The following is a 60,948-nucleotide window of genomic DNA, read 5'->3' on the forward strand; positions in this document are numbered from 1 at the left end:
GGCCCGATGATCTTGTACTAGACTAGTGTTATTTGTTGCTTGCAATCCTTTTATTTTAATGTGATATTTTATAAAAAATAGTTTTCTATTAATATTGGTTTACAATTTTAGAAAGAGTAAATATAAAATAAAAAAATCACTGAAGTCACTGCTTACGCTTACATGGACCACAATAGTGTCATGAGGCTTCAGCAGTGGCTTTAATCAGTACAAAGGGGGAGCGCCAAGTAAAACAATATTACAGAATGAATCCTGGTGCTCACCTGGATCACAACAAATAGTCTTATAAACTTGTTTAAAACCTTGTGAGCCGGTACTAAAAAATATTTCTACTAAATCATATTTAAAAAACTGACATTATTTTGACTTCATTTTGTTCTTAAACTAATAAGGCTACGTGGTGTGGGGGACAACGGAGGGCCGTCGAGACCCATGAAGGCATGTCTATCACACCTTAACCCGATGGCGGAAACATCGGGGCGCGGCACTAGGCGAACCAGATTGCTCAAGAGATCCATAACAACTATTAGTTACCAATATTTTAAAGGTTAATTGTCCCATACCAATCAACAAGTAATTATTACAGATAACGAGTTTCTCTCGAACAAAACAAGTCCGACAACCTAGATTTCTATTGGTGTAGTTTCTAGACTGCCTATCTCGATTCGTCACAGCATAGCATCCTATCAACCTGTCACATATGTTAAAATAAGGTCAATACATACAATGTAAATGTGAGTACACAGGTTTGCATAACATATAGTAGAGAAAGCGTTTTACGCATAACCAACATGTATCACGTAACGGGCGAAGCATGTAACTATCTAACAATGAAACAACTTTACCATGAGACTACGTTGTAGAGTATGCGCGACACACGTCCAGCGGACGCCTAAAGTAAAGTGATGTGTTCCCTAGCAACCCCTGTCCATGACAAGTGCTGAGTCCAAACTATAGTACTATCGTTGCTAGAGGCGGTATAGTGTAACACTGTATAAACATAGTAACAAGCATTCATAGATCACGTATAACATGCGAGAGCGGTTAGCGTTCATAAAGTGTTTGCGTTGTGTGTTGTTGTGTTTTGATAGTGAACGTATGTAACACCCAAAAGTGTGTTTAAAAGAGAATGGGTTCGAGTATACTCATAGTGCGTGTTCAGCTAGTAAACACAGACTTGGATTGAAGGGAACGCGTTGGAGTTTACCTGAGCATTGAACAGTAGTATAAGTGATGTGTGTAAAATGAAACATATAAATTACATCAAATGAGGAATAAAATTAACCCTTTTTTAGTACTAATGTTGGAAAAGTGTGTTTTTGTCTTCCTTTTGAATTTACAGGACCAAATGAGCTTAAACGAACAAAAGGAACAAATATACAGCAAAAACCAACATAAATACAAAGAAAAGGAATAAACGTGACATGCCCGACCCCTCGACAGCATCTCCAAAAGCAAAAACAAGAAACAGAAGGCTGACCACAGCCCATGCCCACTGGACACAGGAGCGTGGTCAGGTGTCTGCAGAAAGGACAAAGCTGTGGAAGCTTCTACGCCCACCACGGGGGCGTGCCCAGCTCAACACGGGGCGTGGTCAACGCTAAGATTCACAGAATCTTGCAAAATCTTGGTAGTACAGATACGCTTCTACACACAGGGTCGTGCCCGCTGGACACGGGCCGTGTCGAGCCCTATGCTGACAAAAGCAATTCATGAAGGATGAGAAAGGGATGGCCACGGGGGCGTATCCGCTGGACACGGGGCCGTGGCCGGGCTTCTGTTCAGGCTATAAATATGGGTGCTTGGCTCACTTCAAAGGCATCCCTTGGCAAACCACCTCTCTCCCACTTTGCCACCACTCCACCACCACTACAACACCCACATCCACCACCATCATCCATCATCCACCTTAGAGTGTGTGTAGTAGTCTCGGGATCCAAGATTGATAGTAAGAGTTCTTGTCAATCAAAGGTCATGTTTGGCTAAGTCTCTTACATCACTTGGTGAAGACAAGTCTTTAATGTATTACTTTTGATTTTTAATCTTTTCGCACTTTTTATTTGGTTTTGTATTAATGACTTTAATAACTAGTTTCTTATGTTGAAGGTGAAACTTCTTTATCATTGTCCGTGGTGTCTTGGCATTACTTTACTATCTATATAAAGTAAAAGATTTACACCATTCATATCTCTACGGTCTATATAGAGATATGTTGGCTACCTGGTCGAGGGTAACGGAATGGTTTAGTAAGGTTCTTGCCTTGTTCAGTGTATAGATCCTGCAAGGACCTGGGTCAAGCTTACTAGGATCTCCTTCAATACCCACTGGTATTGGATGACGGGGGTGCGAATGGCTTAATCCCCTCATATGTAAACTACTATTAATACATTAAACCAGCTACTTGGGATTGTATCCCTGCTGACTCAAACCACTTAGCCGAGGGTAACATCACCTTCAAAAGTGTAACACCTCGAAATTTTGCGTCCAATGATGTATTGACACGTGTCTTAAGTTTACACGTGGTGTTAAATACTAAATAAAGGACTAAAGTCGACAAACATTGAAAGTATGTAAAATCGAGGGTTAAAAATGTCAACGAGGGATAAATATACTGTACAGTAACCCTAAATGGTGCTCATACCTTCAAACGGATAAATCATGGATCGTACGGAACGAATTGCGGAAGAAAGTGAGAGATTACAAACTACAGGGGTTAATTGTGTCAACATGTTTAAGTTATACCTATGAGTGACCCTTTAACATACCCGAGGCTTTGTAACAGTAAATTACGCTCACTAGAATATACGATATAAATTTCGCGAGGTTCTGTTTTAAAACGAGAAAGTTATGATCAAGTTCGTATGCGAGGGGTTAGAAGCGTCAACAATGAAAGTTAGGGCTTTTCAGATAGTAATTAAACTAACCGGGGACTTAACGGCGCGGGTAAAGGTCACGAGGCCCTTATTCGTAAATAATCGGGGCCCAAATCGCAAAGTTACCCCTTCGAAACCGAAAGGCCAGGGCAATAATGGCAAAAGATTTGAAAATCTTGAAAATCAAGTCTCAGGCGACCCGCGTTAGAGATGCAAGTGATCTTACGCGGGCCGCGAGCCAGGTGCGGATTCGCTTGCTGACAACAGGATCCAGGCGACCCGCGTAAGGGAAGCCTGATCCTTCACGCGGGCCGCGTCAAGGCGCCGGATGCAGAATTCGGGGACAGGTTCACTGTTTGCTATTTTAACCGCCTTAGAACGCAATTATGGCAGCATGGGTGCCCCCTAAACGTCCCCTAGCACTCAGGGACAGCTGTTGATCATCCATGAATAATTGTAGCCTTAGTTGTGATGATCTTATGCTTCCATTTTTACTATAAAAGTGCCATGTAGTGCACACATTGTAACCACACCTCAAACCTGCTTTCTTGATCACATCTGGAGCTCAAGAGCACTCTTCTAACATCCCTGGTCGTGTACCAAGCTTCTGTAAGTATGCCTAACCCTTTGTGGTTTAGTTTTTACATAGTTTTAGCTTAAAAGTCAATCCGTCGTAATTAACGATTGACTTTACGATAAATCATGAATGGTCCAGTGGTTTTTCGAATCAAAGGTAGTTATATGTTGGTAATCATGTAGGCTTTAAACCCCTAAAAGGGCACCCTCTGATTTCCACTCTAACTAGTCCGAATGTCGAGTCAAACTTGCTTAGAAAAAGTCAACAGAATGCTATTTTGCGATTTTATGCATAATCGGTAATGTAGATAGCGTGTAACCTGTTTTAACACTCATATAACATGATAATAAGTATATTAACTAGTCTAAGCTTGTTTGATCCGACCATTTACTGTTTTGACCCGGTTCGGAACCGAAAGTCGCAAAACTTTGACTTTTGCTTTGACTTCAGTTCTGACCCGTTTTGGTATAATTTAGATATGCCTTAGGACTCTCTTAGGACCAGGTTACATGATGGTAAACCCTCTGTGACCGGTTCGTGGTTTGTCCGAGTCTTTAGCACATTTCCGTTAAAAGCTTAAAAGTTGACCGTAACGCCCTTTTTACTTTAAAACGTGAATTTTGGACATGTGAAGGGACAACAACCTTAGTTACTGATTTCTAAGCATGTCCCTAAAAATCTCACGTCAATCCGAGGTCTAGAATAGGAGTTATGCTAAATAGCGCAATTACGGAAACTTTAGTAATAAAACGGCGCATTTAGCGTAAAGCCTATCTAAACCCAAATTTCGACACCAAACCTTTTACATGCTGATGTAAAATAATATTTTGAGATTTTTAAAGATTTTTAATCATTTTTAACCTGCTCATAACCTGCGGTTATGGCTTCGGTTCGGTAAATACCGAATATACCCTTTTCGAGCATAACTTGAGTTCTACAAGGTATTCTGACCCGATTCCAGTTGCTACTGATTTTAAATAATAAATAGCGTATTTTGGACTTTATAAACTGTTCGGAAAACTCAGATTTCCTGTAGAACTCAGAAACCTCTTTTATAATCTTTAAAATGACCGAAATACCCCTACGGGACATATAACGGATTTAAACTCATTACGAGCATTATGAAAGGTATCCTACTGATACCACAACCTCTTTAAAGCATATTGACTTAGGAAACTTGTCTAGGACTCTTACGGTTACCCGTTACGCCTTTTGCGCGCATGGTTCGGTTTATGTAACTAGTTTACATAAACTAGCCGAAACGGGTCAAACCTTATTGTTTTGACCTCAAAATCCAGAGTGTGGTCATATTACCCATATAAAACAAGTCTTCAAACTTGTTGGGTCCAAACCACATTCCATTCCCGGTTTTCGCCTTTCACGCGATTAAACCGTAATTATCCTTTGAAACTGACCGGTCTAAGCTAAGGCTAAATTAAAGACCCGTTAGGATTCTAATAGGTTGTTTAAACCTTCGTTCCAGAGTAGGAGACCAGTAAAAGAAACTTGCATTTGTTTATTAAGGATATTACTTGCTCAGGTAAATACTTTTAACTTATTTTCCCTATATGGGCTTGGGTTACGGTATATAAATTACCGCTTGTTCGGGCATTAAATCTTCCATCATATGGTGGTTAATTGAATAATTTAATCGGCCCATTCAAATACGTTTTGTTGGCTTTACGCCTTTGGGAGCTTAATGACCATGTCCCGGATATCCTTGGCATCATTTTACTAAATGACCACGACCCCGACACACGGGTGTAGGCGTACACCCGTAATGTGTCTAGATTATTAAAGGCATAACCGTTGGTTTTTCCCGCCACGGCTTTATGCTTTGTGGCGTGTCTATTAACCTTAAACCCGGCACGACCCGGGCGACCGAACGCATAGTAAACATGTAATTCTTTTACAAGATTTAATTAATAAATTATCCCAAGTTATAAAGAGTTTGTGCCATGTGCATTCAAATCAATTTTTATTAAACATTTTACAAAAGTGTCGGTTGAATGTATTTACCAGTGTAAACTGACGTATTTTCCCCAAAAAGATTAATGCAGGTTCTACTCGTAATAGGCTAGCCACTCCTTAGCATCGTTAGAGTCTCGCAAGCTTGGGATGCCAATATCTGTTGAACAATTATTTTCTATCTTATTTTGATCCCCTGTGGATTATATTTCAACGATTGTGATACTTGGATATTACATTCAATAGTTGAAATATATTTATCTTTATGCTTCCGCTGTGCATTTATATATTGTGTGGTTTGACTATATTGTTGCCAACTACGTCACGGTAATCCCCCACTGGGCCCACCGGTGATACACGTGGAAATCGGGGTGTGACAGGTTGGTATCAGAGCCAACGTTGAGTGAATTAAACACTATCCTTATGTGTTTAATCTCAATGACACAATTGCACATACTTGAGTCTAGACAAGAACATAGGACGAATTCGAATTGTTATTCCAGTTTGTCTTTTATCGTTTATTGTGATTTAAAGATTTGTTAAGCAGGAATTATGCCACCAGCAATTAAGAGAGGAGGAAGAGGCAAAGGGCCGATCACTACTCATAATGATCACGAGGCCGGACCTTCGAACATGCGAGCTCCTTCCAGCACGAGGAGCGAATAACCTCAGAGACGTAGAAGAAACCTCTTTGAGCCAGCAAGACGGTCTACCTCACACAGCTCGACACCTTCATACCGTCACTCTTTTGGACCAGATTCGGAAAACAATCCCAGTAACCCTCAACCTTCGTTTATACCTCTCCAGCGATCTGCTTCACACCGTTCCTATGGCGATCCTACTCCTTTCTTTCAAGGCCGATTTAACCCGGCTGATTATGTCCAAGAACCAATAGGTTATAACCCTTTAGGACCTGAAGACCATTTCTCCGAAGATAATGCGGTAGATATGGACGAGGACACATATCCTATAGAACCTGCAAGAGGTACTCCCAACCATCCAATCGAGATCTCTGATGGGTCATCCTTCCATGGAATACCCTATCAAGGTCCCGACAGTTACCAGGCGAGGTTTAACCAGTGTGATTGGTACTTCACACCTTCTCATCACTTCTCGCCTCATGAGCAGCAGCAGCAGCAACAGGATCCTTCCGAGGATTCGCGTTTCGTGGCAGTTACGCCACCGCCTCCACCGCCACCAGTTCAGCAAGCACCTCCTGATCCGCCAAGGCGTAGGAGATCAGGCGCGCGGATGTCTACCCGAGGAGGGGAATTCCACTTTAGCACCCCTCGCCACTCGAGTGCAAGTCACTTTCTGCCAGTACCTGAAGAACCACAGTTAGGGGAACCTTCTGGTCACCCTGCAGAGGTAAATTCTGCACCAGTTGCACCACCTCCGCCACCATTTGGGTGTGATAACCCTATACCAGCGTACGCCGGTTCCACCGCGTACAACCCGTTTGAGCAGCCGACTCATACACACTACAACTATAATTATGATGCCGACCCATACGTGGTAGCGGCTAATTATAATGCCCTTCATCCCGACAGAGCTTATGGAAACCTTTGGGGAGTAGATTACTCAGCTCATGGGTATCCAGCACCTCCTAGACCTCCGGTTCAACAACCGTCGCAGCAGCCACGTTTTTCTCCACCGGAGCAGGAAGAAATCCTCCACCGTCTAAACCGAGTGGAACGAGACTTTGAGCAAGAATGTAAAAGTAATCGTGGATTCCTCAAGGGCCTAGCAACCTACTAAAAGGGAGGAAGAAACGAGATCATTAGTCTCTTTATGTACTATAGTATTTACTATTACAATCAAGTCCCTGCGAGGACATTTGTCTTAAGTATTTTAGTCCCTGCGTGGACATTTATCGCGTTTAGTCCCTGCGTGGACAATTGCATTTCAGTCCCTGCGTGGACTTATCTTTTAGTCCCTGTGTGGACATCTATCTATGTATTTGGTCCCTGCGTGAACTTGTTTTCTGTAAACCTCTGCGTAGGTACTTATTTATTTAAAAGTCCCGTTTAGGGCAATTTGTAATCATTATTATGATTAATGAAATGTTAAGCTTATAAATTTCATTTTTGTCATTAAAAACATTATTATATGAAGTAAATAAATCAAAGATCATCCTTTTTTTTAAGTTAATCTGCCTAAATAAAGAATCTTAATAGTGAAACCTAGCCTGGTGTCATTATAAGATCCGGCCAAGATGGTAAGACTTAATTAAAAGATTCAGATCAGTGGCGGACCCAGGAAATTTTTCCATGGGGGTGCGGAACATTTTTAAAAATTTTAGGCCCCTAGGTATATAAGTAAAAAAATCGGTTCGTATCGGGTCGGTTCGGGTCGGGTCATGTAAAACAAAAGAAATCGCGCCATAACGTCCCTACTCATGGTTCCTATCATAAACAAATTGATCCATAAGTTCATCGCTCTTTAACATAATGTTTCAATTTTAATTTTCAACCCTAGAAATCGTGTGTAATCACCCTAAAAATCATCTAAACAACCATAAACAACGTCAAAACACATGAAATTTCTAACCTAATTAAGAATTTTGTTACCCTTTGGTGTCGGACGACGGTGGTTCGCGGCTGCTGATGACGTGCTGCTGTGGTTGTTGTTGTGTTCGATGATCGCTGGCAGAAGACGACCCAAGAGAGGGAGGGCGAGAGAATTCTAAGGGACTATTGGGCTTATTTTAATTATTATAGTTTGAACTTAGGTTGAGTTTGGTTAATGGGCTGGTAATTAGTGGGCTAATCATGTTTAATGAAATAGTGGGTTAAGGTATTGGGTATTTGGGTTAAGTTGGGTAGTATAAGTTTATATAATTTAGGTAGTTTTTTTTAATTAGAGTTTACTAAAAAATTTAAAATATAAATCGATAACATTTTTTACCTAAGGTGTGTGGACGAAAAATTCCAAGGGGTGCAGATGAAAAAATTCAAGGGGTGCGGATGAAAAAATCCAAGGGGTGCGGACGGGATTTTCAACGGAAAAGAGCACTAAATTTTTTTTTCCCGGGGGTGCGCCCGCCCACCTTGGGCTAGGGGTAAGTCCGCCCCTGATTCAGATTACAGTTAACCTCTGTAAACACGTTAACATCCTTGACAGATGTGATTCGTTAAAATCACACACGTCATTCTTATATAAGAATCCTTTAAAGGATTCCAAGACCCAAATTAATGATTTATAAATCATGGGCTAAATCGTCAATAAAGATGATCATTTATGAAACATCCATTAGTGATGTAGTGCCCACGGGCCATACTTATTGTCATATAAAACAAAAGACAAGTTGTAGTCTATGACTCCCTGTCAAAAAAGGTAAAAGGACTACGGTTCAAACCTCCATGCCTTGATTCTCTGTAATCCCGGCTTGTATTAAAAAGACGTCCTTGTGACTAGGCTTTTGTGCCACTAACTATATTAATTGTAAATAGGATAAGTTATATTCAATCCTAAATAACAGTGAGTAACAAATTAACCAAATATGGTCTATGTTTACCATGATTAATGAATTGCCATAAAAGACAATTCCATAATAAACTCCTAAATAAAACTTTGTCATTATCTTCTGTAGCAGATTCGAGTTACAATGGCTGAACCAAGTGGAGTTAATAGTCATTCGAAGGAGGATGACAATGATAACGCTCAGATTCATATAACGGGCGCAGAATTGAAAGCTCTAGTAGACGGTGCTGTTAAGGCAGCCTTAGACCGACAGTACGAAGAGTACACCGAGTCCCGAAGCAGAACCCTATCTACACCACACTCAAAGCCAAAAACCCACTCTAAATCTCACAGCAAACCACCCTCGACTCCGTCTAAGCCTAAAAAGGACGACGATAGGCACTCATCCAATGACGATAGTGTCCACCCTAAGAAGAAAGTGGTCGATGATGCACCTCGCGCCAGGGGTTGCACGTATAAGTATTTCGTATCTTGCAAACCCCGAGATTTTACTGGGGAAAAGGGCGCGGTGGATTGTATGACCTGGTTAGACGAGATGGACACTGTTGTGGACATCAGTGGTTGTGCTGAGAGAGACTTGGCGAAGTTTGTTTCACAGTCGTTCAAGGGTGAAGCCCTAGCATGGTGGAGATCTCTGGTTCAAGCCTCTGGGAAGGTTGTTTTGTATAGCATGACATGGGAGGAATTTATGGCTCTCATCAAGGAAAATTACTGTCCTCAGCACGAGGTTGAGAAGATAGAGTCTGACTTCTTATCGTTGGTCATGAAGAACCTGGATTGCCAGGCATATCTCACGACTTTCAACACTCTGTCGAGATTGGCTCCGTATCTTGTAACACCGGAACCCAAACGGATCGCGCGCTTCATTGGGGATTTGGCCCCAGAAATAAAAGCTAGCGTGAAGGCTTCTAGGCCTGCTACCTTCAGATCTGTGGCAGATATATCTCTGTCTCTCACGCTTGATGCAGTGAGGCAGAGATCGTTGAGAAATGCCGATAGCGAAAAGAGGAAACGTGAGGATGATGATTCACGTAGATCCAGCAAGAAGCATCGGGGCAATCGTGATCACAAGAGGGGGTCAGAGAACAAGAAAAATGACCGACAGTCGGGCGATACGCCCTTGTGCAAGGTTTGTCAGAAGCACCACTTTGGAAAGTGCAGGTTTGAAAAGAAAACCCCACCGAAGGCGTGTGGGATATGCAAGTCCTCTGAGCATAGGACTCTTGAGTGCAAGAAACTCAAGGATGCAACTTGTTACAGTTGCAATGAGAAGGGGCATATCAAGACGAACTGCCCGAAGATAGTGAAAAGGGCTGAAGATGGGAAGAAGACCAATGCGAGGGTCTTTCAGATGGATGTTAGAGAGGCTATCCAGAACGACAATGTCATAACCGGTACGTTCCTTATCAATGATGTTTTCACAAGAGTCTTATTTGATTCTGGAGCAGATAAATCCTTTGTGGATGATAAGTTCTGCGAGTTATTAAAATTGCCTGTTAAAACCTTGAATGTAAAATACGAAGTAGAACTAGCTGATGGGACTATGGGGACAGTTTCAACTGTCTTAGATGGATGTGTTATATCCATTAGGAATCACTCATTTCCTTTATCCCTGTTACCCTTTAAATTAGCTGGTTTCGACGTAGTATTGGGTATGGATTGGTTATCTCATAACCAAGCCCAAATCGTGTGCAACCAGAAACAGGTGGTAATCAAGACTCCGTTTGGAGAACCACTTACCATCCAAGGAGATACTCGACATGGATTGCCTGCACATGTATCTATGCTAAAGGCATCCAGATGTTTGAAGAAAGGATGTGTCATTTATATGGCACAGGTAACCATCGGTGAGGAAAAACCCAGAATTGAAGATATTCCAGTCATCTCTGACTATCCTGAAGTGTTCCCAGAAGAACTGCCTGGTCTGCCACCAAATAGGCAAGTGGAATTCAGTATAGACATCATCCCAGGAGCCGCGCCTATCGCAAGAGCGCCTTATAGATTGGCACCCACGGAAATGAAGGAATTAAGGACGCAGCTAGATGATCTGCTAGCCAAAGGTTTTGTTAGACCAAGTTCATCTCCTTGGGGAGCGCCAATCCTGTTCGTCAAGAAGAAAGATGGCTCGATGCGTCTATGCATCGATTACCGTGAGCTGAATAAAGTTACGATCAAGAATAGGTATCCTTTGCCCAGGATCGACGATCTATTCGATCAGTTGCAAGGAGCGAGCTACTTTTCCAAGATTGACCTGAGGTCAGGGTACCATCAATTGAAGGTCAAGGATGAGGATGTGCACAAAACTGCGTTTAGGACTCGCTATGGTCATTTCAAGTTCCTAGTGATGCCTTTCGGGCTCACCAATGCACCTGCCGCATTCATGGATCTCATGAATCGCGTTTCCAAGCCTTATTTGGATAAATTTGTCATTGTCTTCATGGATGACATCCTTATCTATTCAAAGAGTCAAGCTGACCACGAAAAGCATCTTCGATGTATTCTTAAACTGCTTCATCAAGAGAAGCTTTATGCCAAGTTCTCTAAATGTGACTTTTGGCTACGAGAAGTCCAGTTCCTTGGGCATGTAGTCAGCGAGCGTGGTATCCAGGTGGATCCCGCTAAAGTTGAAGCCATCATGAACTGGCAGGAACCAAAGACACCTACGGAGATTCGCAGTTTCCTAGGTCTAGCAGGATACTACAGACGCTTCATTGAAAACTTTTCAAGAATTACTGCACCCCTAACTTCTTTAACTAGGAAGGGTATAAAGTTTAATTGGGGCCCTAAGTAGCAAGAAGCTTTTGATATTCTCAAACAAAAGCTGAGCAATGCTCCAGTGTTAACACTGCCAGACGGAATGGAAGAATTTGTCGTATATTGTGATGCATCGCACACCGGTATGGGTTGTGTGCTTATGCAGAGAGGCAAAGTGATTGCCTATGCTTCGCGACAATTGAAAGTGCATGAAAAGAATTACACCACCCATGACTTGGAGTTGGGTGCCGTTGTATTTGCACTAAAGCTTTGGAGGCATTACCTTTATGGCATTAAGTTTGTGATCTATTCTGATCACAAAAGCCTTCAGCATCTGTTCAATCAGAAGGATCTGAATATGAGGCAACGACGTTGGATGGAAACTCTGAACGACTATGACTGTGAAATAAGATACCATCCAGGCAAGGCCAATGTCGTCGCAGATGCCTTGAGCAGGAAAGAAAGAGTGAAACCAATAAGGATCAATGCCAAGAGCATTGAAATCAAGAACAGTCTGAATGAACGATTGTTAGCTGCACAGAAAGAAGCTGTGTTGGAAGCTAACTATCCAAACGAAAAGCTAGGGGTAACTGAAGAGCAGTTATCTTATGGCAAGGACGGAATTCTGAGATTGAATGGAAGGATATGGGTTCCTGTTTATGGAGGACTTCGTGACATTATCCTTCAGGAAGCCCACAGTTCCCGATATTCCGTTCCTCCTGGTGCTGATAAAATGTACCAGGACTTAAAGGCAAACTTTTGGTGGATAGGCTTGAAGAAGTCTATAGCCACCTATGTAGCAAAGTGCTTGACTTGTGCGCAAGTGAAAGCTGAGCATCAAAAGTCGTCAGGCTTGCTACAACAGCCTGAACTTCCCGAGTGGAAATGGGAAATGGTGACGATGGATTTCATCACCAAATTACCAAAGACAAAGAAGGGAAACGATACAATATGGGTAATAGTTGATAGACTGACCAAGTCGGCACATTTCCTACCCATAAAGGAGACTCTTAGCTCTGATATATTAGCCCAGTTGTTTGTAGACAAGATTGTAGCCCTTCATGGGTACCTGTGTCTATCATCTCTGATAGAGATACCAGATACACATCACACTTCTGGAGAAGCTTCCAACAATCTTTGGATTCACGTTTGAATTTCAGTACGGCTTACCACCCTCAGACAGATGGACAGAGTGAGCGTACAATCCAGACGTTGGAAGACATGCTCCGTGCATGTGCGATCGACCTAGGTGGCAGTTGGGATAACCACCTACCATTGGTCGAATTCTCCTATAACAATAGCTACCACACAAGCATTAAGGCTGCACCTTTTGAAGCTTTATATGGTAGAAAATGTAGAACGCCCGTTTGTTGGGCAGAAGTAGGAGATGTCCAGATGACAGGACCTGATATAATATTCGAAACAACAGACAAGATTGTCCAAATTCGCGATCGATTGAAAGCTGCCCGAGATAGGCAAAAGAGCTACGCAGATTTGAAGCGTAAGCCTTTCAATTTCGAAGTAGGCGACAAAGTATTACTTAAGGTATCACCCTGGAAAGGGGTGATGCGGTTCGGTAAGAAAGGCAAGCTAAGCCCGAGATATATTGGACCTTTCGAAGTAATCGAACGTGTCGGATCGGTTGCCTACAAATCAAACTTACAGAAGAGCTCAGTGGTATCCACAATGTGTTCCACATCTGTAACCTGAAGAAGTGTGTGACACCCCAGGAAAATCAGGAAAACAACGCAACTTAACTAGCTTCCTCAGTAACCACGCACTAAATTTCGGGACGAAATTCTCTTAACAGGGGGAGAATGTGACAACCCTCAAAATCCCATGTATTCCGTACAATTTATTAATAATATTTATGTGCTTGACGACTGTGTGGAATTACGTAACTGCTTTCTGATATCTGTGTTATATTTACATGTGCATGTTGACACACTAATAGTGTACAGAAAAGTAATTAAATAGTCGGTTATGACTTCCTAAGTGTTAGAAATTAAAAGGGTTACAAAAATATATATAAAAGACACTTTACGGATTAATTAAGCACTTTAACAGAACAGTATCAAACTGAACAACCGGACATTACCCGGAACACTAAAATATTACCAGAGGCATTGTTTTATTTTTCTGAATTAGTTATGATCCCCGAACATCATAACACCTCCTAAAAATATCTACTAACTAGATCATGTAACTAATACTTAGATTAGAACTAGTAAGTAATCAAACTAGTTAACACCTAACCTACTACCCCCCCCCATGTTGGATGATTAGGGGACATGGGTCCCACCCTTGATTACTTTGTTATATTTTATAAAAATCTTGTAGGGAATATACCAAACTTAGATGCCATATGCCATCCTAATCTCTATATAAACCACTAGTCCATCATCACATTCATCACTTATCTTCACCAACACACTCAAACTCTCTCCTCCCTTCTCTTGTTCGGCCGCCCCCTAATACCACCACCACCACCATCACTTGATCACCTTCAAGCATTCTACAAGCATACAAAGGTGCTACGGGTCATACAACGGAGCTTGGTGCTCTCGGAAGTGGAAGGACCTTCTCTATTTTCTATTAACCACCACATTTCTTCACTCGAACTTCCCTAGCCTTGAGCTAGTGGTAAGAACTTAGATCCGTTCGTTCTTCATGTTATTTAAGTGGTTAATAGATGATTTGATGATTAAAGTTATGAAACACTAAAGAACTTGCACTAAAGTCTTGAACATGTTGGTTAAAGAGTAACTAGTGGTGTAAATCATGTAGATCTGGTGTGGATATGATTATTGCTGATTTCCTTGATAATTTACTAGTTAATATTAATGTTTGATGTTGTTGTGATCACTAAACTTGTTAACGGTATCGATCGAACACGATTTAGAAGGTTAAACACTGAAAATCAGAATCTGTCCAAGTTTTACAGCCAACTTCAGTTGGCTGTAAACAGGTCATAAACTCAACGAAAAACTGATATTTTGAGTCTAAAATGTGATATTATGAAATACGGTTCTAATGGCACCGGAATCGTAATTTTTGGACTTCGTTTACTATTTTTAAAGTGTTAATTTGTAACAGCAACTTAAGCTGAATTTTGACAGCAATAAATGGGTGTCGTACTTTCAGTCATAACCTGAGTTTTGTAATGAATCGGACCATGAAATTTGTACAGTAGATGACAACCGATGCATGTGTAATTACCCCACTTGAATTTCGTAAATCGGACACTCGATGAATTTTTAATAAATTGTTCCGTGGACTGTGGTCAGAAATTCATAAATCTGAGTTCAGTCCGGAATATGATTTTTTTTATAAAATATTGGTAGTGAACCGTACCCCGATATTTTTACACAACAAAATATGGAAAGTTTAAGACATCTTGTAAAAATTTGGGAATTTTTGGAATAATTTAACTATTTTATTAAAACGTCCGAAAACAGCCAGTTTTAAATATTAATGCTGAATTGATATAAGTTGTGACTTGCGTGTCTAAATGTCGAGTGTGCTATCCGTGAATGATCTAACATGGTATATATGTTATGTGCATTATCGTATGTTTTATTTTGAGTGGGGAATGGATGGGAAACTTAGAGGGGCATAAACCGTTAAAACGATGCATGTTGTGTGATAGATACGTGTAGGAACTTTGTGTTCTATTTGAAAGCCACTAAATGACTAACTGGTAAATTATATTAGGACGTGATTGACCGACCTTGACTGTTAGCTATATTGAGAATCTAACCGAGCAAACCGAGGTGAGTTCACACTCTTTCTAAGGCATGGGATTCCCAGGAGTTTGGGAATGGGATTGATTAACTACTTGTACTATCATTACTATTAAACTACTTTTTACTGTCCTCGGATTGAAGGGCACGTACGTAAAACCTACGTACACGATCATAAGACCATCAACTCTATCACTTTAAGTCCCTCATTTATCGACTTAATCGCCGAGGCCTATGGCGAGCGGGTCATTAGTTAATAGCGCTATTAGGTTTAACAAACCTCACACCGTGCCAGTCGGACGGGCGTGTACTAATGGACTATGGGCAAAGGGTCAATGCTGATAGACATTGACTTAGGGCACCTCTTATATTTTCGTAGCAGTCGATACGCGTGGTCTAGTAACACATGGGAAACCCCCACTAACCTTCGCAAACATGTCAGAAAGACCGCAATGCAAACTCATACGATACATGGTTTTCAAAACGAACAAATGATTTACGAAACGAATGCTATAACTAAACAACCAACTGTGAATTCACTCAACTTTGTTGTTGACTCGTTGTTACATGCCTTACAGGTCGCTAAATGCTTGGAGCTTGCACGAGGAAGGAGTCGTTGTGGTGTACGGACGGTTATGTCCCGTGTTTAATATATAATCCTTATGAACTTATTAAACTTGCGTTTGAAACTTTAACTTATAAACTATGGACTCATATTTTGGACTTTACGTTTATGCTTCCGCTGTTTAAATTAAAACTTGGTTAACTAGCTTTCGGTCACCAATCGTATTGTGGTTTGCTTTAATTACTTAAATACATAGTTCAGTATGATTGGTGGCTCGATCCTGGTCATGTCACGCCTCCAAGCGGTAGTACTCCGCATGGTGGATTTTGGGGGTGTGACAGATTGGTATCCATTGGTTATAGTGAACTTGGTTTTAGAAAGGGAAAAGATTTTTGATAAAACCAGACTATAACCTGTACAGTGCTCAACGATCCACAACGACGCTTTGCTCCACGTGCAAGACTCGACACAATAGGTGGTATGATTTATGTTATATTGTCGGTTAGATAGCTCGCACTGTGCATTAGTTAACGTGATAACTGCTACTTCAACCTTGTGTGCTTACTCTCTACTGCCGTCCCACACTTACGCACTTTCACGACACTTTTCTCACTTACGTTGCTTCGTGATGAAGATCATGAGCGGACGCGGAGGACGTATCAACCTTACTCAAGCCCAGTTGACGGCTCTGATCAACGAACGAGTTGCTGAGGCACTCGCAGCTGTTCCCGCAGGAGGTCAACATGCTCAGCCTCCTGTGTGCACATTCAAACCTTCATGGATTGCCGACCCAGCACTTTCAGCGGCACAGAAGGTGCTGTAGGCCTTCTTCACTGGTTCGAGAAGCTCGAGTCTGTTTTCGAGATGTGTGATTGCCCGGAAGATCGTAAGGTGAAGTATGCTACTGAAACACTCGAAGGAGCTGCGCTAACCTGGTGGAAAGCACAGGTCCAATTGCTTGGGTTGGCGGTTGCTAACGCCACCCCATGGAACGGCTTCAAAGAACTGATTAGAGAAGAGTATTGCAGTCGTGACGACATCCACAAGCTAGAGGTGGATTTTTTCAACCTGAAGATGACGGGGTCTGAGATTGAGGCGTATACTAAGAGGTCAAACGAACTGGCCATCCTGTGTCCTACTATGGTGGACCCTCCTTACAAACGCATTGAGCTGTACCTTAAGGGCTTGGTGCCAGAAATTCAAAGCCACGTAACCTCAGCTAACCTTGGCACTATACAGCAAATCGTCAAGTTGGCTCACCGTCTCACTGATCAGGCAGTTGAGCAGAACAAACTGCCCAAACGTATTAGCGCCACTACTTCTGATGCTCCCAACGACAACAAGCGAAAATGGGATGAAAACTCCAGTAAGGGTTCTGCTTCGGTTCAGTCTCAGCAGAGAAAGACTGATGGCTACCAGAGTCCTGGTCAGCAATCCTCCGGTAATCAAGGACAGGGTGGGTATCGAGGAAACCACCCGAAGTGCAACAAATGTAACAGACACCATAGTGGTCAATGCAACAAAGGTCGTTGTCAGAGGTGTCTCAAGATGGGTCACGAAGCCAAGGATTGCAGGAGCTCACGGCCTGCAAATCAGAATCGCCAGCAGCAACAGCAAGCACCGCAAAATCAACAACAGCAACGGGGCAACAGGGGATGCTTTCAGTGTGGCGCTGAAGGCCACTTTAAGAAGAACTGTCCCCAGCTTAACCAAAATCAGAACAACAACAACAACCAGGGAAACGGGAACAACAATGGAGGTAACAACGGGGGTAACAACAATGGTAATGGAGCAAGAGGTCGTGCTTTCGTGATTGGTCAGGGTGATGCAAGGAATGATCCCAACGTTGTGATGGGTAAGTTTCTTCTGGATGATTTCTTTGTTACTGTCTTATTTGATTCGGGTGTCGATACTAGCTACGTGTCCTTAAAAGTTAGCCAAATGCTTAAGCGCACTCCAACACTTTTGAACACCAAGCACACGGTAGAAATAGCAAATGGCAAGAGTTTAGAGGCTACACATATAGTTAAAGGTTGCAAGCTTGTCCTTGCCGATCAGCCCTTTTCTATCAACCTCATTCCTATCGTTCTGGGTAGTTTTGACGTTGTCATTTGGATGGATTGGTTATCTCAACACCAAGCGGAGATTATTTGCAAGGAGAAAATCGTCCGCATCCCTCGCCCTGGTAAAGAACCCCTCGTGATTCGTGACGACAAGAGTGGTGCTGTTGTAGGCATCATCTCTTTCCTTAAAGCCCAGAAGTGTTTACGGAAGGGCCACACCACTATCCTAGCCCTCGTTACTGAGGCATCCGCGGAAGAAAGGAAGATAGAAGACATTCCTATTGTACGCGACTTTCCCGAGGTATTTCCTGAGGAATTACCTGGGCTTCCGCCTCATCGACAAGTCGAGTTTCAAATCGAGCTAGCTCCTGGAGCAGCACCAATAGCTCGTGCGCCTTATCGACTTGCTCCATCAGAACTTGAAGAACTGTCTACGCAACTACAGGAACTTCTGGAAAAGGGTTTTATACGTCCTAGCTCTTTGCCATGGGGAGCTCCAGTGTTGTTCGTAAAGAAGAAAGACGGTACCTTCAGGATGTGTATTGACTACCGCGAGCTCAACAAGGTGACCGTGAAGAATCGTTATCCTCTTCCATGCATTGATGATTTGTTCGACCAGTTGCAAGGGTCGAGTTATTACTCTAAGATTGATTTGAGATCGGGATACCTCAGCTGAGAGTCCGAGAGGAGGACGTCTCCAAAACAGCATTCAGAACTCGTTACGGCCATTACGAGTTTTTGGTTATGCCTTTCGGGTTGACGAATGCATCTGCGGTTTTCATGGACCTCATGAACCGAGTGTGCAAACCTTATCTGGATAAATTTGTCATAGTTTTCATTGACGACATCCTGATCTATTCTAAGAGTCAGGAGGAACACGAGCAACACCTGAGGCTTATTCTGGAGCTTCTACGAAAAGAGCAGTTGTATGCCAAGTTTTCGAAATGTGACTTCTGGCTTCGCGAAGTCCACTTTCTAGGCCATGTGGTAAACAAGGATGGAATTCATGTGGATCCATCTAAGGTTGAATCGATCAAGAATTGGCCTGCACCCCGCACACCAACAGAGATCCGCCAATTCTTAGGTTTGGCAGGATATTACAGAAGGTTTATCAAAGATTTCTCCAAGATTGCGCAACCTCTCACTTCACTGACTCAGAAGGGTGTCACCTATCGTTGGGGTGATGCACAGGAGTCCGCATTTCAGCACTTGAAAGATAGACTCTGTAGCGCACCTATCCTCTCATTGCCTGAAGGCACAGATGATTTTGTGGTTTATTGCGACGCTTCCATCCAAGGACTTGGTTGTGTGTTGATGCAACGTGACAAGGTCATTGCCTACGCATCGCGCCAACTTGAGGTTCACGAAAGGAACTACACTACGGACGACTTGGAATTGGGAGCAGTTGTTTTCACGCTTAAGATATGGAGACATTACCTGTACGGTACCAAGTGCACCATTTACACCGATCACAGGAGTCTCGAGCATATCTTCAAGCAAAAGGAGTTAAACATGCGTCAACGTCGATGGGTCGAACTCTTGAATGACTACGAATGCGCGATCAAGTATCATCCGGGCAAGGCCAATGTTGTGGCTGGCGCCCTCAGCCGGAAGGATACTATACCTAGGCGTGTACGTGCGTTACAGCTTACCATCCAATCTAACCTTCCCGCTCAGATTCGCGATGCTCAGGTTGAAGCATTGAAGGCAGAGAACATCAGAGCTGAGTCCCTAAGAGGATCGAGGCAACGGCTAGAACAAAAAGAAAACGGCGCCTACTATGTTAACGGACGCATCTGGGTTCCACTTTATGGAGACTTACGTGAGCTTGTGATGGATGAAGCACATAAGTCTCGTTATTCAGTACATCCTGGTTCGGATAAGATGTACCACGACCTAAAGACTACATACTGGTGGCCTGGTATGAAAGCCAGCATAGCAACCTACGTCAGTAAATGCTTGACCTGTGCTAGGGTCAAGGTCGAATACTAGAAACCATCGGGCCCACTTCAACAACCAGAGATCCCAAAATGGAAATGGGAGCAAATATCCATGGATTTCATTACTGGCCTGCCCAGATCTCAACGCGGAAATGATACCATTTGGGTGATCGTGGATCGACTGACCAAGTCTGCACATTTTCTGCCTATCAAAGAAATGGATAAGTTTTCTACTCTAGCAGACATCTACCTAAAGGAAGTGGTATCAAGGCACGGAGTGCCAACCTCCATCATTTCTGATCGTGACGCGCGTTTCACCTCTGAACTGTGGCAAGCTATGCACAAGTCTTTTGGCTCACGATTAGACATGAGCACCACTTATCATCCACAGACGGATGGGCAATCAGAACGCACCATCCAAACTCTTGAAGACATGCTTAGGGCATGTGTAATCGATTTTGGTAACGGCTGGGAAAAGCATCTCCCGTTAGTGGAGTTTTCATATAACAACAGCTACCACACCAGCATCCAGGCCGCTCCGTTCGAGGCATTGTATGGACGCAAGTGCCGATCACCTCTCTGTTGGGCAGAGGTTGGTGACAGTCAAATTACTGGCCCAGAACTAGTAGTAGATACAACAGAAAAGATTGCTCAGATACGACAACGAATGGCGGCAGCTCGTGACCGTCAGAAAAGCTATGCCGATAAGCGAAGAAAACCACTCGAGTTCCAGGTTGGGGATCGAGTGCTGCTCAAAGTCTCACCTTGGAAAGGTGTAGTCCGATTTGGCAAACAGGGCAAGCTCAACCCGCGTTATGTCGGACCGTTCGAGATCATTGAGAGAGTTGGAAAAGTCGCCTACAGCTTGAATCTACCTGAAGAACTCAGCAGAGTTCACAATGTTTTCCATGTGTCAAATCTGAAGAAGTGTCTGTCAGATGAGACCCTCATAGTTCATCTCAAGGAGCTCACTATCGATGACCAGCTGCGATTCGTCGAGGAACCAGTAGAAATTACGGATCAAGACGTTAAGATTCTCAAGCACACCAGAATACCCCTCGTCCGAGTTCGTTGGAATACCCGTCGTGGCCCAGAGTATACCTGGGAACGAGAAGACCAAATGAAACTCAAGTATCCCCAGTTGTTTAAGAAAAATGCAACCACTACTGAGGCTGAAGCTACCGCAGAATTTCGGGACGAAATTCCAAATCAACGGGGGGATGATGTGACACCCCAGGAAAATCAGGAAAACAACGCAACTTAACTAGCTTCCTCAGTAACCACGCACTAAATTTCGGGACGAAATTCTCTTAACAGGGGGAGAATGTGACAACCCTCAAAATCCCATGTATTCCGTACAATTTATTAATAATAATTTATGTGCTTGACGACTGTATGGAATTACGTAACTGCTTTCTGATATCTGTGTTATATTTACATGTGCATGTTGACACACTAATAGTGTACAGAAAAGTAATTAAATAGTCGGTTATGACTTCCTAAGTGTTAGAAATTAAAAGGGTTACAAAAATATATATAAAAGACACTTTACGGATTAATTAAGCACTTTAACGGAATAGTATCAAACTGAACAACCGGACATTACCCGGAACACTAAAATATTACCAGAGGCATTGTTTTATTTTTCTGAATTAGTTATGATCCACAAACATCATAACACCTGTAACGCCCTGCGTTTTCATAATTTCCCTATTTAGAAACCATTGCTTGAAATTCTATTTTTGGAAACCTTGTATTCTTGTGGTCGTTCCTTTCTTTGTAATCATTATCAAATCGAGACTTGGATCATTAATGAAGTTTGTATTTTTTTACATTTACGATATACGCATTCTATGTATGCTCGTATGTTCGACTTCGTGAATCAATCGATGTTTAATCGTTATTCTTGGAAACTATGTGCGAAACTTGTAATTAATCTAAACTTATGCATTGAACGTGTTTTGAACGAGAACGATACTTGGTTATGACATTTATACGCTTAAACATACTTTGGTTATGATCATCATGCTTAACTACACCTTAAACTATGCTTTTATATCAAAACAAGCCCCTAAACTATCAAAAATGCACCTAAAGGGATCAATTACAAACTTCAGGGACTAAAGTGTAACAAAAACAAAAGTCAGACAACCACACCCGGCGCGTGACGCGAGGGTGCTAGGCGTCACGCGAGCCCCTTGTTTCGGCAGAAGGTGTGTTTCTTGAGCTGTTGTGCACGAAATCCAACCCTCCAACCTCACCCAATCACCTTTAATCCACCTCCAATCACCTCCAATCACCTTCTAACTCTTCCATTATAAATACCCACCTTCTCCAACCCATTTGACACTTTCACAACTCTCTAAACTTCACAAAATCACTCTTAATCTGCAGTAAATCTGAGTTTTGGACAGATTCTTGTATCTTCACAAAAGTGAGTGTAACTTGCTCATTTCTCAACCAAATCACTTGGTTCTTCTTCCTATTGCTTTGTTATGCCCTTGGGTTTGAATCCTTGGTTTTTCCTTGGAAGAATCATGCTTGGATTTTCCCTAAAATGGACTGAAACTTTCTGTTTTGCTTATTATTAATCAACAACTTGTTATTTCTTATCCAACTTGTGTCTAACATATCTCACACCAATGTCCTAATGCTTACAACCTCTCCTATGGTTGGGTAAGCTTAAAAACATGGTTGAGACACTTAAAATCAGAGGATTAAACATCATAAACTTGGTGTTTTGATTAGGGTTTTAACCCACAAGTCATGTCAAACTTATACTTTGATACATGAGTGATTATGGAACAACTTGGGTTGTCCAAACATACAATCCTCACATGATTTGATGATTTCTATTAGTTAGCTTATCTTGCATACTCGTATAAACCTTAGTTCGTGACCCTCCTTGGTTGTCTTTACATCAAGAGAAGTGGTGAACTTCAAAGGGGTGCCTAAATGGAAGCTTAGTCTTCCTACCCCATACATGACATCCTTGTAACTAAGAGGTGCCTAAATGGAGATTTAATCTTCTACCTCCTACTTGAAATATTGGACCTAAATAATATGTAATATTTAGCCTAAGTATAAGCTTATACTCATTCGAACCTTTGATGTTAAACTTGTGTTTACATGTTAAGGAAGTAGAATATCATCCAAGACCTAAACCTTAATATGATTCTAATGGGTTCACTACCCATGAAAAACATTAAATAACCATATTGGTTACCTAGTGTCATATAATGGTTATAAGGTCTAAAAGATGATTATTTTCACATACACATATACTTTCGTTATACTAAGTTATTTCCATATTCTTAATCTTCCGTAAACGCCAAACTCACACACCTACGTTTCCTCGTGTAGGAGGACTAGGTGCTCCAAGTTAAATCATCCACCAAACTTACTCTCGGATCTTCCAAGTCAAGACTTGTAAACCGTGAGTATACTCGATCCCTTTTTCCCCTTTACACTTTGGGATGCAACATGTATACCTATTCAAAACAACTTTTATGCTTAAACAAAACATACTCTATCTATGAACGTGACATGAAACTATTATGAATATTTGCTATGCTTGTATGCTCTATGAACGATTTGGAACGTTATATGCTCATTAACTTTGCTAGCCCACCTTAACAATTATAGCGCTATAGGATTAACGCCTCGCCCGCTATTCTATTGGGTATTGTTAAGTTAAACATTACCACCCCGCTGAACGATTGGGATTAGGCTATTTTTATGCGTTGTATTCATGGGTTTGATCATATTGTACGCCAAAAATTGCATTGCTAGTAAACTTATTCACTTAGTAACATGTTGGATATGAGTTTTATTCTATTATGCTATGTAGTCAAACTTGTATACTCGCCTTTGCTTTTGCATTGAACTCTATTTTAATACATGTTGCAGGTTAATTATTGAGACGATATGCAAGACGAAACAAGATTTAGGGTGGACTAGATACACACCTAGATAAATCTATCTTTTGTTTGTTATGTTATGCTATGAAACAATGTTGTTATTTTTGTTTGAATCTTGTATGACATTTAGTCTTGAAATGAAATTCGAATTTAATTGAATATTGTCACATAGTGTTATGAAGTCTCTAGCAATCTATACACACTTCGTCTCATCCCGATGTTTCCGCCATCGGTTGGGGTGTGACAACACCTCCTAAAAATATCTACTAACTAGATCATGTAACTAATACTTAGATTAGAACTAGTAAGTAATCAAACTAGTTAACACCTAACCTACTACCCCCCCCCCCATGTTGGATGATTAGGGGACATGGGCCCCGCCCTTGATTACTTTGTTATATTTTATAAAAATCTTGTAGGGAATATACCAAACTTAGATGCCATATGCCATCCTAATCTCTATATAAACCACTAGTCCATCATCACATTCATCACTTATCTTCACCAACACACTCAAACTCTCTCCTCCCTTCTCTTGTTCGGCCGCCCCCTAATACCACCACCACCACCATCACTTGATCACCTTCAAGCATTCTACAAGCATACAAAGGTGCTACGGGTCATACAACGGAGCTTGGTGCTCTCGGAAGTGGAAGGACCTTCTCTATTTGCTATTAACCACCACATTTCTTCACTCGAACTTCCCTAGCCTTGAGCTAGTGGTAAGAACTTAGATCCGTTCGTTCTTCATGTTATTTAAGTGGTTAATAGGTGATTTGATGATTAAAGTTATGAAACACTAAAGAACTTGCACTAAAGTCTTGAACATGTTGGTTAAAGAGTAACTAGTGGTGTAAATCATGTAGATCTGGTGTGGATATGATTATTGCTGATTTCCTTGATAATTTACTGGTTAATATTAATGTTTGATGTTGTTGTGATCACTAAACTTGTTAACGGTATCGATCGAACACGATTTAGAAGGTTAAACACTGAAAATCAGAATCTGTCCAAGTTTTACAGCCAACTTCAGTTGGCTGTAAACAGGTCATAAACTCAACGAAAAACTGATATTTTGAGTCTAGAATGTGATATTATGAAATATGGTTCTAATGGCACCGGAATCGTAATTTTTGGACTTCGTTTACTATTTTTAAAGTGTTAATTTGTAACAGCAACTTAAGCTGAATTTTGACAGCAATAAATGGGTGTCGTACTTTCAGTCATAACCTGAGTTTTGTGATGAATCGGACCATGAAATTTGTACAGTAGATGACAACCGATGCATGTGTAATTACCACACTGGAATTTCGTAAATCGGACACTCGATGAATTTTTAATAAATTGTTCCGTGGACTGTGGTCAGAAATTCATAAATCTGAGTTCAGTCCGGAATATGATTTTTTTTATAAAATATTGGTAGTGAACCGGACCCCGATATTTTTACACAACAAAATATGGAAAGTTTAAGACATCTTGTAAAAATTTGGGAATTTTTGGAATAATTTAACTATTTTATTAAAACGTCCGAAAACAGCCAGTTTTAAATATTAATGCTGAATTGATATAAGTTGTGACTTGCGTGTCTAAATGTCGAGTGTGCTATCCGTGAATGATCTAACATGGTATATATGTTATGTGCATTATCGTATGTTTTATTTTGAGTGGGGAATGGATGGGAAACTTAGAGGGGCATAAACCGTTAAAACGATGCATGTTGTGTGATAGATACGTGTAGGAACTTTGTGTTCTATTTGAAAGCCACTAAATGACTAACTGGTAAATTATATTAGGACGTGATTGACCGACCTTGACTGTTAGCTATATTGAGAATCTAACCGAGCAAACCGAGGTGAGTTCACACTCTTTCTAAGGCATGGGATTCCCAGGAGTTTGGGAATGGGATTGATTAACTACTTGTACTATCATTACTATTAAACTACTTTTTACTGTCCTCGGATTGAAGGGCACGTACGTAAAACCTACGTACACGATCATAAGACCATCAACTCTATCACTTTAAGTCCCTCATTTATCGACTTAATCGCCGAGGCCTATGGCGAGCGGGTCATTAGTTAATAGCGCTATTAGGTTTAACAAACCTCACACCGTGCCAGTCGGACGGGCGTGTACTAATGGACTATGGGCAAAGGGTCAATGCTGATAGACATTGACTTAGGGCACCTCTTATATTTTCGTAGCAGTCGATACGCGTGGTCTAGTAACACATGGGAAACCCCCACTAACCTTCGCAAACATGTCAGAAAGACCGCAATGCAAACTCATACGATACATGGTTTTCAAAACGAACAAATGATTTACGAAACGAATGCTATAACTAAACAACCAACTGTGAATTCACTCAACTTTGTTGTTGACTCGTTGTTACATGCCTTACAGGTCGCTAAATGCTTGGAGCTTGCACGAGGAAGGAGTCGTTGTGGTGTACGGACGGTTATGTCCCGTGTTTAATATATAATCCTTATGAACTTATTAAACTTGCGTTTGAAACTTTAACTTATAAACTATGGACTCATATTTTGGACTTTACGTTTATGCTTCCGCTGTTTAAATTAAAACTTGGTTAACTAGCTTTCGGTCACCAATCGTATTGTGGTTTGCTTTAATTACTTAAATACATAGTTCAGTATGATTGGTGGCTCGATCCTGGTCATGTCACGCCTCCAAGCGGTAGTACTCCGCATGGTGGATTTTGGGGGTGTGACAAAGTGTTTCGCTGACGAATCACTGGTTATACCGCATACAGATGTACATATCGACGAGAGCTTAAAATTCGTTGAGAAACCTGTGTCGATCGAGGATCGACAAGTTAAGAAACTTCGCAGGAAGTATATACCGATTGTGAAGGTGAAATGGGATGCCCGTAGAGGTCCCGAATACACGTGGGAGGTAGAATCCACGATGAAAGAGAAGTACCCTCATATATTCCAATAAATCTCGAGGTCAAGATTTCTTTTAAGGGGGTGAGGATGTAACAACTCGAAATTTTGCGTCCAATGATGTATTGACACGTGTCTTAAGTTTACACGTGGTGTTAAATACTAAATAAAGGACTAAAGTCGACAAACATTGAAAGTGTGTAAAATCGAGGGTTAAAAATGTCAACGAGGGATAAATATACTGTACAGTAACCCTAAATGGTGCTCGTACCTTCAAACGGATAAATCATGGATCGTATGGAACGAATTGCGGAAGAAAGTGAGAGATTACAAACTAAAGGGGTTAATTGTGTCAACATGTTTAAGTTATACCTATGAGTGACCCTTTAACATACCCGAGGCTTTGTAACAGTAAATTACGCTCACTAGAATATACGATATAAATTTCGCGAGGTTTCGTTTTAAAACGAGAAAGTTATGATCAATTTCGTATGCGAGGGGTTAGAAGCGTCAACAATGAAAGTTAGGGCTTTTCGAATAGTAATTAAACTAACCGGGGACTTAACGGCGCGGGTAAAGGTCACGAGGCCCTTATTCGTAAATAATCGGGGCCCAAATCGCAAAGTTACCCCTTCGAAACCGAAAGGCCAGGGCAATAATGGCAAAAGATTTGAAAATCTTGAAAATCAAGTCTCAGGCGACCCGCGTTAGAGATGCAAGTGATCTTACGCGGGCCGCGAGCCAGGTGCGGATTCGCTTGCTGACAACAGGATCCAGGCGACCCGCGTAAGGGAAGCCTGATCCTTCACGCGGGCCGCGTCAAGGCGCCAGATGCAGAATTCGGGGACAGGTTCACTGTTTGCTATTTTAACCGCCTTAGAACGCAATTATGGCAGCATGGGCGCCCCCTAAACGTCCCCTAGCACTCAGGGACAGCTGTTGATCATCCATGAACAATTGTAGCCTTAGTTGTGATGATCTTATGCTTCCATTTTTAATATAAAAGGGCCATGTAGTGCACACATTGTAACCACACCTCAAACCTGCTTTCTTGATCACATCTGGAGCTCAAGAGCACTCTTCTAACATCCCTGGTCGTGTACCAAGCTTCTGTAAGTATGCCTAACCCTTTGTGGTTTAGTTTTTACATAGTTTTAGCTTAAAAGTCAATCCGTCGTAATTAACGATTGACTTTACGATAAAGCATGAATGGTCCAATGGTTTGTCGAATCAAAGGTAGTTATATGTTGGTAATCATGTAGGCTTTAAACCCCTAAAAGGGCACCCTCTGATTTCCACTCTAACTAGTCCGAATGTCGAGTCAAACTTGCTTAGAAAAAGTCAACAGAATGCTATTTTGCGATTTTATGCATAATCGGTAATGTAGATAGCGTGTAACCTTTTTTAACACTCATATAACATGATAATAAGTATATTAACTAGTCTAAGCTTGTTTGATCCGACCATTTACTGTTTTGACCCGGTTCGGAACCGAAAGTAGCAAAACTTTGACTTTTGCTTTGACTTCAGTTCTGACCCGTTTTGGTATAATTTAGATATGCCTTAGGACTCTCTTAGGACCAAGTTACATGATGGTATAACCCTCTGTGACCGGTTCGTGGTTTGTCCGAGTCTTTAGCACATTTCCGTTAAAAGCTTAAAAGTTGACCGTAACGCCCTTTTTACTTTAAAACGTGAATTTTGGACATGTGAAGGGACAATAACCTTAGTTACTGATTTCTAAGCATGTCCCTAAAAATCTCACGTCAATCCGAGGTCTAGAATAGGAGTTATGCTAAATAGCGCAATTACGGAAACTTTAGTAATAAAACGGCGCATTTAGCGTAAAGCCTATCTAAACCCAAATTTCGACACCAAACCTTTTACACGCTGATGTAAAATACTATTTTGAGATTTTCAAAGATTTTTAATCATTTTTAACCTGCTCATAACCTGCGGTTATGGCTTCGGTTCGGTAAATACCGAATATACCCTTTTCGAGCATAACTTGAGTTCTACAAGGTATTTTGACCCGATTCCAGTTGCTACTGATTTTAAATAATAAATAGAGTATTTTGGACTTTATAAACTGTTCGGAAAACTCAAATTTCCTGTAGAACTCAGAAACCTCTTTTATAATCTTTAAAATGACCGAAATAGCCTTACGGGGCATATAATGGATTTAAACTCATTACGGGCATTATGAAAGGTATCCTACTAATACCACAACCTCTTTAAAGCATATTGAGTTAGGAAATTTGTGTAGGACTCTTACGGTTACCCGTTACGCCTTTTGCGCGCATGGTTCGGTTTATGTATCTAGTTTACATAAACTAGCCGAAACGGGTCAAACCTTATTGTTTTGACCTCAAAATCCAGAGTGTGGTCATATTACCCATATAAAACAAGTCTTCAAACTTGTTGGGTCCAAACCACATTCCATTCCCGGTTTTCGCCTTTCACGCGATTAAACCGTAATTATCCTTTGAAACTGACCGGTCTAAGCTAAGGCTAAATTAAAGACCCGTTAGGATTCTAATAGGTTGTTTAAACCTTCGTTCCAGAGTAGGAGACCAGTAAAAGAAACTTGCATTTGTTTATTAAGGATATTACTTGCTCAGGTAAATACTTTTAACTTATTTTCCCTATATGGGCTTGGGTTACAGTATATAAATTAACGCTTGTTCGGGCATTAAATCTTCCATTATATGGTGGTTAATTGAATAATTTAATCGGCCCGTTCAAATACGTTTTATTGGCTTTACGCCTTTCGGAGCTTAATGACCATGTCCCGGATATCCTTGGCATCATTTTACTAAATGGCCACGACCCCGACACACGGGTGTAGGCGTACACCCGTAATTTGTCTAGATTATTAAAGGCATAACCGTTGGTTTTTCCCGCCATGGCTTTATGCTTTGTGGCGTGTCTATTAACCTTAAACCCGGCACGACCCGGCGACCGAACGCATAGTAAACATGTAATTCTTTTACAAGATTTAATTAATAAATTATCCCAAGTTATAAAGAGTTTGTGCCATGTGCATTCAAATCAATTTTTATTAAACATTTTACAAAAGTGTCGGTTGAATGTATTTACCAGTGTAAACTGACGTATTTTCCCCAAAAAGATTAATGCAGGTTCTACTCGTAATAGGCTGGCCACTCCTTAGCATCGTTAGAGTCTTGCAAGCTTGGGATGCCAATATCTGTTGAACAATTATTTTCTATCTTATTTTGATCCCCTGTGGATTATATTTCGACGATTGTGATACTTGGATATTACATTCAATAGTTGAAATATATTTATCTTTATGCTTCCGCTGTGCATTTATATATTGTGTGGTTTGACTATATTGTTGCCAACTACGTCACGGTAATCCCCCACCGGGCCCACCGGTGATACACGTGGAAATCGGGGTGTGACAAAGGGGCCTACCACTTTTCGCATTAATAACTTAATTAATTATCTTTCAATATTCTGACCATTTGGGATTGTATCCTTGCTGACTCAAACCACTGGGTTGAGGGTAACGTCATCTTCAAAAGAGGGGCCTACTACTATAACTAAGATAATCTCTTAAAAAGTGCAAAAGCGCGAAAATCATCAAAGGATACATTAAAGGCGAGTCGGATCCAAGTGATTCATCTTGTCTATTTGTGTTTATTTTATTTTTATTTCTGCATTTTTAGTTTTAATTTTTCATGTTTTAAACCTTTTCTCAAAAAAATTAGATTGATAAGACATTGAGGATAAACCGGTACTAAAAGCTCTTGTGTCCTTGAACGACCTCGGTATCTTACCAACGCTATACTACGCTCACGATGGGTGCATTTGCCCAAATGTGTGTTTAGTGTTAGTAGAATATCGTGTTTTATAAATTTAAAATTTGACTAATGTGTTTAATGGGCTTAAAATATCAATAAAAATATATCACACCTTACACACACCAAGTTTTGGCGCCGTTGCAGGGGACACAAGGATTTTAAGAAAGTTAGGAATCAACGGCCTAATCATTTTTCTTATTTTTCTATTTTTTGGGATTTTTCTTAATTTTTCAGCATCTGCAGACTTCAGCACGGGTCGTGCCTAGTCGGACACGGGGCCGTGCCCAACAACCTTACTGGCAGTTTTTGTTTTCTGAGTTACAGAGGAGTGATCACGGGGCCGTGTTGAACTCCCCAGTAACTGGGATCCAGAAAACAATCACTACAACAATGACCACGGGCCGTGGTCAGTGACCACGGGGCCGTGGTGAGACTTCTGACCAACGTTCTTTTTGTTTTATCGCAGGACTTGGAACCCAGGCGCAGCACCTGAACTTTCTACGCAGTGCATGAGCTCCAGTTCCAATAAAGACATAAAAGAACCTCTAGACGATCCCGAACGCTTTCTAAGAAAAAGACTAAAAGCTAAAAGCCAAGAGAAAGCCTCGGGGGACCAACTTCCAATGGCGGATCAGCGTACCTTTATGGATTACCTACGGCCCACGGTAGGTAATCTCAGAGCCGCTATCAATGCACCGAATGTCGATGCCAACAACTTCGAACTTCGGCCGCACTTGATTCAAATGCTCCAAAATTCCGCAACCTTCCATTGCCTAGCTGATGAAGATCCACATCTACATATTACCAACTTTTTTGGAAATATGTGATACTTTCCGGATCAATGGAGCATCAAACGACGCCATCCGCCTCTGAATGTTCCCATTCTCACTAAAAGACCGAGCCAAGGCTTTGCTTAACACCCTCCCAAGTGGTTCGGTAAACACTTGGGATGAACTTGCCCAAAAGTTTCTATATAAGTATTTCCCGCCCTCTAAAACCGCTAAATCAATGACAGAAATCAATACACACTCACAAGAGGACGGGGAATCCTTATATGAAACTTGGGAAAGATTCAAGGAGCTATTGAGGAAATGTCCTCATCATGGTCTCGCAGTATGGCAACAAGTATCCACTTTCTATAATGGGTTGTTGCCACACACAAGACAATCACTCGGCTCTATCTCTGGGGGACTCCTGGGTAATCGTCGCCCAAATGAAATTTATAGTCAAATTGAGGAAATTGCTCAAAACAATTTTCAATGGCACATACCCCGAGGCACAAAATCTATTGCCCCGGGTGCCTACAAGGTGGAAGAATGCACCTCTTTACAGGCCCAAATCGAGCCACTATCTTCAAAAATCAAAAAGTTAGAAATGGCAATAACGGCCTCGGTTATGGCTTGTGAAGGGTATGGTGTGCCGCATGAAAATTGGAGTTGTATGAAAGAACTGGATAATCAAACAGAAATGGTAAACTACATTGATAATAGACTTAGGCCGTCGGGTCCCCCAAGGGCACCTACAACCAAGGATGGCGTAACCACCCTAACCTTGGTTGGAGAGAACCCAGCAATAGTAGTAACCAACAAAACCAAAACCAACGAACAAACTTTCAACAACAACCAAGAAATGAGTCACAAAATTTCTCTCAACAACAAGGGGAACGAGAGAGGCTTGAAGACACTGTTACACGCCTCATCTCCGACACCGAAAAAAGAACTCGGATCGATTCCTACAAATGGAATCAAACTTTAGAAATCAAGAAGCTAGTATACAAAACATTGAAAAACAATTAAATCAGCTAGCTCAAAATTTCTCTGAGAGACCACAAGGCGCACTACCTAGCAATACCGAAACCAATCCAAAGGCGCAAGTACATCTCATAACTCTAAGAAACCAGACCGTAGGTCCCGAGGAGGCCCCAATACCCCCATCCGAAAAACGTCGACCCAGTCAAAACCCGACCTCACCTTCAACCCATAAGGAAACAACGCCTCTGCCAAATCCCGAACCAACTAAGAACCCCTCGGTGCCCTACCCAGGTCGGTTACTTCGCCAAAAGACCGATGAGCAATTCACAAAATTCATAAACTTGCTAAAAAAATTGCATATCAATCTTCCCTTTGTGGAAGTCCTCACTCAAATGCCAAAATATTCAAAATTTATGAGAGACTTCCTCACTCACAAAAGGAAGATTGAAACATTGCAATTAGTCAATTTAAGTGAAGAATGCTCCGCCATACTACTCAACAAACTCCCACAAAAGAAAATCGACCCCGGAAGTTTCACCATCCCTTGTTCCATTGGGGGGTCTCCTGTACGCAATGCGCTAGCCGACCTTGGGGCTAGCATCAATCTCATGCCCGCATCAATGTTTGACCGACTCGGGCTGGGTAAAACAAGCCCCACAAAGATGAGCATACAACTAGCCGATAGGTCTATCAAATACCCACAAGGTGTCGCCGAAAATCTATTGGTAAAAGTCGGTATGGAGGAAGACACTGAAGTAGCGCTCATTCTAGGAAGACCATTCCTTGCCACCGCTCACGCAATGGTGGATATGAGTGATTGGAAACTATCATTGAGAGTCGGAGACAAGTAGATGAAATTCGGGGTTGGGAAAAGAGTAGAAGACGACCCGGTCAACTACATGGATGTCATAGACTCAAGCTTGGATGACGCTCTCCGACGGTGCAACACGGGATGCGAGACATCCCGCCCGGGTAACATATGACTGACTTTGGGTCTAGCCAAGGACCCTTATAAAAAAGGCGCACCACGGAGGCATTCCGCGGAACTATCCGTAGTTTTTAGTTTAGTGTAACTTTTATATTTTCTAGTCTAGCTTTACTTTTCATGAATAAAACACACTCGAAAAGGTGGAGGTTACCAAGGGAACATATAAACCACACCCCATGCACAAAAACAGAGCTTCACGACAATTTTCCAACATTACAGCAAGTTCAGCACGGGGCCGTGCTCAGCCCAACACGCCCCGTGCCCAAGGCTCTGCAGAAATTTGCCCAGTTCACGTAACTGGACATGGGGCCGTGCTCACTGAACACGCCCCGTGCCCAGCCTTCTGTTTAATTTTGGTACTGGCGATCTGACCACGGGGTCGTGCCCGGACCAACACAGGGCCGTGGCCAGACGCACAATAACACAAAATTTTGTTTTTAAACACCTTTTTACGCATTCAATCAATCTAAAAACTTATTATTGGGACACATTGAGGACAATGTGTAATTTAAGTGTGGGGGGATGCTAAAACCTTGAATTTTGCAAGTCCTAATAACAAGCCTTACACAAAACTCTATTGGAACCGCTAATCACCCCAAAATTTTTCAAAACAATTTTCATTTTTTTACTTGTCTTGGTTTAATTTGGGAATAACAAGTTCTAAAAATGTTATATTTTTACAAATTTACAACCGATAACATCGTATTAAAAAGAACCAACATAAGAAAATTATGAAAAGGCATGACAAATCTGATTAAAATTTGTTTATATATACTTGATCACATTATAAACCCATTCCCACAACAAGTGAGTTTTGAGCCTTTATTGAGCATACAAGCATACATCTTTAAACTAAATGCTCATTTTTCATTTCTTGTGTGAATAGCCGCTTGGTTCTTACAACTCTAGAACTTGCCACGACGATACATTCCCGGTCCTTACCAACTTAAACCCAGGTAAGTATATGATGGAGGCATTAGGACTAACCCATTTTCATTTCCACACCATTATTTTTCATTTTCTTTATCACCTACCCAAAATCCCCCTAGTTAACCCCTTTGAGCCAAAACCTTTTCATTTATAAACCCACAAAACAAACACCTTTACCCACCAATACCTTTTTCTTTTCAACCCCTTTATTTTAGTAAAAAGCTTGGTTCTCTTGTGACGTTTCGTTATAAAAAAATGAAAGTCTAGCAATAAACAAACAAGTTCCTCAAAGAAACTTTGTTTGAAGATGTGTAGTTTGAATAAAAGTCACAAAAAAAGTTTTGCGACGATCGACGCTTTTTACGCTTTTAGCCCTTTTTACTAACCACTAACCAAAACCACCTACCCTTAGCCCAAGCCTAACCCTTTCCAAGTCCTCTTGATATTTACGAAGGTTCATAGTTAAAAAGGAGGAGGATTGATTGCTTGGCAAGCATATGGTAGAAGTCAGTTTCATGCCAGTCTCGAGTGTTTCACAAAAATACATCTTCGGCCGAGGGTTGAGTGATCTCCCATGAGATATGTGAACTTGTATATAAATAGAATTTTAAAGAGGCATGTTATGCCCAAATATGTACTTTCTCTTATGAAACGTTCTAAATAAATCATAACGAATAGGATTCTAAATAGTATAAAAATAAAACCCAATAAAGATCTTGGATTCCCGACACTCAAGACAAGCCCAAAACTTCTCTTCTACCCATTCTATTTGGGTGTGTAAGCCACATAATAAAGAGTTTCGCTTGAGAACAAGCAAAGATTCAAGTGCGTGGGTATTTGATGTGTGTAAAATGCAACATATAAATTACATTAAATGAGGCATAAAACTAACCCTTTTTAGTACTGATGTTGGAAAAAGTGTGTTTTTATCCTCCTTTTGAATATACAGGACCAAATGAGCTTAAACGAACAAAAGGAACAAATATACAGCAAAAACCAACATAAATACAAAGAAAAGGAATAAACGTGACATGCCCGACCCCTTGACAGCATCTCCAAGAGCAAAAACAAGAAACAGAAGGCTGACCATGGCCCGTGCCCACTGGACACGGGGGCGTGGTCAGGTGTCTGCAAAAAGGACAAAGCTGTGGAAGCTTCTACGCCCACCACGAGGACGTGCCCAGCTCAGCACGGGGCGTGATCAACGCTAAGATTCGCAGAATCTTGCAAAATCTTGTTAGTATAGATACGTTTCTGCACACGGGGCCATGCCCGCTGGACACTGTAGGATCGTTTGCACGACCAAACGAGTCGTTCAGAAGAGTTTTTGTCCAATACGAAAGGTGGAAACAGACGTATCGGAGTAGAAATAGCTTGATATACACTTTAAATGTCTATTTGATTGATATAACAGCAAATTACAGTGAGTAGACACTTCGGCAGCAGTTCGGCACTGAAACCGGAAAGTTACAAATGACAAGGCATGACATATATTTATAGGCTGGGGTATTCCGCAAGAAATGGTTCGTGCGAAATGGCCATTGCTATTTTGTACGAAATGACAAGGTCATTTCGTGCGAAATGAACTCTGGTCCATTTCGTGCGAAATAGCCCTCAAACACATTTTTGACATTTTTCTGTATATCGTGCCCTGATCTATCTAATACAATACAAGACTCGATGCAAGACGAAGTCGACAGACATGTGCATCAACAGACTCCCCTTTGGATGTTGACGAAGTCTTCAGTGTCGAGTCTTCAATCTTCAGTCTTTATCAGTCTTCTCGTTCTCTCCCGAAGTATCTGACAATGTAAAGCATCCTAAATCTCTCTATTCTCTTTACATCAGCACCAACAGATAACTTCCCCAAGGATGTTGATCTATCATTTCCACAGACTTTGAACCTCAATCTGACTCTCGAGCTTCCTAATTCTCTTGATTCCTTAAGTTCATCAGCATTAACAGCATGTGCAAACCACAGATCCATGATCAGAACCTGGCTCTTTACATCTACAGACTCTCCCTTGCTAGCAGACTCCCCCTTAAGTTGTGCTCGGGATCATAGTCAGGCTTTCACAGGTTCAAGATCGAAACCTGGCTCTTACTCATACCTGCACAACCTCTACCTCACAATAAATTTCACAAATTTAAAATTTTGATAAATTTATCTACCACTTGCAGATATTAACCAAACAATAAATTATTTTACAATGTTAATCTTTGATGAACCACTTGTAGAAATAGCATTTTTCTTTTCAAACAATTTTTCATCTCAAACAAACTCTCCCAAACCTTTTGTCCATCATGTTTAGCACTCGAAACTTTGAAAATCATTTCATCATCAGTTGTCGAAAATCTTGTTGTATTTTTTCAAAATTTTATGCTAAAACACACTAAAAATCTTTTTGAATTTAGAATTTAATGACAAACTGTAAAGAACTATTTACAGACAATATTTTTGTGAGTTTGTGTAAGAGGATCATATCAGTTAATGAGACAGATCACTAACACCGTTAAGCTTTAAACATTTAAAGTTCTAAACAATTCACTTAGATTGTCAGTATACTGATCAAATTAATTTTTCACACAAAGTTCAACTGTTCCGAGATACGAGATTAGTGTTTTAAGCACTTAAACTTATTCGAGTGTACCACCTTAGAATATACTCTCGTATCCAGACTTCTATATTCAGTCTTACAGGTGAATGTACACTAATGATATCTGTAAACGGCTAAATGCGAGACCATGAGAGCTCAGGCTAGAACTTCCGTTCAATCAGAGAGATGATGGCTCGACTTTAGGTGTGTCCCGTTTGGGGATCTTTTCTTCAACAGCACATGATTACTATTTTTCAATGTTCCATCATTTTTTATGCTGAGGGTTGGCTTTAAAATTAAAGCTTATGTAAAGCATTATACAAGGACTAGGCTATTGCTCCCACAAAATCAGAAGTCCTGGTATAATACCCCAGATATCATCACGCACAAAGACCTAGTATGTCAGAAATAGAAAATCTTTCAAACAAGATTTCAGGGGTTACCCATATATCCGAGAGATGTTCCCCACAAGATAAGTAAGTTTTTTTTGTATTTAGGTTTGTATCTCGAAAACAATCTACTAAATGTGTAAAAACCTACTGACACATCATCAGTGAGACCGTTTATCACATTTTTGACTTTACAATTCTTTAGCGTGCCGTGAAAGTCTACTGATGTACTATCATTTCCTCTTTTCTCAACAAACAAAACTCATTTTTGAATTTTTCGATGTTTTTGGATTTTTAAAATTTTATCATGTTTTTGGATTTTTCAAATTTTCTAATGTTTTTGGATTTTCTGAAATTTCTTACTCCCCCTAAAATTCAAAACCATGTAAAGAAAATTTGACAAACTGATGCGAATTGCTTCAATTCTCCATCCACTTGGCATAAACAATCAGAACTCCCCCTGACAACAAACTATTTTCCCATTATGATTTCAAAACACTTAAGTTTGTTTTAATCGAAATGGTTTTCTGGAAAATAAGTTTTGTTGATTTTCACAAACCATTTGTAGGTTAGGGGATAAACTCATCACTTTGTTTTACTTCACAACCACTTGTAGGAGAGTTAAATCAAGTATAATTTAATGTCCTTGATTAACCACTTGTAAGTCGAAATATCACAAACATGAATTTCTCAAGAAAGATGCCGATTCCTGCTCCACGAATGCCAACTTGGGAGCTCCGGCAAGTTAGGTTTTTCAGTTAAAGAGATCCTCCCAAGCCTGACAGTCCTTGGGAGATTCCGAGTTATCAACACTCGATTTCTTTCCTTTCATCTTCTTCTCATAATATTCCTTTACCCCTTTGACTTTCCCATCAATCATTTTTCCAAAAATATGTTTCATTTTGGGGTTAAAGGCTTTTTCAACATCAAATTCTTTCTTTTCAGAAAAGAATTGATTTGAAATCTCAACTTTACCAACTTTTTGTTTAAAATTTTCAGCCCTCAATGATGGAAAATTTGCATCATCCATTGGAGGTACTGATTTTTCAATTTTTGTTTCAATTTGTGGCTCCTCTGACTTTCTGGAATCAGATTCATCGCCAGAAAATAGCTCCTCTGATTTTGACGAATCAGAATCATTGCTAGAACTATCATCAGATTTCTTAACAACCCATTTTTGGTTGTCAAGGTTTGCTTTTCTTTTATAAAACCTTTTTGAACATTCACCAACTTCAAACTTTGAGTTTTTGAAAACTATAAAAGGTTTGGTTGATGGTTCATTTTCAATCATCTTTTCTTTCATTTTAAGAGACACTCTCTGTTCTGATTGGATTGCCTTCGAACAATTCCTGGCAATATGACCAATTGTTTTGCTTTGAAAATAAGTTCTTGTCTCTTTCTTTTGAACAGCTCCATTTTTCATTTCTTCTTGCTTCTTCGCAAGGAATTCTCTGTTTGTCTGCTTCCATAATGGACTTTTCTCCTCTTCTTTCAAGCTTGCTCCTGAAACAAATACTGTTTTTGTTTTAGAAATTTTCTCATTTTGATAATTTTCAGGTGGAATAAAACCCAATCCTTTCTTTTTGAAATTACCGTTATGGTTTGGTTTCTTTTGATAACCTGAACCAGAACTGTAACCCTTTTTCTTGTTTAATCTTTGTTGAATTCTTGAGGTATATTTTTTGGGTTTTTCAGAAAGATTTGCATCTTTTATTTTAGAAATATTGATTTCAGTTAGTTTGAAAACCTTTTTGATCATTTCAGTTTTGACACCTCTTATTGGAAATTCTTCATCAGAATATAATTTGTCAGAATCATTCAAAGTATATGCAACTTTAAATGTTTCATCACTCAAATTAGATTTTGATAACATAAATTCTTTATTGTAAACCTGTTTGCTCTTTTTGACTATTAGACTAGGAGTGCCTGACTCAGACTTTGACTCTGACATAGACTCCTCTGTTTCATCTTTATCTAACACATGATCCACCACTTTCTTCATCAATTGAGATTGTTGATCAGTGTCAGATGACGTGAAAGTAACATCAATGTTTTCTGGCAAATTATCTGATGGTTCAGATTCCCACACTAAGTTGGTTGCCTTTTCGACTCTTTCAGAATTTGGATTTCGTGGAGAATATCCATTTTCAAAAGGAGGTGGACACTTGTTGTAACTGACACTTTGTTTCTTACCAGAATCTTTCACTTCAGTTTCTTCTTTTGTTTCAGAAGTCTTTACTTCAGATGTGACTTCTTCAAATGCCTTCATGCCTTCAACTGTTGGATAAATCCTGTCAAGAACATAAGAAGTACATGAGTAACTTTTTAACAACCTATTTACCCTTTCTGTTTCAATCCTTTGGGTTTTCCGTTTTTGTTCTAGCATAGCACACTTCTCAATATAATTGTTGACGACTTTTTGCTTTGTCATGAAAGCTCCTTGAAGTGTTTTCATAGTTGTTACTTGCTCACTGCTTGATTGAATGTACTGATTCATTGCTTTGTTTAAAACATCATAGTATTCTTTCAATCTGTTCATGTTATGAATCAAAGTACTGTTTTGCTTCTTCACTGCTTCACAATTTTCACATTTCACAGGAATCTTTTATGCATCGGCTTCTGCTTCAACTGTGAAAGCTGGAATTTCTTTTACCTTTTTCTTTATCACACGAACTTCTTCATCATCACTACTAACTTGTTTTTTAACTTTCTTCTTTTTCTTTCGAACTTTTCCATCATCGCTGTCACTCTCTTCTAGCATTCTTAAATGCTCTTTCATTCTGTTTGCATAATAATAATCATTATCACTATCTTCAACAACTCGAGCAACAAAAGCTTTTGCTTTTAAAATCTCTTTATCTGGACAATAATTGTCCCAGCTAAAATTTTCCCAGCTAAAGCCTTCTGGTAATTTTTCATCATCTTGATCTATTATACCATAAAGAGCTCTCTTTGATGATTCTTCGATTGTTTTCTTAGCATGTGCAGTTTGTGGTTCTTGTTGATGTGGTTGTTGAGCAACTTGATGATAAATCGCGTTCCGATAATAATCATTGTTGTTGAACGGATTTTGAGCTCCACTTGCTTCGCGGTTTGTGCACTCTCTCTTGAAGTGTCCTTTTTCCCTGCAACAAAAACAAGTAACTTTAGATTTATCAAAACCTAAAGTAGAAACATTTGCATCACGGAAATCATCTCTTCCCGTAATTTGTTTAAACTTTTTGGCTCTCCTCAACACACTCGCCATACACCACTTTATATCAATCAATTCCATCTCCTCAGCATCAATCTGATCGTAATCCTCTTTTGTCAACATTGGATTCCCGATCCTTCCTGCAACTAAACTCCCATATGATTCTAATACAGTCACCAACAAAGACATATGACTTTTTGCAATTTCTTCTGAGTAATTCTGATCATTTTCAAGGTTCAGTGCAATGTTGCATTGTAGAACTTTGCCACTCTTTGTCTTTGAAAAATTTGAATCAAACGATGGATATGAAGAAAATCCAATTTTGCTACTAGATCCTTGAGAAGACCCTCCAGACGAACTTTTAGCATTGAAAGCAGTTTCGATCTTTGGTGACATGTTAGTTTTATCACTCAACCCTCCTTTGTAATATAAACCAATATCTTGTTCACCATCAAAATCTTTCATTCTAGAAATCTTTCTTTGTTCCATCTCTTGAGCTTCAAGTTTCTCAATGAACTTTCCCAGAGTTAGATTGCCAAAATCTTTCTTATTTCTCAACATCATAAGATACGTGCCCCAAGTTTCATGTGGCAACGCATCAGCCAACTTCTCAATCAATTCTTCATTATCTTTTGTGATGCTCAACCTCTTCATGTTAACAATCAGATTGCAATACCTTTCTATGATCTGCTTGGTGCTTTCAGTTCTTAAACCACGAAATAAATCAAACTCTTTTTTCAAAAGTGATTTTTTGTTCTTGATCATTTCTTTACTTCCAACAAACTTTGATTTTAATGCTTTCCAAATTTAATATGCACTTCCATTGTGTTGCAGTAAAACCAAGATATCTTCTTTAACAGCTTGATGCAATAGACTAGTCATCATCTTTTCATCTTTGTATTTCTTTTTCTCTTCAGCACTTAGGTTCTTAATTGCAATAACCTCTTCATCATTATTCACCGGTCTAACATATTTTGTTTCAACACATTCCCAAGCATCCAAGTAATTAACTTGAACCCAATTTTCAAATCGCTCTTCCCATCCCTTGTACTCCTCAATGTTCATGAGCTTTGGCGGTTTTTGCATGGTGCCCGTTTCATTTTACAACAGTGTGTGTTGCAATAGTAATCGAAGTAGCAAAGGCGTTGTAAAACTCTTCTTCCATGATTCGGTATCAAAATATCATAAAAACAGATTGTTCAAACGAAATAACCTGCAAGACAACTTCACACGAAATAAATGCTTTCACGCGGAATGGTCAAACGAAATACCAAATTGGTGTGAAATGAACTGATTTCGTGCGAAATAAGTGATTTCGTATGAAATAGGTCTACTCTTCAAGCGAAATGAAGTAATCTCGTATGAAATGGATCTATTTCGTGTGAAATAAATGACAAATTCAAACGAAATAGCAACTTCGCGCGAAATGAAGATCTAAAAAATGATTTCATGCGAAATGAAACTCTCAATTCGTACGAAATGCTGCTGATGTCATCAACTCAGCCATGTTTTTGTCAAATTGATCAAGTTTTACTTCGAATTAGAGTTTGAAACTTGATAGGGTTTGTTAAAACATAGTTTCGCATATAATGTGAGAAAATCAAACCATTTTGACAGTGAAATCAAGTTTAATTTTGAAAAGAAGGTGTAGAAATCAGAATTTGCAGCTGAAAATGTAAGAACTCTTCCTCCTGAGCTCTGATACCACTTGTAGGATCGTTTGCACAACCAAACGAGTCGTTCAGAAGAGTTTTTGTCCAATACGAAAGGCAGAAATAGACGTATCGGAGTAGAAACAGCTTGATATACACTTTAAATGTCTATTTGATTGATATAACAGCAAATTACAGCGAGTAGACACTTCGGCAGTAGTTCGGCACTGAAACCGGAAAGTTACAAATGACAAGGCATGACATATATTTATAGGCTGGGGTATTTCGCACGAAATGGTTCGTGCGAAATGGCCATTGCTATTTCGTACGAAATGATAAGGTCATTTCGTGCGAAATGAACTCTGGTCCATTTCGTGCGAAATAGCCCTCAAACACATTTTTGACATTTTTCTCATATATCGTGCCCTGATCTATCTAATACAATACAAGACTCGATACAAGACGAAGTCGACAGACATATGCATCAACAGACACGGGTCGTGTCGAGCCCTATGCTGACAAAAGCAATTAATGAAAGAAGAGAAAGGGATGGCCAGGGGGCGTGTCCGCTGGACATGGGGCTGTGACCGGGCTTCTGTTCTGGCTATAAATAGGGTTGTTTGGCTCACTTCAAAGGCATCCCTGGCAAACCATCTCTCTCCCACTTTGCCACCACTCCACCACCACTACAACACCCACATCCACCACCACCATCATCCATCATCCACCTTAGAGTGTGTGTAGTAGTCTCGGGATCCAAGATTGATAGTAAGAGTTCTTGTCAATCAAAGGCCATGTTTGGCTAAGTCTTTTACACACTTGGGGAAGACAAGTCTTTAATGTATTCCTTTTGATTTTTAATCTTTTCACACTTTTTATTTGGTTTTGTATTAATGACTTTAATAACTAGTTTCTTTTGTTGAAGGTGAAACTTCTTTATCATTTGTCCGTGGTGTCTTGGCATTACTTTACTATGTATATAACGTAAAAGATTTACACCATTCATATCTCTACAGTCTATATAGAGATATGTTGGCTACCTGGTCGGGGGTTAAAGGAATGGTTTAGTAAGGTTCTTGCCTTGTTCAGTGTATAGATCCTGTAAGGACCTGGGTCAAGCTTACTAGAACCTCCTTCAATACCCACTGGTATTGGATGGCGGGGGTGCGAATGGCTTAATCCCCTTATATGTAAACTACAATTAATACATTAAACCGGCTACTTGGGATTATATCCCTGCTGACTCAAACCACTTAGCCGAGGGTAACGTCACCTTCAAAAGAGGGGCCTACCACTTTTCGCATTAATAACTTAATTAATTATCTTTCAATATTCCGACCTTTTGGGATTGTATCCTTACTGACTCAAACCACTGGGTTGAGGGTAACGTCACCTTCAAAAGAGGAGCCTACTACTATAACTAAGATAATCTCTTAAAAAGTGCAAAAGTGCGAAAATCATCAAAGGATACATTAAAGGCGAGTCGGATCCAAGTGATTCATCTTGTCTTTCTGTTTTTATTTTATTTTTATTTCTGCATTTTTAGTTTTAATTTTTCATGTTTTAAACCTTTTCTCAAAAATTTAGATTGATTAGACGTTGAGGATAAACCGGTACTAAAAGCTCTTGTGTCCTTTGACGACCTCGGTATCTTACCAACGCTATACTACGCTCACGATGGGTGCACTTGCCCAAGTGTGTGTTTAGTGTTAGTAGAATATCGTGTTTTATAAATTGAGTAAATTACAAGTTTTGTCCTTTATGTTTGTACCAAATTGCAGGCGGTGTCCTTTACCTTTAAATTTGACGAGTTTTGTCCTTAACGTTTCAAAATATTGCACGTTATATCCTTTAGCCCTAACTGAGCCAGATTTTTTTGTTAAATATGGTCATATGCCTTGCACATGAGGGTATTCTTTCCATTTACCTCTTCAGGGACTATTGAGTAAATAACTTATATTAAGTGACTAAATGTGAAAAGATTAAAGAATAACATATAAATAAAAAACCTAATTAATAGTTAAAAAAAAAACTTTTACCCACCTACCCACCCTTTCCCCCCTTTCTTTCCCTCTTTCACGATATTCTCTGCACCACCACCATAAAAAAAAAACCTTTTACCTATCCTTCACACCTCCACACCACCCTAACACTACCACCTTCACACATTCTCTGCCGGAAAAACGAATCACCAACAGCTAACGACGGCATCATCAGGTACACGATGCTGCACCTGTGTGGGTTTCGGTTGGCGGTTCTCTGCCGGAAAAATGAACCATATGCGGCTCACGTACTCGTTCTTAGAAGGGGTGTGGATTCCAATTGGCCTTGTTAAAAAACGAGCGATGCTGCACCTATGGCGGGTTAATTGGTTGAATTAGTGTGTTTAGTTTGGGATTTGGGGTGACTCTGTTTTGGTCAACTGTTGTTGTTGATATTAGGATTTTTTGGATTAAATTATTGGTTTGAAATTTGGGTTTGTGGTGGGTTTTTAGCTTTAGTTACTATTGTAGTTGACGATATGTGATTATGTATGGATTGAGTTACTGATTTAGAATGGGGGTTTGGAATGTGATTATGTATGGATTGTTTTGTGTCAAAATTTTAGGAGAATTGGGTGTTTTAGTATTGAAATGCGATATGCGATTTTTTAACTAGTTTTCAGTGGGGAAGAAAGTAAATTACAAATTGGAGGCGGTGGGTAGATGGTGGTGGTGAAAGGTAGAGATGGTGGTGGGTGGTTTAGAGTGGGAAAGATGAAGTGGGTAGGGTGGGTGGTGGGTCCCACATAAAATTTAAATATTAATTAGGTTTTTTTATTTATATCTTATTCTTTAATCTCCTTATACATTTAATCTCTTGATATAAGTTATTTACTCAATAGTCCTTGAAGAGGTAAAATGACAAGAATACCCTCATGTGCAAGGTACATGACCATATTTAACAAAAAAAATTTACTCAGTTAGGGCTAAAGGACATAACGTGCAATATTTTGAAATGTTAAGGACAAAATGTCACACCCCGGCCACGTAAAACAACAAAACGTTGCGGAAACGTCGGGGAGTGTTGTAACAGAATCATTGTTTCACAACCATGGATTAAATAGTTTTGTTTTATTGAATTATTGAATTCGATGTTTTGGTACAATTTATAATAAAACAAATAATTGTTTCTCAGTTTTAAGTCGCTAAGGCACAAGTCCATCCTATATGTAGCGTGCATCAACAATCATCACATAGCAGTACCTGAAACATATATGAAAATATGGTACGTCAGCATAAAAATGCCTGTGAGTAACATAGGTTTTTGTGTATTAGATTCATGGCTTTAGATAATACGAGAAAAGATTTTATGTTTTCAAAATATCCATGAATCTAATGTAAAAGTTTTGTTTCTGAAAACGTGCCGTTTTGGAAAAGGATTTATAGTATAGACAAAAATATACTTTGGTTTTGAAAAGTTTGTATAAATAATAGAACAAAGTATACTTAGGTTTTAAAATAGTTAAATGGATAGTATGTCAAAATATACTTTAGTAATTAAAATAATAGTTTTGGTAGTATATCTCAAATATACTTTGGTTTAGGGATAAAAGTATTGGTAGTATATCAAATTATACTTTGGTTTTGAAAATAGCATATCAACTATGCTTTGGTTTAGAAATAGCATATCAACTATGCTTTAGATAGTATATCAAAATATACTTTAGTTTAAAATAACAAAGTTGGTAGTATATCAAACTATACTTTGGTAAACAGTAGCATATCAAACTATGCTTTGGTAAATAACAAAGTAGTATGTTAAAACATATGTTGGATTTTTGTACATAGTATATCAAAATATACTTTGGTAGATCACATTTGAGAGTACATCAGACTGTACTTTTGTAGTATATCAACATATACAAAGAAAGTGTGATTTGGTATTCATTCAAGCCTTAGTGTATCAAACTACACTTTGGAGACTATAGAAATACCACGAAGGCAATTTCTATTTGGTTAAAATTTGGTTTCTGACATTCCATACAACAGGAATGGGGTGTCTAGTCCTATAGCGCTATATCATACTACCAATCGGCTGGGTGAATGTATAAAAATGGTACAATCCAACAATTTGTTTATTAAGTTTTGGAAAATCAGTGTTTAAACCATAGGTAATTGTTTAATTTGTCAAAAGAATATGTATTAAGCATGTGTAATCATATAGTTTAAAATCAGGAAAATAACAGATAGGCATATATGTTTCACCCCAAAAAAATTGAAAACAGTAAAAGAGGGGACTATGTACTCACTTGAGATTGCAAGTATCCTTGATTAAGTGTCCTAACAAAGCTTGGGAAATCAAGGAATCAAGTGGCACCTAGTATGGATCACTATGTTAAACAATCGGATCCTAAATCGGAAGATAGGATAGAATGAAGTTCTATAAATCAAATGAGTATTGCAACTCATATGGCATGATTTAATAGACCTAACATTCTGATTGGAAGGCCTACCTAAGTGCTTTTGACCCGTTTCGACACATTATGGTAACATAAGCCACTATAATGCGTCGTTTGCGTAAAACTAGGTTCGGATGGTTAACTATGTGCTATGTCAAGTCTTACATGCCCAATTATCCCTAAACATGTTACTAATTCAGATTATATGTCAAAAATATGTTCACATAGTCAAAATACGGATTTTAGCTTCAAAAGGGCATTTTGGTCATTTCCTATGGGCATACAAGCTAACTAGCATACGACTAACCAATCCTATGTGATCATAAGGTATAACCTCAGTGGTTATTCCCTATGCAACTATGATCACTAACTAAGCTTGGTCGGATCTTAAAGATCGACCAAATGGGTCGGGTTCGAAAGGCTAAGCGGTTGTTTAGACCGCTTACCTTACGACCCTAAACAAGCACTAATCTAATAGTGTCGATTTAAACATGTCAAAACATGTCTAACCTACTGATTTGGTATCAAAACAAAGTGTTTTGATACCCTAAAGTAGTTCCGAGGCAAAATGCGTGCTAAAACGCATTTTGACCGAAACTTTGACTCGACACTATAACTAGCTAACGTGGTAATCAGCAGCTATAATCACGAAGGATTATAACTATCGTGACTACAATCACGTTTCAAAGTTCAATTGAACTTTGACTTGACCAATTGATGGTCAAAACCGAAAGTCAAACTGTTGGCCAAACTGTTTGACTTTCTGCTTAAACATAAAGAACAAACATGAAAGAAGACTTACAAAGGGTCCTAGCTATCTTTTCTACAAAGAATAAAGTTCCAAGCAGATTAGAAAGCTCCCAAATCAGATTAGAGAGGTGAAGAGAAGGAAATGAGCAAAGAATGAGGAAGTTGGCCAAGCTATTTATAGTTGTTGTCTTGTTGATGATGAACAAGATCATTACAAGTGGTTTGATTAGCCATTAAGCAATGAATCACAACCATACATGTGTTAGGGACAGCTGGTATTACTTGGAGAGCACATAACTTGCTCAACACACCAAGAATTTACCAAAACAGCCCCTGAATTTGCAAACTGTTGCTGAAAACAGACTTTCTGCCCAGATGTGATGCTCGCGTAGCGCGACGGCATAGGCAGGAGGTGCTCGCGCTACGCTACCATGTGTCTGATTCAGCAAAGTTTCAAAAATGGCAGAAATGGTCCCTGCACGTGTTTAAAGCCTTTTTCGATGCGTTTAAACCCCGTTAACCTCATTTCAAGGCTCTAAAATGATGTTAAAGCATAGGGGACTCAAAACATGCTCAAAAATATCTCGGATGTCGGTTCGTTTGATCGTACAATCGCGTTGTTCGGTTAATTACGACGGAAGTCGTAACGAACGCAAAATCGATCCAAATTAAGCGACGAATGGAATTTTTGCATGGCGATCACTAAAATAAAAATATTTTAGTGTGTACAAAAATTTTGGATGTCCAGATGTGTCCAGAACGCAAGATATGCGCGAAAATGCAAACTTACGCCGTTTTTGACACTTTTAGTCCCTGAATGATCATATAAGCATGTTTTCGCACACCGAACCACTCAAAGCTTGTTTCTAAGCTATGATTAGGTTATATATGGTATGTTTAACTTATGATCAAGTTCTGGACTGTTCGACACCATACGAATCGGTATAGTTTCGCAGTTTAACGCAAATAGTCCCTGCGACCGAATAAACTTGTTTTTGCCATACCAAACCTTCCAAAACTTATTTCTAAGTTATGTAAAGGTCATTTAAGGTATGTTAAGCCTATTTCACTATTCCGGTGTGTTTGTTGCGCTAAAACTGATTACGTTTACGCACCAGTGCGCATATAACTTTCCAGAAAGCGATTTAAAGCTCGGAATTGAACAAGAATTGATATGTGCAAAGGATACACATATTTATACAAATCCCAGGTATGAAACACAATGTTTCATAGGTTTGGCATTTGTTTGGTGTTCGAGGTGACACAGGTGTCACAGTCTCCCCTACTTTAGGAAATTTCGTCCCGAAATTTTATTCTAGAGGAAACTTGTGAAGACAACTGTGATCGTTTCGCTTTCAAATGAATCCTTCGTTTCCCAAGTAGAACTCTAGGTCACGTTTGGATTCTTAGCGAATCTGTTAACTGCCAAAATGTCGTTGTTGTAGTACCAAAAACATGGGGTTTTGAACAACGGATAGGAGAATGTTTCCTATGAAGACTATTATAGGAAACTTGTGTGTGCTCGAAATCAGAGTCGGAGAATGCAAAATAAGATTGACATTGGTCAAGGTCCAGGACTTCTAGCAATTTAAATAACGCTACTTTCGCAATGTAATAAGGAACACTTATATATAGGAAGTACCAGCGGCGTATCCACCATGCCCTTTTTACATTGTTCCCGTCTCGTTATTCTTATCACTATAGGTCTTAACACATGACAAAACTTGCTGTGGTTTCTGTGCACTGAATTCCATAATTACGTATGCATCCATAATTACGTAATTCCTTGCACAGTCCGCACAGTTCATCTCATAATGTGTAGGGTAAAATCAATCGAATAACCATGAAATGACTTGACTAGACCACCAAAGGATCTTTTTAACTAGATCAATGAACGATCCTTTTAACCAGATCAACACATGATCTTCCTTAACTAGACCGTTGTATGATCTCTTTAAATAGACCACTTAAGGGATCTTTATAACTCGGAACCAAATAATCGTTTTGAATCAGCACTTTGGAATCCAAGGTTCTTACTATTTGCATAGAAGCCCCTTAAGGATTTAAGACAGTACTTTGAGTATCCTTCTGAGAATCTAACATATGAAAATACGGAAGATTTCACCAGGACTTAGATAACGAGCTTTGGAGTTACACATAAACACAAAATCACCAAATTATGTATTCGTTAATTTAATTATTAGCTCGTTTGTGAATTTGAAGTACACTAGAAATCCAATCACGGACTTCAATTAGTACTTTAAAATATCCTCAAGAATCTAACTATGAAGATAGGAAGATCTTATAAGGATTTGGAATTTGTTTCTGTCATGTTATAATATTCGTATTAGGATAAATAAAGAATCCAATTAAGGACTTACGACAGTACCTTTATCAAATCAAAGATTTGAAATGGTACTTTAAGTATCTGATTAAGGATTGCACCTGTACTTTGTTTCTTAAAAGAAACTAGTACTTAGGATTTTTGGGGAGATCACATATGATCATAGAATAAAGGAATCACACGAGAAGTTTGTTCTGAAAAGAACATGGTTCTTTTTGTGTCGATATTGTAGGGGTATGTCGACACATACACACAATCGTATCAGTTTTGGAAATAAAATTGGAACAACCATTTTATTTATAATAACTGAATTGTCTCAAATGTCAAAGGAAACAAAAGTCTAATTGTTCACTGCTGCATTGTCATTTGCGTTTGCCTCGTTTATGTTAAATGCTCGTCCGCGTGCTGGATTTGCATTAACAAGTCTCGGGCAATTGTTCCGATAGTGAGTAAGATCACCACAGTTATAGCACGATCCAGGTGGAAACCGTGCTTGAACAGCAGCAGGATTTGTAGCATTCTGGTTTTGGATAACATGACGGCAGGTTTCGACCAAATGTCCCAATTGCCCACAGTGGGTACACTTGAGACACGGTGTTTGATTCACATGATGACGGTTGCATTTGTTGCACAAGGGTGCAGTACCAATATAGTTCTTCCTAGCACGAGGCTGTGCTGGCTGATTTGGTGCAACCTGATCATTCTGAGCAACTACTGCGAAGTTTTGTGAAGCCTTACGCTTCTTCGACTTCTTAGAGGACTCGGTCTGTTTATCCTTTAGTTTATCTTGTGCTGTCTTGTCAGATGGTCTCGGATCGCCTTTTCGGAAAAGCTTACCCTTCCTGATTTGAGATTCAGTCAGAGTGGCAGATAGTTCAATGGCTTGTCTGACGGTAGTAGGGTTGCTACCAGTAACAATATCCTGAACTGGGTCAGGAAGACCATCGATGTATCTTTCAATCGCCTTATCCAAGGGCGTAACCATGGTAGGACATAACAGACTCAATTCCTCGTAACGATCAGTGTATGCTCGATGTTCACCGCTGTCTTGTTTGAGATCATCAAATTCCCGTTCCAAAGCCCTAAGCTCATGACGAGGACAGAATTCCTTCATCATTAGAGCCCGAAGCTCTTCCCAGGTTTGTGCCATTGCTACATCGGCACCTCGATCCCTCATTATGCCGTTCCACCATGTGAGTGCTCTTTTCTGGAACACACTTGACGCGAACTCAATTTTCCGCTCGTTTGGGCATTGCACATGACGAAACGTGCTTTCGAGACTCTCAAACCACTGTAGGAGCCCCGTGGCCCCTTCAGACCCAGTAAATGTAAGTGGCTTAGCTGAGTGGAATGTCTTAAAGGTGCACTGAACATTGTTATTGTTATTGTTTGCCTGATTTATCTGGGCGATAAGGTTCGGGAGTACAGCAGCGAATTGCTGAGCGATTAAGGCTGCCAAAGCGGCATCCTGAGCTTGATCACGTCGAGGAGGCATATTCTAAAAGGGCAAAGAAACATGAGGGAAAAACGAGTGAGATGTCATTGGATATTCAAAACTGGATGTTTAAGAATATCGACAGAGCATAAGGATTGTGATCATTCGTTCGTTACTTAAAACAAACAAATGACACTGTGACAAATCAAAGTAAATGGGTCAACATAATGTATCACTGAAGACATGCTCGCCTATAAGTGAACACTCACCCCAAGAGTTCCCAGGTAAGAGTGACTGGTCCGATACTGCGGATTTGTACGAACACTCTAGCCTTAGACAGAAAACTCAGGGTACAGGCATTCACTCTTCCAGTTTGCACATGTTCACATTATTTAGACCCAAACTTTGACGAGATTTTGAAAACTCAAAAGGCACAAAGCTAAAGATGAATCAAACTGGAAGGGTTCAAAACCTTATAACAAAGGGTTCAAAACCTAGTAATCAATCATCCAAGGATAGATGATTAATTTTCGAAGCGGATTCGTTATTGTGTTCTCGTTGTGGTTATCACCTAAGGATAGGTGACGTGTATTGTTTTAAGACTAAACACAAGATAACTTGTGTTAGGGTCCTAGGAAGGTTATAGTCTAGGTCAAAGCATTACTAATAACCTAATTCCCTATAACCATTGGCTCTGATACCAACTTTTCTGTCACACCCCGACCACGTAAAACAACAAAACGTGGCGGAAACGTCGGGGAGTGTTGTAACAGAATCATTGTTTCACAACCATGGATTAAATAGTTTTTTTTTATTGAATTATTGAATTCGATGTTTTGGTACAATTTATAATAAAACAAATAATTGTTTCTCAGTTTTAAGTCGCTAAGGCACAAGTCCATCCTATATGTAGCGTGCATCAACAATCATCACATAGCAGTACCTGAAACATATATGAAAATATGGTACGTCAGCATAAAAATGCCTGTGAGTAACATAGGTTTTTGTGTATTAGATTCATGGCTTTAGATAATACGAGAAAAGATTTTATGTTTTCAAAATAGCCATGAATCTAATGTAAAAGTTTTGTTTCTGAAAACGTGCCGTTTTGGAAAAGGATTTATAGTATAGACAAAAATATACTTTGGTTTTGAAAAGTTTGTATAAATAATAGAACAAAGTATACTTAGGTTTTAAAATAGTTAAATGGATAGTATGTCAAAATATACTTTAGTAATTAAAATAATAGTTTTGGTAGTATATCTCAAATATACTTTGGTTTAAGGATAAAAGTATTGGTAGTATATCAAATTATACTTTGGTTTTGAAAATAGCATATCAACTATGCTTTGGTTTAGAAATAGCATATCAACTATGCTTTAGATAGTATATCAAAATATACTTTAGTTTAAAATAACAAAGTTGGTAGTATATCAAACTATACTTTGGTAAACAGTAGCATATCAAACTATGCTTTGGTAAATAACAAAGTAGTATGTTAAAACATATGTTGGATTTTTGTACATAGTATATCAAAATATACTTTGGTAGATCACATTTGAGAGTACATCAGACTGTACTTTTGTAGTATATCAACATATACAAAGAAAGTGTGATTTGGTATTCATTCAAGCCTTAGTGTATCAAACTACACTTTGGAGACTATAGAAATACCACGAAGGCAATTTCTATTTGGTTAAAATTTGGTTTCTGACATTCCATACAACAGGAATGGGGTGTCTAGTCCTATAGCGCTATATCATACTACCAATCGGCTGGGTAAATGTATAAAAATGGTACAATCCAACAATTTGTTTATTAAGTTTTGGAAAATCAGTGTTTAAACCATAGGTAATTGTTTAATTTGTCAAAAGAATATGTATTAAGCATGTGTAATCATATAGTTTAAAATCAGGAAAATAACAGATAGGCATATATGTTTCACCCCAAAAAAATTGAAAACAGTAAAAGAGGGGACTATGTACTCACTTGAGATTGCAAGTATTCTTGATTAAGTGTCCTAACAAAGCTCGGGAAATCAAGGAATCAAGTGGCACCTAGTATGGATCACTATGTTAAACAATCGGATCCTAAATCGGAAGATAGGATAGAATGAAGTTCTATAAATCAAATGAGTATTGCAACTCATATGGCATGATTTAATAGACCTAACATTCTGATTGGAAGGCCTACCTAAGTGCTTTTGACCCGTTTCGACACATTATGGTAACATAAGCCACTATAATGCGTCGTTTGCGTAAAACTAGGTTCGGATGGTTAACTATGTGCTATGTCAAGTCTTACATGCCCAATTATCCCTAAACATGTTACTAATTCAGATTATATGTCAAAAATATGTTCACATAGTCAAAATACGGATTTTAGCTTCAAAAGGGCATTTTGGTCATTTCCTATGGGCATACAAGCTAACTAGCATACGACTAACCAATCCTATGTGATCATAAGATATAACCTCAGTGGTTATTCCCTATGCAACTATGATCACTAACTAAGCTTGGTCGGATCTTAAAGATCGACCAAATGGGTCGGGTTCGAAAGGCTAAGCGGTTGTTTAGACCGCTTACCTTACGACCCAAAACAAGCACTAATCTAATAGTGTCGAGTTAAACATATCAAAACATGTCTAACCTACTGATTTGGTATCAAAACAAAGTGTTTTGATACCCTAAAGTAGTTCCGAGGCAAAATGCGTGCTAAAACGCATTTTGACCGAAACTTTGACTCGACACTATAACTAGCTAACGTGGTAATCAGCAGCTATAATCACGAAGGATTATAACTATCATGACTACAATCACGTTTCAAAGTTCAATTGAACTTTGACTTGACCAATTGATGGTCAAAACCGAAAGTCAAACTGTTGGCCAAACTGTTTGACTTTCTGCTTAAACATAAAGAACAAGCATGAAAGAAGACTTACAAAGGGTCCTAGCTATCTTTTCTACAAAGAATAAAGTTCCAAGCAGATTAGAAAGCTCCCAAATCAGATTAGAGAGGTGAAGAGAAGGAAATGAGCAAAGAATGAGGAAGTTGGCCAAGCTATTTATAGTTGTTGATGATGAACAAGATCATTACAAGTGGTTTGATTAGCCATTAAGCAATGAATCACAACCATACATGTGTTAGGGACAGCTGGTATTACTTGGAGAGCACATAACTTGCTCAACACACCAAGAATTTACCAAAACAGCCCCTGAATTTGCAAACTGTTGCTGAAAACAGACTTTCTGCCCAGATGTGATGCTCGCGTAGCGCGACGGCATAGGCAGGAGGTGCTCGCGCTACGCTACCATGTGTCTGATTCAGCAAAGTTTCAAAAATGGCAGAAATGGTCCCTGCACGTGTTTAAAGCCTTTTTCGATGCGTTTAAACCCCGTTAACCTCATTAAAAGGCTCTAAAATGAAGTTAAAGCATAGGGGACTCAAAACATGCTCAAAAATATCTCGGATGTCGGTTCGTTTGATCGTACAATCGCGTTGTTCGGTTAATTACGACGGAAGTCGTAACGAACGCAAAATCGATCTAAATTAAGCGGCGAATGGAATTTTTGCATGGCGATCACTAAAATAAAAATATTTTAGTGTGTACAAAAATTTTGGATGTCCAGATGTGTCCAGAACGCAAGATATGCGCGAAAATGCAAACTTACGCCGTTTTTGACACTTTTAGTCCCTGAATGATCATATAAGCATGTTTTCGCACACCGAACCACTCAAAGCTTGTTTCTAAGCTATGATTAGGTTATATATGGTATGTTTAACTTATGATCAAGTTCTGGACTGTTCGACACCATACGAATCGGTATAGTTTCGCAGTTTGACGCAAATAGTCCCTGCGACCGAATAAACTTGTTTTTGCCATACCAAACCTTCCAAAACTTATTTCTAAGTTATGTAAAGGTCATTTAAGGTATGTTAAGCCTATTTCACTATTCCGGTGTGTTTGTTGCGCTAAAACTGATACGTTTACGCACCAGTGCGCATATAACTTTCCAGAAAGCGATTTAAAGCTCGGAATTGAACAAGAATTGATATGTGCAAAGGATACACATATTTATACAAATCCCAGGTATGAAACACAATGTTTCATAGGTTTGGCATTTGTTTGGTGTTCGAGGTGACACAGGTGTCATACAAAACTCGCCAAATTTAAAGGTAAAGGACACCGCCTGCAATTTGGTACAAACATAAAGGACAAAACTTGTAATTTACTCTTATAAATTTAAAACTTGACTAATGTGTAAAGTGGGCTTAAATATCAATAAAAATATATCACACCTTACACACACCAGTAAGCGTTGAACAGCGTGTAAACAGAGTGTCGAATGGTAGGGTGTTCGGATGGTGATCCGAATGGATGACCCTCCATTTGAGCGGATGGTCATTCGAATGAGTGTGTGGTGTTTGGAAAATCGTTAAAGTTTGAAGTTTTGTTAAAAGTGTTTAAGTATTGGGAATTATAAAGGGACATGTCACCGGGTCGAATGGTCATTCGATCGGATGGTCATCCGATCGGATGGCCTTTCGAGTGGACGATATGTTATTTGAAAACTTGTGAAATTTTCTAAGTTAAAAAGTTTGAGGTTTAACAGAGACGGCGTGATGACGTGTCGAACAACGGAAAACACACCAAGTCCAGCTCATTCGATCGGATGGGAATCACCCCATTCGATCAGACTCACTGTTCTTGACGAAGTTTCATGTCTGACCCGTTCATCGGTCATCTCTTCGGTGGAAATCTGTTTTCAAGCCGGCTCTCAAGTAAGGGTGGAGTAGAGAGTCTGAATGAACCCAGATCCATCGGTATTGTGAAGAAAGTTTGAAGAAAAGTTGAAGAAAAGTTGAAGGAAAGTTGAAAATAGTTGAAAAGTGTTGAGATCTTGTTGAGATTCGAGTCAAAACGTGTGAAATCTTTCAGATCTAGAACCATTCTTGACCAATTGGTGTTCCTTAACCGTTTTCCGGAGCAAAACGGTGGAAACCACCTTCAAGAGGTCCGAATCAGTGATTTCAGAGAAAACGTAAGTGTTTGTGCGTGATTTTGATGAAGAAGATGGTGTAGAAGTGATTGGTGATGATGATTGTACAAGATTTGAAGAGAAAAGCTTACCAAAAAGCCTTCAATCTTGGTCAAAAGTGACTGAGAGCGACCTGAGTGCGTGTGGTCGGATGGATGTATCAAATCAGTGAAAGGAGATGTACGGCGGTATTTATAGAGGGTGGGAGAAGGGTTAAGGCGGTGCGCGAATTGGCAGTGGTCGGATGACCTTTCGGTCGGATGGCCATCCGGTCGGATATCGGTTGTCCATTCGATCGACCGAGTTGTGCGAGTTAGTTTTCCAACTTTCGTTTCGTGTGTTTAGCGTTGCGTTGCGTTTAAGCGAGTTGCGAGTAAGTTTTGGGCATGTAAGCGTTACGTTGATAACCACATAACATTAAACAAATAATCACACAATTAACACACATAAGTAAATGCATAAAAATAAATTCGCGTTTCGAGTTTGCGTTGTGTTTGCGTTTGCGTTGAGTTTGCGTTGCGATAGCGTTTAGTCTAAACAATAATGAGATAATGCGATAAAATGCGTTTAATTAGCATATGTTGTAAACAGCGTTTAATTGCAATAACTGTGTTTTGAATAAGCGTTGTAATAAGCGTTTAAAAATGCGTTTGAAAACATAGTTTAAAGTAGTTAACCCATAGCGATAATCGATATCTCGAGAGTACAAGCAATTAAGCAAGAAATGACAGATACAAGTAATGACCCGGGAAGTAGGGTTGTTTCAATGTCCACACTGCCCCCTGCTTTGTCCTGTTCCCATCCTCTCCAAGACGCGCACAACATTCCAAATTTAAAAAAATGTGCCGTTGATGAACGACTATATTACATAAAAAAAATATTCTTTATAAATAAACCAAATATCTTATCCATTTTCAACATAATCTCCACCAAACTCTCTTCCTCTTTTATAAAATCTTTACAATTTTTTTTAAAAACTCTTCAACTTTTGCGATGGATTCATACAACCCGTTAATCTTCAAAGATTGTTTTAATTATTAAGTTATGTAAGTTTTGAAAAATAAAAAAAGGTAGACTCATCCTCAAGATCTGAGTATGACCCCCTGATAAGACGATGGGGGATGGGGCGTTGGTTTTGGCGTTGAAGGAGGTTTAACGCTGGCTACACCACCTCGGTTCAGCGTTGGGCTTGGTGTTGCCCGCTTCGCGTGGAGCTGTGCCTGGCGTGGGGCGGGGGGCTGGGTGACGTGGCGGACTGTGGTTGGCTGGTTCAAAGTAACCGTTGGGGGTAGCCGTTGCCATATGGCTAGTTTAATTTTTTTTTTTTACATATTAAACCAATATATAAATACCCAACAATTTTTTTTTTCACAATTTTTACCACTTCTCTACTTTTTTCTACCATATCTCTTTATTTTTTATGAAAGAGTTAAATGGCATTTTAGTCCCTGTGGTTTGGGCCATTTTGCCAGTTTAGTCCAAAGGTTTCATTTTTAACCTGTGGGTCCAAAAAGGTTTCACAGCTGCCATTTTAGTCCACTTGGTTAACTTCATCCATTTTTTCTGTTAATGAGAAGGCCAATTTGGTCATTTTGTATGTAATTCTGTTAACTAAAAGGGCAATTCAGCCATATAAAATGACCGAATTGGCCTTCTCGTTAACAGAAAAAATGGATAAAGTTAACCCAATGGACTAAAATGGCAATTGTGAAACCTTTTTGGACCCACATGTTAAAAATGAAACCTTTGGACTAAACTGGCAAAATGGCCCAAACCACAGGGACTAAAATGGCATTTAACTCTTTATAAAATCAACCCACAACATCCTACAATGCATCCTTATAACTGCGACTACGACCCAAACAACCCATTTGGATACCAAGAAAACCCGAACCCTAGCCCGCCACCAAACTGTCCACCGCATCATCAACAAATACCCATTACCAACGACCATTCACAACAACCGAAACACGATTTAGTGTACTCACTGTGTCCTGATCTAGCTAGAATCGCACCGTATATAGGAAACCGTGTATACACAAACTTTCCATATGACGACTCGTCTATTCCATTGTCGTAACAACAAATACCAGTTACCCTATCCCAACCCGAATCCGTGCCCGAAACTCAACCGCAAGACGTTGGTGGTTCGTTATAAAAAACGACCAAAAATAGAAGCCACAAGAAAAAAACCGATGAAGAGAAAGCATTAGTGGCCGCTCAACGAACACAAATAAAATGGACGCTTCAAGAAGAAGTTACTTTGACAAGACGTTGGATCGACGAATCGCAAAAACCGATTCATGGCATTTTTTAATATAACCTATTTAATGTTTACAATATTATTGTTTTAAGTTTTAATATTAACTTTTTATAAGGGTGGACGGTATGGGTTGTTTGAGTGGGTTCGGTGATTGGTTTTACCGATCCGTGAACCACCCCGGCCGAATGTTTGAGTATGATTGATTGAGTTTAATGGTGGGTCCCAACCCCTTTCAACCAATCACAATTTTTTTTTTTTTTTGAATTCTTTACCACTCTCTAGGTGTTTGAACCATACCCAGTGATTGAGTGCAAAATGGGGAGTGGAATGAGGACTTGACATGACATGATATTATTAGTTAGAGAATAACTCAAACACTCTAAAGTGATTGAACCATACCCTCCACCCTAATGTTTATAATATTATGTAGTTTTATTTTTAATTTTTCTTTGTAGTTTTTTTAAAATATAATCTTTTATTTTAATTAGTGTGCTCTTTTTATTAAATAAAGTTTTAAATAGTTTAAATAAAAAAAAATCACATGGCTGGTTATGCCCAGCTAAGAGACGCCCAACGGCACCCCTATTTTTTAAGTATTAGCTTGTGAATTCCACCCTTACCATGTGTCAAACAATGTCCCCAATCAAAACTCCTACACACCACACAGTCTAATGTTAGTCTAATGTTGCAACTTAGAAGAATGGTTAAATGATTAGACTTTTCCACAACTTAGACTATCCACAATGCAAGTGTCCGCCCTTTATCTCCTGCCCGGGCCACCTCAGCTGCCATCCCATTATCCTCATCTTCTGCAACGGGCGTCAATACAGTGGGCCTCGTCTCCTCTCTCACAACAACAACCATTCTTCCCCTCTTCTCGCCCTCACCTTAAGATTTTTCACTCTCTCTCATCCATGTTATTCAGCCACATCATCAAAAGCAGGGACGAATCTTTCTTTTTCTCCAGCGTTGGAGATAATCTTATGGTATAATAAATGAGTATTTATGACCACCATCACTTGTCACGTATAACATGCATCTATCATACATACCCACAACCATAAGACTAGTGGGTATGGTGAGGTCCATCCCCACGAGGATGGGCCGCCACCTAGGCGCCACATCACCGGCTCGTGGGGGATGGGCCTCCTTCACTTTTGAGGGGGGTGGAGGATGGGGCCCCACCTTAATATTTTATAATTTCCTATGTTTTTTTTTTTGTTAATTTAATAAAAACTTTAAAAACATTAAAAATTACAACATAAAACAACCTAAATAAAATCATTTCATAACATTAAAAAAATTACATTTCCTAAAAATAAAAATTAGTAATCCCAAAAACGAAAAACATAAAAAACGAAAAAAAAATTACAATACGATACGATTAAAAACTAGACAACCTACGACGTCCATTTTTTTTCACCTCTTCTTTCATCCTCCGATAAACCTCGCGTTCATCCTCCGGAACCGAGTCGAGATCCAACCTCATAATCCTAAAATCCTCCGCTCGAGCATAGTTGGCCGACACGGTTTTCTTGTGAGTATATTTTTCGGCGGCGAACTCTTTGAACGAACGGAATTCGTTTATCAACGCGTCCATTTTCGATGATGCCTTCGAGCCCCACCTCCACTCGAGCCGCCACCTCCACTCGAGCCGGCCCCTTTTCGCTTTCCGGCCGCTTCTTTTTTTGCTTTGTCCCTCCCGGTGGGACGTTCCGACTCGTGAACGGGCAACACATCCTCGTCATCTTCCGGGTCGTCGTTTATGTCGATTTGACAACGAGCGGTGGAGCCTCCCGCACTATAACTTCCGGACTCGGAAGTTTTAGTCCGTTTGGCCGTTGTGACCCCATTTGGAACCGGCTTCCATTTTTGTTCTTTCCTTACAACGTTCCATGCTCGGAAGTGCGGGAAAGGCGTTGAATTTTGAGAGTCCCACTTGGCGATAGCAAGGTTAAGAATGTCCTCGTCGTTACTCCCGCTAGGAGGAGAAAGGTAAATTTGGTTATAAATCTGGTTAAAGTTATTGATGACCTTGCTCATTTTACGCCACTTGCCCGAGACGGATTCGATATCACGAGCCGGAACATGCTCCATAATCGTGTTAAATCTATCCGTTGTCTTCTTCCAAAAACTACTACCCGTTTGGTTGTTTCCTAAATTTTAAAAAATATTGCATTAGTAAAAATAAAAAATAAATGTTTTAAAATTTAAATTAAAAGTTTGGTTCATACCGACTATCGGGCAAGTAGAGGACTTAACAAACGCCATTGCTAGCGCCTCCTCCTCTACTTTCGTTCAAGGTCTCCCTTTTGCTCTCGAACCGCTTTTTGGCGCGGTTTCGGGTACGTTTTCAACCTTCCTTCCCTTCCCCTTGTTTTTTTTTTTGCGCGTGAGCTCTTGCGGTGGCGATTCGGGGACGACTTCTTCATCATCATCGTCAAGTTGAACCGGGGGTTGCGGTTGGGAAGTTGGCGGTTGCTATGACAACCCTCAAAATCCTATGTATTCCGTACAATTTATTATTGTTAATTAAAGTGTTTGACGACTGTGTGGAATTACT

The 60,948-nt window shown here is 39.7% G+C and overlaps 1 protein-coding gene and 1 non-coding gene across 2 annotated transcripts; both read right to left on the minus strand.

The window, feature by feature from the left end:
* Positions 1-31,620: 31,620 nt before the first annotated feature.
* LOC118484429 lies at positions 31,621-31,722 on the minus strand. Its single transcript, XR_004873540.1, has one exon. It is a non-coding gene; the product is annotated as a small nucleolar RNA R71 (small nucleolar RNA).
* A 28,250-nt stretch (positions 31,723-59,972) lies between these two features.
* Positions 59,973-60,656, minus strand: LOC110887904. The gene is made up of 2 exons (XM_022135463.1): positions 60,620-60,656; positions 59,973-60,541 (listed from the first exon to the last, which is right to left on the minus strand). The coding sequence occupies exons 1-2, from the start codon at positions 60,654-60,656 to the stop codon at positions 59,973-59,975; spliced, it is 606 nt and encodes a 201-aa protein (XP_021991155.1).
* Between the last annotated feature and the right edge of the window lie 292 nt (positions 60,657-60,948).

Source organism: Helianthus annuus, chromosome 11 (genome assembly GCF_002127325.2).
Source record: "Helianthus annuus cultivar XRQ/B chromosome 11, HanXRQr2.0-SUNRISE, whole genome shotgun sequence".
NCBI classification, from domain to species: Eukaryota; Viridiplantae; Streptophyta; class Magnoliopsida; order Asterales; family Asteraceae; genus Helianthus; species Helianthus annuus.

Bases quoted from the DNA above. Each gene is read 5' to 3' on its own strand.
- LOC110887904 (XM_022135463.1), bottom strand. From the start codon at position 60,656: ATGGCGTTTGTTAAGTCCTCTACTTGCCCGATAGTCG. The intron at 60,542-60,619 runs GTATGAACCAAA...TTTAAAATTTAG, and splicing joins CTCTACTTGCCCGATAGTCG to GAAACAACCAAACGGGTAGT.